At 43.2% G+C, this 59940-nt stretch overlaps 1 protein-coding gene and 1 long non-coding RNA gene across 2 annotated transcripts; one reads left to right on the plus strand and one right to left on the minus strand.

The window, feature by feature from the left end:
* Nucleotides 1-28682: 28682 nt before the first annotated feature.
* LOC126515083 (uncharacterized) lies at nt 28683-34515 on the minus strand. The gene is made up of 3 exons (XR_007595745.1): nt 34084-34515; nt 33517-33870; nt 28683-32647 (listed from the first exon to the last, which is right to left on the minus strand). It is a non-coding gene; the product is annotated as an uncharacterized lncRNA (long non-coding RNA).
* Arhgef5 (Rho guanine nucleotide exchange factor 5) lies at nt 33551-57016 on the plus strand. Its single transcript, XM_050164413.1, has 15 exons — nt 33551-33680; nt 40442-43553; nt 44083-44140; nt 44659-44717; nt 44920-45173; nt 47814-47974; nt 48493-48645; nt 48907-49036; nt 49302-49376; nt 49758-49847; nt 50797-50954; nt 51537-51698; nt 53183-53253; nt 55544-55648; nt 56311-57016. Exons 2-15 carry the CDS (start codon nt 40454-40456, stop codon nt 56466-56468), a joined length of 4734 nt encoding a protein of 1577 aa, XP_050020370.1. The 5' UTR covers nt 33551-33680; nt 40442-40453; the 3' UTR covers nt 56469-57016.
* The last annotated feature ends 2924 nt before the right edge of the window (nt 57017-59940 follow it).

Raw genomic sequence — 59940 nt, forward strand, 5'->3', positions numbered from 1 at the left:
TGACCTTATAAGAATAAAATCACAGTGTAATAAACACTACAAAGCTTACAGTGGCTATTTGTGGACTTTCCAACCCTAGAGTTATTTTTTTAAGTCCAATATAAAAAAATAAATACAATTGAAAATGAAAAGACCTTTAGCAGCAAGTGTCTCCATCTATCTTTGCAGGGGGATAAAAGGAGCCAACTTGCATAGGCTACCATCTTCCCCGAAAAGAATGGTCTCTGAATTTACATCCATTGCCTTTCAGAGTGAAGGCTATCAAACATTTCTGACAGATGACCTACATGGGTGGTTTGTGCCCTGGAAGGTACTCTCTAGGGAAGATATTTCTTCAAATGCAGCTCTAGAACATTCTAGCCCCTCTTTATGCTCCCCAGATTTTTTCTATGCATCCTTAACTAGGATCCATAATTTCTCTACACCTTGAAATACAATATGTGTTTACTAGCTGGTGTCCTGCTGGGGATGAGAACATAAATAGAAATAGATAATTGTGGCTTTTTTTATACTTCCCTACAAAAGTAGGCATGCATTATATCTTGTAGGCCAGCCCTTCCATTAAGCCCTCAGTAGCTGCCAACTAGGCTAAGCCCTCAGAGAATAAAGGCTTCTTTTCTGAGCATGCTGCTGCATTTCAGGCAGGAGCAGATGCCAGGGTCTTACGGAACCACAGAAGCTAAAGGGAGACAAGACCTGTGTAGGCGTCCAGGCTTCTTCTGATTAAGAACCCTCTGGCCTAATATGTAAACCATCAAAGTTGTCTGGTTTTAGTTCAGCACTAATTCCTCCTAGACAACTTGTAGCTTTTAGTCTTTGTTAGTACATTTACATCACAGGGATTGTTGAGGAATTTCATTTCTCACCAATGTGTACTGAAATATATGGGGAAGGTTAATGCTAACCTGCTAAAACATACTGTTCACAATAATCTAAGTGGGTGCTTCTTTGCTTTTTTCTCTTTGTCTTGTTTTTCAAGGCAAGGTTTCTCTGTGTAGCTCTAGCTGTCTTGGAACTTGCTTTTTAGAACAGATTGTTCTTGAACTCAGAGATCTTCCTGCGTCTGCCTCCCCAGTGCTGGGAATGACACCACCATCATGAAATGTGTACTACATTATTTTTAAAATCCACATAGTTAGATTCCAGAATTCTCTGAAAATACCAAAATCCATGGATGCTCTAATATACTATATAAAATGGTTGTTTACTTGCATGTAGTTGTATACATCCTCCCATATGTTTGAAATAATTACTAGATACTCATAATACCTAAAATGGTTGTAGGTGATATGTACAATTATTAAGACATAAGATATATATACATATGTATGAAATAATAACAAGTTATACAATTTTCTCAGACACACACATCTGTAGTCCTTGTCACTTGGGAGAGGTGAAGAGAATTTTTTGGGTCAGTAGTTTGAGATTAGCTCAGGCAATATGTCGAGATCCACAAAGAGGTAAGAGAGAAGAAGGTAGAGAAAGGAGAGGAGGAAAAATAAAAAAGAGGGAGGAAGGGGGAAGGAAAGTAAAGAGGGATGAAGGTAAGAAGGAAGGGAAGGAGAGAGGGGAGGTAGAATAGGGAAGGGAAGGAGAGAAAGGAGAGAAGAGAAGGTGAAGAAAGGATCTACATATGTTCAATATAAAGGTAATCTTTATTCTGAATATTTTTTAGCCTTAGCCTACAGGTATAAAACACTTGGATTGATAACTGATGATACAAAATTTGGTAACTTTTATTTTTTATAGTAAACAGAATCTACAACAAGACAGCAATAAACTTATGGTTGCTGAAGTTTGATCAAAGAATGAAGAACACATTATCAAAACAATCTACCTTTCCAACTTACATTATGATAACCAAAACTTGACTTTTATAGGATGATGGCCAACAAATTATATGATATTCGTGGACCGTCATGATCTGCAGAGAGGTCATATCTGTGAGGTCCATATATATAGTCACGAATTGTTTGTCCAAGGAATAGCTAAAGGGTGATGATGGATAGACTTCCCTAAGTTCTCACTGCACCATGAATACACTCAATGTGGACTATGTGTTATTGTATTTTGTCCTCACCGAACCAAATAAAACAAGTGTTGCATGTTTTTTCATTAAAAACATACAGGAAAGTGAAGCTGGAAAAGGGAAAGAAATACACTCAAAATTATACATTCAGTATTGTATGTTTTCCCCCAAAGTCTGGTCTTTCTCTTTGCTGTGCTGTAATATGCTCCAGTGCTTCCTTTGAGAATTTAACTCAAGGAAGAATGTAGATAGCTTCTTTAGGATTTTATTTCCTCATACTGAAGCAAATTGATTATCTAGTCAGATAATATATAATAAACTATCATGTTCTAGGCACAATATATAATCAAATATAGTCACAATTTCATATTATGTCAAATACATTTCTTCAACATACGGAATCTTTTTCACGGTTTTAGAATATTTTATTTATTTGTATTTTATGAGTAGAATGTTTTGCTTGTGTTTAAGGGCATCGTATGAATGTAGTGCCTTAGAAAGCCAGAAGATGGCAGTGTATCCCTTGAAACTAGAGTTACAAGGCTGATTGTGAGCTGCCATATGAGTGCTGGTAACCAAGCCCAGATTCTCTGTAGAAGCAGCAAGTGCTCTTAACAGCTGAACTACTCAGACTCCATAACAGCCTCTTGTAAGTGCAAATTCTGAAGAAATTAATTTTGAGACACATCCAGTCCTGACTTGGCCTCATAGAATTAAGAAGGAATGCATCAGTATTGCAGACTAGTGCGCTGTCATAGAATATTGCTATGATGGATTATGAGATAGTATTTTTATGGTTGTTTAAGACTGTTAATCTGAATGGAGACTACCTAAGTAATTGAAGCTCTCTTTTTTTTTTTTGTGACAAAGTAAATATTGTAACTCTTGACAGTCCCTAGACACACCGTGTAGATGCATTCTGGGGAAGCAAATAAGGTGTTTGTGAATGAGAGATTGCAGGAGAAAGACATGGGAAAGTGGGAAATGGGAAGGTCATAAAGAAAAGAGGAGAGGAAGAAATAAAGGTCCATGTAGATAAAGCAAATGAGATGAGGGCAAGGAAGCAGGGGCAGAGACAGAGAAGGTCTTTACTAAGTTTATTTGTTGTACCAAATATTTATTACTTCGTGAACATAAACCATCCCATGCTTCAGAAGAACAAAAGATTGAAAAATAGATGGAATTCTTGTTACACTGTGTGACTCTTTCCCCAAATATTAAAACTGAACTCATCAGCCCCTCACAGTCAACTTTGCTCCTTAAAACACAGGCACAATCTAGTCCTGACAAGTTTGTTCAGGCATTTAAAAAAAAATTATTCCAGTCTTAGTCATTTACTTAGGAACCACGGAGATGCTGCATCACTGATTAGTCATGCGGTGCCCAGGTTTTTAAACATGTACCTCGAACATACATATAAAATATGTAATTTCAAGTTTAAAAGAAGGTTGCATTTTGGAAGTGGCTATGGGTGTATTCTATAGTTTTTCCCTTCATTTTTTTAATTTCTGTCAACCCATTGACAAATTTGATTCATTTGTGTCAGGTATGATGGTTTCAGTACCATGAAGAATAAAATTAAAAGGAGTGAAAATTAATCGCCTTTCAAATGTTCAGCGATTAAACACTTTCTTTGAACTCTCATGATCATTTCTACAGAACTTTGGAAAGTCTGCTTCCTTTCACTTGAAAGGAAAGACATGGGTGTAGTACGATTGTTTTCACTGATCACTTTTGAAAAACTTTATATGGGTGACAGGGGGATAGCAGACCATGTGTTGTGTTGTAAGTGAATTAAATAGTGAGTGTACAGAGAGCAATCACTAACAGAATATAAAGGAAGCTCACGTGACTGGCGTGGAGGACATTTTCCTCTACCACTTTGTGTGATTGATAATCATCTACGCCTGAGTAGCGATGATTCACTCAGCCAATAGGCTAGGGTTCCCAGTTTTTTCAGCCATTGAAAGCAAGAAGTGGATCAACAGCAAGCAGCTCTCTAGGGGGCGCTCATGCCTTTGGCCCCCAATTGGCTTGCCCAGGTCAGCACTGTCAATCTCTTGTCCTGAGGCTTTTAGCATCTTGGCCTGAGTAGCTACCAACTCACCACACTCTCTCAAGCTCACCAAAGAACCACTGGAACACAATTCAGCCTTTGACCATCTAGCCAATCTAATAAATCCTTTCTTATGATAATATACAATTTATTAGCTTTACTTCTCCAGAGAAATATGATGACTGCATAAGATAAAGATAGAAAGACCCAATCAGAGGTAATTAGATGCAAAAAAAAGTATCTTAATAAAAATACTAATAGCTAGAATTATGATTAAATATGGAATACCTTTCATTGCATGTTGCTATGAGATTTATAGGGACAATTTCATTCATCTTCCTAACAAATCCACTTCTTTTTACCACCACCCCATACCCCATTATGAAAGCAAAACTAGGAAAACAAGAAGTATGGCCCTCATATCTAATCTGATTCCAAGTGTTCCTTACTCAATATGATAAAAATGTAACACATTCTTATCAGGATGATCAAATTAAGAATAAGTCTATCCTAACTGAATGTAGAACATGTAAGTGAACATGGACTTCTTAGTTTAATACAGGTCATGATGTGCCCAAGAGATTATAGAAGAAGGCTCCTTCCTTGAGTTTGATTGCCAAGGAATTCAGAGTTTTGGAGCAGAGCACATTCAGAACATAGGAATGGATGGTGTTCCCTGGGACAGTATAGATGATTTAATGTGGAACATCATCAGACCCAGAACCAAGACACATCTATTTTCAAGTACACCGCTCACGTATTGTGCACATGTACACACACACTCACGCACACACGCGTGTCACACACACACATGTGCACACTATTCTAGTGAGTGTTTAGTGAGCCCCTGTTCTAAGTATTTGGCAATACTAGTTTTTCAAATCCTCATAATGACTTTGCAAAGTAGGAGCTAACACTAGTCACTTTTATATATGATAACAAGCCAACAAAGAGTAAGCCATGTAAACAACGCCTCTAGATAATTGTTCCAGTCGAGGACCAAATTTAGGTGCCAAGATAATAAAAGAGACCATGCAACCAGCATGCAACTGGACTTGGGATATGCTTTCTACAGTAGTTAGATCTCTCTTGTGCATACTCTCTTGCTGTTTGGGTTTTTGTTGTTGCTGTTGTTTTTCAAAACAGAGTTTCTCTGAGTTGCCCTGGCTGTCCTAAAACTTGCTCTTAAAGCCAGGTTGACCAGGTACTCAGATCCACCTGCCTCTACCTCCTAAGTGCTGGAACTAAAGGTGTGTATCACCACACCTGGCCTTAGATTTCTTTTTATTTAATTTTTTTTTACTTTATCATTAGTGTGTGTGTGTGTGTGTGTGTGTGTGTGTGTGTGTGTACATGCAAGCCCGGATGCTGGTTCCTGAACTTGGGTTCTCTGCCAGAGCAGTAAGTACTTTTCACTTCTGAGCCTTCTCTCAGCCCAACAGTTAGATTTCAAAAGCAGTAATAGATTTATTAATTTTTTTTCTGAGCAGAAAGAATATTTGATTTAGGCAATAAGGAATATTTTAATACAATAAGTATTATTTTTCCTTGGCTTTAAAATATGGAGTCCATCTATAGATGAATAATGAGCTGCTGAATTACACTTCAAGATTATATTCTTAGTGTTACAATCCACATAAATGTTGATCATGAAAACAAAAGGGCGGGGGAGGGAGAGACATGTCAGAAAAAAGAGAGGAGAAGATTTAAGGATTTTTTTTTTATCTCTAGGTGAATATCTCTGGGTTCTAGAAAGGAGCAGACAGACTTGCTGTAAATTTCAGCCTGACTTTTAAATTGGTAGGTAGAAATAAGGATAAGATAGTAACAAAAGTTTTGCCTCTAAGACCATACTGTGCTGAATGGCAGGATAATGAAGCAGAAAACAATAGAAGACACTGATACCAGAGTTTAAACTGATGATTTGCTTATTGAAAGGTATTCATTAAAAGTCTTCATCCAAAACGAGAGTATAATTTGTAATCCCCACATCTTCGAACACAGTCTCTGAACAGGGGCTTTGTTGCAGGCGCCTGCAGCGCCAGGAGATAGGCATCTAAATAGCCACACACGAGGGAAGAACTGTGATTCCAGGCATAGGGAAGGAAGCTCCCCATCACAATGAAAGAGGATAATATTCTAAGATAATGAAACTGTATCCAGAGTGTCATCCGTGTTCTCTCCCAGGACTACTCTGAGTACCAAGAAGTCACAAGGGCTGCCTAGCCCAAAAGCTCCAAAGATTTTCAGCTGGAGACCTGAATTACAAGGGGTCTACCAGTTGTTTTCTGTAGGCTTTCTAGAAAAGTCCCTTAAAAAATTGTCTGAGTCTGGGTCCCTACCCCATAAGTTACATATATTCAGACCTGCTTGGCGCTCAGCCCTAAATGGGATATCTTCATCAAACCCCACCCTGCGGCTCAGGGATCTATGGGGAGAAGTCAAAGAAATGTAAGATCCAGTGGGGATGGATGACTGGAAGAAAACACTGTCTTCCGGGCACATCAGAGCTGAGCTCATATGAGCTCACACAGCAGAAACAGTGCCGGCACAAATTTAAGCCATACAGGCTCCACTACTGAGAGCAGGAAGTGGATACCTATATGGGTTTCCACCCCTAACCAAGCAGCTAACTGCAATTATACTGGCCAGAAAAGAGAAAGCCAGTTGTCTCCAATAGAGTTTCACTGAGTTTATCAACCAGAGCAGTCTCCATGACCAGGGCTGACTGGCCAACACGAAACTAACTCATTGATAACTCAATAAAACTTTTTGTTTTGTTTTAAAATTTTTTCTTTTGTCTTATTGGTGGTCTTTTGTTTGTTTTAATTTTCATTTTTGTGTGGATTCTTACAGTGTGTTTCTTAGCACTTTGTTTTTGTTTCTTGTGTTTGCTTGTTTTTTAAAGATGTGGAAAAAAACCACAAAGCTAAGTGGGAAGGGAGGATCTGGAAGGAACTGGGGGAGAAGAAAAACATGATCAAAATAATTGCATAAAAAATTTAATTAAAAATCTTTTAAGCACAATGCAAGAAGAAGAGGAGAGGAACCTTCAGTCAAATAAGAAAGAAAGAGACACCATTGGGTGAGATAATATACCATGCACACACAGGTATTACGGTTATTACCATTATGTGAGAAGTTATCTGAAATCTGTCAAGGTAGCTTGACCTTCTGAGTTTGGATTACAGCTGTACTTTAGGCAGAAACAATGTCAGTATCAAAAGATTGCTTTATCCTATGTCCATGTGGCCTCAACATGTCCCCATGAAAGATGGATAAGTCTTACAGTCTCAGAGAAGCAGCCCAGCCAGGAGCCAGAGTTGCACCCAGACTCACTGGCCCACATGAGTCACCTGGGGATGGCCCCTGGGGAATTCCTCTCCCTTAGAGCCTTTCCCAGCCCAACCACCAGGAAAACATAGGGGATTCCTCCCAAGGCAAAAGATTTCTGAGCTCCAGTTCTTTGTAATCCTTAACCATGGATTCACAATACATTCCTTAGTTGTGAGTAAATATCCACAGAGAGGAAGACAAAGATTCATTCATTTGTTTATTGCAGTACTGAGACATCACTTGCACATAGTAAAAGCCCTTCCAAAGCCCTTGAGTAGGGTTCGGGAGCTGTCTCAGTTGATCAATTACCACATACATGTGAGCAATGAAGTTCACCTGTCCAGCCCCAGAGATTTTTGTTTACTTGTTTGGTGGGAATGGCAGCACACCCATAATCCCAGCATCTAAGGAGGTAGAAACTGGGGAGATTTCCTACAAGATGGTTGTCTAGACTAATCAAATCAGTGAGCTCTGTATTCAGGTGAGAGACCTTTCTTGACACATAAGTTGGGCAGCAATAGGGGAAGACATCCAATGTTTATCTCTGACCTCCACACACAGATGTAAATATGCACCCATACTCATGTAGGCATGTATACATGTGTGCATATCAGACACACATGTGTGCATGCACACACACACATATAAACATATAAACAAAAAAACAGAAATAAATAAAGAAACTTCTGCTGGAAGGTGGTGGCGCACTCCTTTAATCCCAACACTTGGGAGCCAGAGGCAGGTGGATCTCTGTGAGTTGATGGCCAGCCTGGTATACAGAGTGAGTTTCAGGACTTTTTCACAGAGAAAACCTGTCTCAGAATTAAAAAAAATAAAAATAAAAATAAAAATAAACAAGGAAAGAAAGAAAGAAAGAAAGAAAGAAAGAAAGAAAGAAGAAGAAAGACCATCTTTTATTTAGATAGTTAATCTATTGACCTAATATCTAAATTTTCATTGTTGAGCTTTCTTAAATCAACTGTCCATAAGTTCTCCAAACTGCACAATATAGTACAAAAAATAAATTAAAGTTGGTAATAATCGAGATTTTCTTTGTGGTAAACACTGAATAAAATGTTTAATATGATGTTTGCATCAAGTATCTAGAATTGGTATCAATACTATCCTTACAAAAAATACTGAGGAAAAAATAGTTTATCTAAAGTCACAGTATTCTTTTTTTGTTTAAATAAAATGTCTGCCTCCTCCCAGCCTCCTAATCCCCTCCCCCTCTCCCCACTCCCCTCCCTATCCCTCTCCAGTCCAAAGAGCAGTCAGGGTTCCCTGCCTTGTGGGAAGTCCAAGGTCCACCCCCCTCCATCCAGGTCTAGGAAGGTGAGCATCCAAACAGACTAGGCTCCCACAAAGCCATTATGTGCAATAGGATCAAAACCCAGTGCCATTGTCCTTGGCTTCTCAGTCAGCCCTCATTGACTGGCACGTTCAGAGAGTCCGGTTTGATCCCATGTTTTTCAGTCCCAGTCCAGCTGGCCTTGGTGAGCTCCTATTAGATCAGCCCCACTGTCTCAGTGGGTGGGTGCACCCCTTGCGGTCCTGATTTCCTTGCTCATGTTCTCCCTCCTTCTGCTCCTCATTTGGTCCTTGGGAGCTCAGTCCAGTGCTCCAATGTGGGTCTCTGTCTTTATCTCCATCTATCGCCAGATGAAAGTTCTATGGTGATATGCAAGATATTCATCAGTATTGCTATAGGATGGGGCCATTTCAGGCTCTCTCTCCTCAGCTGCCCAAGGAACTAGCTGGGGATGTAAAAAACAATGACATCTTGAATTTGCATGTAAATGGATGGAAATAGAGAACACTATCCTGAGTGAGGTAACCCAGACCCAAAAAAGATGAACATTTACTCACTCATAATTGGTTTCTAGCCATAAATAAAGGACATTGAGCCTATAATTCGTGATCCTAGAGAAGCTAAATAAGAAGGTGAACCCAAATAAAACATATAGTTATCCTTTTGGATATTGGAAGTAGACAAGATTGCTGGGCAAAAATTGGGAACTTGGGGGTGGGGATAGGATGGGGGTAAGGGGAGCTGGGGAGGCAAAAGTGAGAAGGGGGGATGGGGAGAGCTTGGGGAAATGGGATGGTTGGGATGGAGGAAGGGTGGATATGGGAGCAGGGAAGTATATGTCTTAATTAAGGGAGCCATCTTAGGGTTGGCAAGAGACTTGACTCTAGAGGGGTTCCCATGTGTCCCTAAAGTCACAGTATTCTACAATAGGCAACAAAATTCAAGACCAGGCACTTTAGCCTTAGATGAACTCTGCATAAGCATTCCATGGAGAATTTATGTACACCCATATCCTGAATACCTGGCAGTTGCCCTGTTCCTAATAGACTCTTAAAAAAATATTGACTAAGTGTGCAGAGAATAACATAATGTGTAATGCTCGGCCTTCAATGAAACATACCCGTCACATTCTTCCTCCCAAGACTCAGGGATCCCAATGGAAGACCATAAGAACCAGAACTCATAGACAGCTTCAAGAAAACTGTGTTTTCGGGCACAATGGGGCAATTGAAAATAGGAACTCAAAGCATTGTGACATCCTTCAAAAGACCTGTGTAGGCTCAAGCCAGATGAAATTCCAGCATGGTGTGGAGCAGGTGAGCATGAAATCCCACCACTAGCTGAGGAGATATTGGCATTTGACAGTTGCTGGAAGAGGAAAATCGATTTTCTTTAATGGTATGACCCCTGGCAGGCCAACCACACCCAAGCAGTTGTCCAGCAATACAATCTGAACTGTGATACACAGTTGACTTGGCCAGACTCGATCTCTACCCAGTTGACAGTTTGGGATCTGCTAGACCCTTGTGAGCATCTGCATTTTGAACAGAACCCTAAAGTAATACAACCTTCCTTGGCTTACAGATCAAGAAATTAGCCGAGAGTCCAATATTTGAGAAAAATTTCTTGGGATTTGGGTTTTGTTGCCTGATCATTTTTTCATTACAGCACACTATTCCTTGATACAAATGTAAGAAACATTTCTGTTACACAATGATAGAAATAGAAGTTTCATGGCTACTTCAAAAAATGTGAACTCTCTGGATTTTCAAAAGAAAAGAATAAAAATGAAGGAGAAGAGGAGGAGGAATTGGATGGGGAAAGATGAAAGAAAACTCAAAATTGTGTGCGAAGGGAGGTGGAGGTAGATGGAGACAGTTAATCTGAGAGGAGTCAGGAGAGGGGGTGGTGATTATATTTCTTTATATGAAATTCTCAAGAACACAAATAGTATTTTAAAATGCAAGTTTGACTAAATGAATAAGGAAATGGCAAGCATGCACAGCCTATCACTCATTATCTCTAACCCAAGCAAAGCAAGATTCCTTCCATTCCTGCAAGGTTAGATAAGTTACTGTTCATTAGATTTTATTTTAACGCAGACTTATATGGTAGAATATTGATAGTTGAGGACATGCCATTAATCTGACATCACAAAGCAGAAAGGAAACAAATTAGTGTAGAAATCCATTCCTTCTTATTTGAGGATACATATGTGTTTGATGACAGGATTCTCTAAGGATAAGCCAATGGCTAACTCTTGGTTTGGAAGGCCAGAACAGAGTAACCTGGGGAGAATTATTAAAGTAATGCTCCTAAAACCTACTGTGAGGGTGGAGACAATAACTGTTACAAATTGTGGTGATGTGGGAGTGTCATATATCAATCTGTTGATTTCATTGGTTAAGTAATACAGAAACTGCTTGGCCCTGATAGGTTAAAACACAGGTGGGAGGAGTAAACAGAACAGAATGCTGGGAGGAAGAGGAAGTGAGCTCAGACTTGATAGCTCTCCGCTCTGGGGCAGACGCCTCAGAGAGACACCATGCTCCCCTCTCTCCAGGGCAGACGTGATAGCTCTGCTCTCTGAGGCACACCCGATGAAGATCCGACCCAGGATGGATGTAGGCTAGAATCTTCCCGGTAAGCGCACCTTAGGATGCTACACACATTATTAGAAATGGGCTACTCCAAGTGCGAGAGTTAGCCAAGAAGAGGCTAGATATAATGGGCCAAGCAGTCTTTAAAAGAATACAGTTTGTGTGTTGTTATTTCGGGGCATAAGCTAGCCAGTGGCCGGGGTGCTGGGAACGCAGCCCCGCCGCTCCTATTACAACATTGTGGGGTGAGGATGTGGGCAGGAGAGGGCTCACCTAAAGCGTGAAATGGGCACCTGCAGCCTCTGTGGCACGCGGCCAACCTGCATGATGACTATCCGTGTTTGAGTATAGAGCATGGTCCTTACTTGTTGTTGTCAGCAGAGAAAGAAAAAGGGGAAAGTGGTGTGTCTCCCACCTAACTGGAAAATGACTTAGAGTCTTTGCATTCTTGACACACTTTAAAGAGCTGTGGCTCATTTTTATGCCGACTTTTTTTTCCCTTTTAATTTAATTCTAATTTTCTGTTTCTGTCTTTAAATTAATCATATCATGGGTATGATTTAGTGTATAAAACTTAATGTTAAGATACATATAAACATTAAAAGCGTTCTTATGGTGGAGCCAACTTACATGCCCATTATCTCACACAAGGCTATAACTTGATTGCACAAAAATGTCCAGAATATGACATTGTTGGCAACAGTCCTGCTTTCCATCAACTCACCCTACAGATGTGCTGCTTGATTCTTTCTCTCATCTCCCTCTTCCCTCTCCCATCTTGACTCAGACAAACCACTGTTTTATTCTCTGTCTCTATGTATCTGATTTATCTTCACTTTTCAGGCCATACCCCTGAGATCATGAAATATGTATGTGTTGTATATTTCTTTTCTTTAAGATTAATTTTTTACTTTATTTATGTGCTTAAAGATCTTCTAGCAGATGGGAGGATTCCCCTCATTGTTTAACACTATGTAATATTCCACCGTAAATGTGCACCAAATTTTTATTCATTTACCCACTGGTTGTTATTTATTTTATTCCCATATCTTTCCTACTGTAAACAGTGGTACAATGAATTCGAGAGCAAAGTATCTTTATGACATGATGAGTGGATTTCCTTTCTTTTTGGTGTATGTCAAGAAAAGCATTTTAAAATTATCTTGGGTTATCATGTAAAAAATAATTTTAATAGGTGGCATTAATTAAGATCTAACTAAGCATTATGTGTTATACTGGGTTACACACACTGCTCTCCTATCTAAACTTCCTGGGACCAGAGAGATGGCTTCATCATTAAGAGAACTTGCTGCTCTTTCAGACGACCTATGTTCAGTTCCCAGCACCCACATGTGGCTCACAACTGCCTATAATTCCAGTTCCACAGGATCTGACACCTTCTCTGACATTCATAGGCTTTTGCACAAGCTTGGCGCACAGACATATACTCACCTACACACAAATGCACATAAAACTTAAAAAAAAATAATAGACTTAAATTTCCTGATAACTCTATAAGTCCACTACATTCCACCACATTCATTTTAGTAAAGAAGATAGATGCAGGAAGAATATAGAAAACTTTTCTACGGTCATACAGCAAGTACGTCATACAGCAAACATGTGACAAGACCTGAGGATGAATCTGAGTTAGTCTGATTCTTCAAACCTTAGCTGCAAACCCTATGTACAAGCCACCTGATAGCCTACAGCTGTGGAAGTTTTCTCAGGCAGTGGGAAGAAACAAGAAGGTCATCCTCGTGATCTGTTGCACAACAGGGCGATGACATATTGCATTCTTTAAAATCCAAAGAGAGTAGGTAGAGAGTGCTTACTGCAAAGTAGCCAACCCTACATGAAGTATTTCAAATGCAAACAGCTCAACTTAACCATCCCACAATATGAATATATATATATTTTTAAAAAAATCATATTGCACATAATAAACATGTACAGCCCTTTGATCCCAACACTCGGGAGGCAGAGGCAGGCAGATCTCTGTGAATTCAAGGCCAGCCTGGTCTACAAGAGCTAGTTCCAGGACAACTAGGGTAGTTACAAAGAGAAACCCGGTCTGGAAAATCTAAAATAAATAAATAAATAAACATGTACAATTCTGTGTGTCAATTAAAAATTGAAAAATTTTAAAAATATTCAATGTTTTTACTAAATAGTTTCAATTAAAAATAAAATATTTTTAAGTATTTAACGATTTTTGCTAAATATGATGTACATAAAAATATCAATAACCTTATATGCAGTACTCTATGTCTGGGATGGTCAACCATCCTCATCAGAGACAGAACCCGAAAATGCTAGCATGTGCACAACGTCAATTACTTGGTGAACAGTGACTACTAATACTAATACTGATTAGTACCACTGATAAAGTAATAGCTGGTTTTGCCCTTTGGTTTTGAAGCCAGTAGCCATGCAGCATTGTATCACAAGTTTCACAGTTAGCTCCTTGGGCCTTCAAAGGGTCAGAAATTCTCCAGCAAGCTTTTGTTTCCCAACCACAGACAACCTAAACTGGTAGCTGTATCTACATATTCATGCTACCGTGCTCTGAGCAGCCACAGCAGGTCTTCAGGACCTGCTTTGATTGATAAGAGTCCTAGATACCTGAGGAGGGTGGGGAGCAAGCAAAGCTGGGAATCCCCCAGTTAGTTTCACCTATTTTAATCTTTACCTCTTCTGAAACCTGTGACTTCCCCAGATCCCAGAGAGGTCACTGGGTCTAAGAAATCTGCTGAGGTCCTTAACAAAAAAAAAAAAAAAAAAAGAGGAAAAAAGCAAAAATATACTAGGCTATAACAATAGAACACTGGTAGAATAATGAACTGTGTCATCAGACAATAGGTAGCCATGAATATGTCTGTAAGAAGAGTATAGTCAAAACAAGATCTGACCTTTTTAGCTTACACCGGAAAGTGTCCATGATGCACTGAGAAAATCAAGCATAAAGAGAATGATGCTACTCTACATCTGGATGTGTTCATCTGGACATAAAATCATTCTTTAGCTAAGAACGAGATGCTAAAAACTGAAAAGACAGTGACAGCCCTGACACACTATCACTGAGAACTTTCTGTGTCAATGCTGGGCATAGAACTTGGGACTTAATGTATGGTAGGTACATATTATACCACTGACCTGCTGAGAAGCTGAGTCCTCAGCCACTGTGGCAACTTCATTAATAAGAATGGGAATTTACTAATCAACATCAGTTCAGTTCATCCAAATACCTACCCCACATATGAGCTGCTGGAGCACGTAAAGAGGCCAGTCCAGCCGAACCAAAGTGACAGGATCTCCATGACTCAGGGCAACATCATGATACCCTAGAGGAGTCTTTGTGAGCTTGTGGTAGTGATGGGGTATTAGAAGCCAGAGGCCTCCAGCTAGACCAATGACCCATTGCAATGAACATTTGTAAGGAAAGCCATTGGAACAGAAGGATATACTGCATGACACACTGCAGCTCCCACAGCGAGATGGAGTTTTTTGTTTATTTTTTATTTTTATTTTTTGGAGGGGAGGTTACAAGAGTGGAGGCAGATAAGGAAAGACAGGAAAATGAGTGAAATTAGGGTGCACTATGTGAAATTCACAAAGATTTTTTTTTTTTTTAATTTTGAAAAAAGTTGGTTCAGGAGCCAGGAAATGATGGTGTACACCTTTGACTCCAACACTCAGGAGACAGAGACAGGCAGATCTTCCTGAGTTTGAGGCCAGCCTGGTCTACAGAGCGAGTTCCAGGACAACCAAGGCTACACAGTAAAGCCCTGCTGTAGGAACTCCTTCATCCAGTAGCCTTTAAGATACCAGGCCACTTGGGCATGGCCTGTTAGACTATAAATGCCAATGTAAAGCACACACTCGCTCTCTCATCTGGCTGCTGAATTGGTTCTTGTTCCCATTCATGCAGAGGACAGTGATCTGTGAGTCTACTCCTAAATAAATAATCCTTTATTATTTTGAGCTAGTGAGGGATTATGTTGTAACTTTCATCATCAAAACCATGTATCAAGAAATCAATCAACTAATCAAACAAACAAACATAGTTTAGGAAATGTAAGAGATGGACGCTTCTGTGTCTTTTACTGATGGTAAACCCAAGACTAAAAATAAAAAGAAAAACAACATCAGCAAATGTTTTTGGACATCTATTTGAAATTCAGTCCACTTTTTTTGAGACTGGAGTTCTCTTTGTAGCCCTGGCTGGCCTTGAACTCACAGAGATCTGCCTGCCTCTTCCTCCCAAGTGCTAGGATTAAAGGAATGCACTGCCACTGCCCTCCCAGTCCACTTTGAAAGCAATTTTTAAAAAGCTAAATTTATAAACCACCAGCCATCAATCTCCTAAATTAGTTTTAGAGAAAGAGACTTGTCTTGGGAAGCCCAGGCCTCATGCGTTCACAGGAAGAAATCTATAAGAGGAATACTGTAAAATCTAAAACAGCAAATTACATTGAACTATATATTTCATCTATCCCAGCCGCAAAGAAATGGAGTTTTTTTTTTTTTAAAGTACAGTTGGTAGGCTGGGGAGATGGCTCCTTTGAAGCAGGAAAATCTCAATTAGATCCCCTAAAAATTTCCATAATAAAGTGGAGCACTGGCTGGAGAGTTGGCTCAGCAGTTAAGAGCACTGGCTGCTCTTCCAGAGAGCCTGGGTTCAATTCCCAGCACCCACATGGTAGCTCACAACTGTCTGTAACTCCATTTCCAGATGATCTGACACCCTCGCACAGACACATATGCAGGCAAACACACCAATGCACATAAAATAAGTAAATATTAAAAAGAAAAAAAACAAAGTGGAGCACAGCAGCAGACACCTGTAGTTCCGGTAACTGGTGAGTCAGAGTTAAGTGGGCCTTAGTGCTTAACGTCTGGCTGAACAGGCAAGTTCCATGTTGAGTGAGAGACCTTCTCTCACAAGATATGTTGGACAGTAATTGCAGACACCTGGTGTCAACTTCTGGCCACATGAATATGAATACACATACACTTGCAGCTAAGCATACATGTGCACACACGAATGTTACACACACACACGCACACACACACACACACACAAGTCAGTGATGATTTATGGAGGGTCACACATTGCTAAAACTTGATGTAAAACTGTACAGAAAATAATCTGCCACAATTCCAAGCATAGATATGATTTGGCCTAGAAATTCCACCCCCAGGAACGTATCCTACAGGTAGACCAACAGATGTGCAGTATACTCATTAAAGCACTGGTTTATATCACACTATCGGAAACATCGTCAACAGGAAGTACTGCACTCATTCAAGAAATGACTGTTCAGCTGAAAAATCAACAAGGGAGCTCTTCATGAAATGATATAAAGCAACCTACATTTCCAAGTGGAAAGTTGCAAATTCAAAATCCTTTTCAGACTGTCTTTGACGCGAACATGTCCTAAAAACACAGAAGGTTTTCCGAAACATTCTACAGGCAACCTGTACTGCTCACTGCCCAGGGGCTAGCAAAGGAAATGGCTTGCACTCTGAAGTATGGATTTCCACAAGATGGTGCTATATCTTCCACCAAGAACAAAACTCATTTCCTTCAGAATGTGGTGTTCAGACGGAAGACACAATAATCTGTGTACGGCCTGGTGAGTCCATCAAAGGAAACACAGTGGGTCAACGTACCCTGATCGGGGAGGACTTGGGCCTGAAGACTGAAGACTGCTCCAGGTAAATGCTTTCTACCACCCCCATTCATGCCTGAATTAATGTGGAGGCTTCATGTTTGCCAGAATCCTGAGCTTCTGCACCCTCCTTTCCCAATTGGTGCCCTCACAGGTCAGGGCGACGTGAGGCAGGGTGGGACCCCGTACTGAGGAGTGGCTACAGTGCTCATGGAAATGTAAGCAATGGAAAAACAACCCCCACAGGCACCCACACTTTCCACCCACCACAGCCCAAGAGCGTCTAATAAAGCCTCTCCTTGCTCTCCCAGCCCACGCTGATCATTCTTTCCTCAGACGTTCTGCGGCTTTAAAGTTTTCACCGTCTTTGGGCTTATCAAGGGTTGCTTTAGAATATTTCAACGTTTCCATGTGATGTTCCAAGTTCTTTTAAGACAAGGACCCTGTGGTAATGATCTATTATATGTCCTAGAGCAACAAGCATCCTAGCAGCAAGTTATGCATAGTAACGAGACCAGAAAGGCCCACAGTCAGAAATACGTCTGTCTTAATCTGCAATAGTTGGGGTGACTGGGAAGATGGTAGCCCCAGTTGGTCACTTTCTCGGCCTAGGAATGTGATCTTATGGATCATACCCTCTCTGGACTGTTTGATCATCTCTAAACAACCGGAACTGAACTGCCTTAATTCTACAGTTATTACATTTGTTTTTAATTGCTTGCTTCTATCAGTATCTTTAGAATTCTCTCTTTGTGAGAGTCAATGAGGTAAAAATATTTGTATCGTAGGGAGAATGTTTCTTTTGAAGAAAATGGCAGCATCCTTTCTGGTCTTGTTTCTTGGCTCTAGTCTGCTCTCTTCTGTCTTATTCTTCTGTGCCCAGTCATCACCGTTGACACGATGCCTGTGACTGACAGTCTCTTTCTGCATCTTCTCTGCTCTCACAGGACAGGAAAGATCAAGGAACACAGGGGCCTAGGGCTAGGGTATTCTGGGACCAGTCTCATGTGTAGCAGAAGAACCTAGTGTGTGTTTGGGGTAAAGAGGGGTGGGAGTGAAAATTAGGGTGGGAAAGAGGGGTTTTGTATTAGGCATAATCCCTGGGGGCTGCAGCAGAGAAAGAAGACCCTGCAGGCATAGCCACTGGGCTGTGGTGATAAGGAATAAGGCTGGCAATTTTGTGTTGGTAAAGGGGCAAGGCAGGATTACAGCAGTGGGAACAGAAACCAGGATTGTTTCCATTTGCTAGATAAATAGGATCTAACTAACAGCCTGTGTTCCATATTACATCCACCACAAGAAGCAGGAACAGAAAGGGGGCCCAACTTATTCTTTAAGTGACATGGTGAGATGGACAAAATACAGGTTTCCAGCTTATCCCAAACAGAAGAAAAAAAGAGATCGATGTGAGTAAAAAATAACATTTATCATTATGCTTTCACAATAAAAACTCTGGAATCTCCCCTCATCATCTTTCTACTAACTTGTTACTGTGATCATCTTCTTTATGTATGTCCTTCTCCTACAGAAAAAAATTATGACTCATAAACATGTATACAAAGCCACATATACATACAATAAGATAAAAGATAAGAAAGTAGGGAAAATAAGAATAGGAACTGAAAGTTGGCAACACATGTGACAGTCCCCTTGGCAGATTAATTCCAGGAATCTCTGGATATCAAATTCCTCAGATATTTAAATTCTTTATATAAAACAGTATTATGTTAGTTACACACAACCTACAAACATCCTTTCATGTACTTTAAATCATCTTCAGGTTACCTGTGACGCTAACTACAATGTAAATGCATTATACTGTGTAGAATGCAAATTCTTGGGGTTTTTCATTGTTTGTGTTTTAAGATAAGGTCTCACAGTGTAGATAAGGCTGGCCTCAAACTCACAGAATTTGCTCGCTTGTACCTCCTGTGTCCTGGTGTGTGTGTCACCACTCCTGGCTTGCAAATAGTTATTACACCATGTGTTTCTGGAAATGGCAGGCAAGGCAATCTGTTTCTTCAGAACAGACAAATAAGCCTTAAGATACAGAGGGCCAGCTGTTCTTCCAACACATCTCTGAAAGGTCGTCACAACTTTGCTGCTGAATTCTCCTTTCCAATTTAGACGGAAAATACGAGCGTTGAGACTTTCCTAGTACTAGTCTTTCTGTTTCTTTAATATTTCTCCCAATTCATCATTAAAATACAATCTTTAAAACCCTCTGTCTTGGGAAAATAGAAGCGCCATCTTCAAGGCTCGATGTCAGTCAAGATTCACGCTGTCAGACTCAACATCACTAACATCCAAGGACTCACTTCAGGTGGGATTTCTACTGTCTTCAGCCCTGAACATGGTTAGACTTGGAGTTTCCCTCAGAGATTTGAGGGTAAAACTGCTGTCGTTCTTTATTGAATATTCTTAACGTATGTGCTCTAAGGATTCGCTTGTTTCGTACAGAAACCAAACTGACAGATTCTCTTGGCAGACAGCAAGCAGAAGAAGAAGAAGCAAACCACGGCCTTTGTGATCAGTGGCCCCCCAAACGCAGTAGAGATTAGAAGTGAAAGAAGCAGAATGTGAGCAGAACAGAAAAGACTTATCCCATGCTGCTGGATGTTCACTCGTCTGGATTTTGGTTTTTAAGCTTTAACTAAAACTGGAATTTTCTCTTAGGTTTTATCACTGTATGTTAATCTTACAAAGCAATGGGTTTCCTGACAGTTGCGCCAGACTTCAAGGACTTGGATGGTACTCACCCCTTGTTAACACTCCCATCCCTGTTTCTTCCCTTCCCCTTCCCCAACAGATTCCTTCTGTTTTCATGTCATCAGTGTATGCCTGCATTCATGAACACAGACTAATGGTTCATGTAAGACACTTCCTAAATCCTCTGTCCTGGAACTAGCCCTGAAGACCAGGCTGGTTTCAAACTCACAGAAATCCACCTGCCTCTGCCTCCAGAGTGTTGGAACTAAAGGCGTGCATCACTTCCACCCGGTCACAAGTGAAGTCTTAAAGCCAATGTGAAGGCTTTAGGTGGAGCTTTGAGGAAATAACTGGACTTAGGTGAGGTCAAGAGAGGGCCTTCATGATGGGAAGAGGAAGAGTCCACAGAGGCAGATGGATCTCTGTGAGTTTGATGCCAGCGTGGTTTACACAGTTTTAGCGCAGTGAGGAATACAAAAAAAAAAAAAAAAAAACGCAAAAACAACAACAACAAAAACACTGTCTTGATCACCTTCCTAGACCTGGATGGAGTGGGGAGGACCTTGGACTGCCCACAGGGCAGGGAACCCTGACTGCTTTTTGGACTGGAGAGGGAGGGGGAGGAGAGTGGGGCATAGGCAGTGGGGGAGGGGGAAGGGAGGTGGAGAGGAGGCAGAAATTTTTAATAAAAAAAAGAAAAGAAAAAAAGAGACTGAATTCACACTGAACTTCAATGTAATGAAGTTAGAGAAAAAATTATTACACATTTTTAAAATACATTTTTGAGATTGTAACTATATCATTTCCCCTCTCCCCCTCCTCCCTCTAAACCCTCCCATGAACCCCATTCCTTGTTCTATTTTAAATTCAATTAAATGACCTTTTTTTCTTTGTTTCTTTAGTTGTTGCTTCATATATTTATGCATGTGTGTGTGTTTATTTCTAAGTATGAAAAACCCTGCTTAGTCCATATAATGTTACTTGCATGTATATGTATGCATATCTATATATGCATACACACACACATATATAAATACACACACACATTTCAGGACTAACCATTTGATATTGGATGACCAGTTGGCTTGCTTTTCCCTGTGGAAGACTACTTCCATTCTCAGCATTTCTTAGTTGCCTATTGTTCTTTATCTAGCCTTCTGACCTCCTGAGTTTTCTCCCTTCCACATTAGCATGTCTACTGGTCCTTGTTCAGATCATGTTTCGGAATCTGTGTTGATGATGGATGTAGTGTCTGACATCCTAGGGGACACAATCTAATAGCAACCTTCCTGATCATCTGGTTCTTCCAATCTTTTTGCCCCCCCCCCCCCGGCCCCCATTCTTCAATGTTCCCTGGGACTTTGGTACAGCAATTGTGCTGTGGTGTATCAGAAATGATTGGGCTTCACACCTCTGCTGTTTTTCTATAATGATCTCTGCTACAAAGAGACGTCCTCTTGATAAGGGGTGAGAACTATACTTCTCTGTGGGCATAAGGATAAATATTTAGAGTGTAGATAAGGATTATACTGGTTTAATAAAGTAGAGGTTGTAAATTCCCCTTTAAGATCTAAGACTTGATAAGCCTTGGGTAGTGGCTAGGTTTCCAGTCCCAGGCATGATTTCCCTCTTAAGACCCAATTAGAGAGCTATTAATTACTGCCAAGATATGGATGCCATTACTGTACCCTTGGATTATAATGCCACACTGGCCATTGTGGCTTTTGGACACTATATCTGGCTAGGACTGTTGGTTGGGTCCCTTCTTTGGAAGTTTGCATGATATTTCTGGTACCATGAAAGCTCTAGGAGGAGGCATTCATGACAGTTCTAGTTCTGGTACTCTGGGCCCACATCTGAAGTGTATGGTGTCTTCAGCAATAGGGACTTACTTTGTACCACTAGTGGGGGTGCTATTAAGGGCAATAACAACAGCTTCTAGTGTTTGAGAAATCTCTTGGACAATACTAACCAACAACTCAGAAGAGGGATTTTTTTTTTTTTTTTTTTTTTTTTTTGGTTTTTCGAGACAGGGTTTCTCTTTGGTTTTGGAGTCTGTCCTGGCACTAGCTCTTGTAGACCAGGCTGGTCTCGAACTCACAGAGATCCACCTGCCTCTGCCTCCCAAGTGCTGGGATTAAAGGCGTGCGCCACCACCGCCCGGCCAGAAGAGGGATTTTTTGTTGTTGTTGTTAGATAGTGTCTAGGGTTTCTACTGATGTGAAGAGACACCATGATCATGTCAACTTTTTTTTTTTCTTTTCTCTTTTGAGACAGGGTTTCTCTGTGGACCCCTGGCTGTCCTGGAACTCACTCTGTAGATCAGGCTGTTCTCAGATTTAGAGTTTCTTCTGCCTCCTGAGAGCTGGGATTAAGGGTGTGCACTATAGGCCCATATTCTATATGGTAGGGCAGTCAGGCTATCAAAGCCATAGTTCCCCACCTGAAGTGGTCAGGTAACCTTCCAGACAGGGTGTCACTACCTAACAAAAGCTCAGGATGTTTCTTTGCTCCTTTCTTTGTAATTTGGGGGATGCCTGATAGAGATGCTAATTCTAGCCTAAGCCACAGTTAGCATACAGAGCAGATAGGTAGATGTAGATGTGACTAAAAGACATTCTCATGGTTACATAGGAAACAGAATGCTAATGTATTTCCCCTTCAGTTTATGTTTTGATATATAAGGCTGTTTGGAGAATAAACGTGAAGAATTCCTCAGGATGTGAACTCAGGATGTCATGAGGGATCATGGAGAATCTCCTTCCCGATAAAGCCATGCGAGTTGTGTCTTTATTCCCACATCTCCACGCCAATCCAGAGAGAGATAGTTTATGTTGGGTCCTGGTCAAGAGAAATAATTTATGGTCTGTGCTAGCACTAGACCCCAACAGTGCACCACTAGTGTCCAGCTGATCATGTCAACTCTTATAAAAGAAATTATCTAAGTAGGGCTGGCTTACAGTTTCAGAGGTTTAGTTCATTATCATCACAGCAGGAAGCCTGGTAGCACACCGGCAGGGTTCTACATCTTCGTCTGCAGACAGCAGAAGGAGACTGTATATCACACTGGGCATAGCTTGAGCATTTAGGCCTCAAAGCCTGTGCCCACAGTGACACACTTCCTCCAACAAGGCCACACCTTCTAATAGTGCCACTCCCTATGGACCAAGCATTCAAACACAGGAGTCTATGGGGGCCATTCCTATTCAAACTAACACAGATAAGTCTAAGGCTCCTAGGAGGAGCACTGTCAGCCCAGATGAAAAAATTTTACTAAACTCTGTGTGTGTGTGTGTGTGTATACACTAATCTAAAGAAATAATATATGCTAATTTTCATGAAATATAGGCATTTTAGGTAAACAGTTAATAGTTTAATTCCTTATAACTTTTTCCTTTTTTTTTAGTCTTTTTTTTTTTTTTGTTCGTTTTGTTTTATTTTTCAAGACAGGGTTTCTCTGTAGCTTTGGAGCCTGTCCTGGCACTAGCTCTAGTAGACCAGGCTGGCCTCAAACTCACAGACCAGGCCTGCCTCTGCCTCCCGAGTGCTGGGATTAAAGGTGTGCACCACCACCGCCCGGCCCTTATGACTTTTTCAAACATATTTACTGTTATTACCCTCCTCCCTCTTTTTTTTCTGTATTTCTTTCTCCTCCCCCTCCCTAATTAAAGCACTGCTCCATTGTTCATACATCTTAATCATAACGACATTTAAAGAAATCAGGAAAGGTTTCAGAGATGACATACACATGACTTCATCCTGCAAAAGGCTAGGAACCTGAAAAATAGAAAAAGGCAGGAAGAACAGATCAAGCAACAGCATTAGTGCCTCGGATTATCAAGGAGTGGAAATACTGCCAGGTGTCCATGGTTTGGCAAGCAGACGGCCAGAGCAAAGAGCATGTGGAGTTAGGGAAAAGAGAGCCTCAGAGGAAGACTGGAATGAAGGCAGGACCTAGGCTGAGAAAACCTGGACCTTGTACTCAGTACTGCTTCTCTTTAGTAGATGATTACATATTTACTTCCTAGCTTTCCATTCTTTGTTGTCTCTGTATTTGTCTAGAGTTACCAAGAATATCTATGGCTACACCCAAGCAAACTCCAGGCCTAAGTGTAGCTGGGACTTCGAATTCTCCTTTTCCTCTTAGTGATTCAAAGCAAGCTCATCACCAGATGATAAAACTAAATAAAGGTTTGCTTCACTGTTAGGGGAAGGAGAAGTTCATGAGGCCAAGCAATCCCAGGCACTTCAGGAAGCACCTGAGCTGTGAGGACACGTGCATCAAGCTGTCAGTGTGAACACTGTGGTAGCAGTGAGCCATCCCAAGATGTGTGTGTGTGTATGTGTGTGTGTTGTTGTTTCTGTGTGTTGAGTCAGAGATGCGTTCTGGTAGAAGTCAATTGTCAACAACAAAGAGCTATGTTCAAGAGAAGTGCTAGAGGGGCTGGAGAGATGGCTCAGAGGTTGAGAGTGTTGCCTGCTCTTCCGAAGGTCCTGAGTTCGAGTCCCAGCAACCATGTGGTGGTTCATGACCATCTGTGGTGAGGTCTGATGCTCTCTTCTGGCCTTCAGGTATAACGCAGAAAGGATATTGTATACATAATAAATAAATAAATAAATATTTTTAAGAATAAAAAAAGAGAGAAGTATTAGAGGAACCCAGGAAGAGGGGCCAGCTAAGACTACGTGAACCACCTTAGGGAATGAAACACACCCAAGGAGATCATTATGTAGACTACCTACTACCTACTTGGTCTTTGTTTTTCTGTAACTGTTGAATGTGGTCATGGAGCTCTTGTGTATCAAAGTATCAAAGACTACTTGTCTATGCATCCTGTTATTTTAAGTATCTTAATATATACTATTTGTCATCTTTAGCTTATATTTATTATTCATTCAACAAACATTCAGTGGCTCACTTACTATATGATTCATTTCCAGCACTAGGAATATGAAGATACGGCATACAATCTCTGCACTTAAGTTCCTTAATTCCTTAGTGCAGCAGTATGGAAGTTGGGGCCCAAAGAGATTTTTGATTCATAGAGACACAGCCTCCGCACAGACTAATACATTTAAAGCTTGTCACAAAGGCTGTAAATTCTATTCTCCCTCTTCTCTAGGCACCTGAGTTTGGATCCCTTTCCATGCATGTGAGCACCATGAGGCCCTTTGTTGGTGCTGGCACTTGGAGGTGCCTCCAGGTTTGGAAACCAAATTAAAATCTCTTCCTTTACAAATAATTCATCAGTAGGAAACAGACCAAGATGTACATATGTACATCTCTCACAGGACGCATTTCAAGAAACACAAGCCTCCACAGACTAGAAGAGCATGGGCATTAATGTATTTACCATCCTTGTTCTATCACAGGAAGACACTATCAACTGAAGCACAGCCAGCAAAGTCACTCAGAGGTCAAGAGCTCTATACCTCCTCTAAATTCTCATGGTGCTCTGCACACACCTCTGCCACAAAAATACACTGTATCTGCGGGGGACGTGGGAATGGGTTCCAGGATCACTCGTGGAAAACCAACATCTGCAGATGCCCAAAAATTTTATATAAAACAGTGTTGCTTTTGAAAGAAGTCTATGCATACCCCTTGAAACACTTGAAACCATCTCTAAATCACCTCTACTACCAAGCATTGTGTAAGCATTAAACACAGCTATCGCATTGCATTGTTTAGGTAATATTGATGAGAAAAAAAATCTGGATATGTTCAGTATAAGCGCAGAGTTTTTCCAAATATTTCTCCCTTGGTTAGTTGACTCCCCCAGTATGGAATCCACATGCATACACTGCACCGTTGTTCACCTGTTTCTTCTATTAGACCTCAGGAGCAGTGGTCTGGTTATCCCCCAGAGCCAGTAAAGGTAGTAAAACTTTGCTTATTGTTAAGGTAAAATAACCTGTTTCTTTCTCCCTTCTGTCTATCCCAGCAACACATCCTATTGATGCCTACAATGAAAAAAAAAATCAATTGCTTTAATTTTTCCTAAATTGTTTCTTTAAACTGAGAGGTCAACTAAGAATCTGAAAAAAAATACCTGTTCTGAATAAAATACCATGTCAGACTTTTCAATCGCTCCAAAAAGCATCAAACTACCAGAAAGTGCAAGTTAAAACTATCTTTCTTAGCTGGGCAATGGTGATGCACACCTTTAATCCCAGCAGAGGCAGAGGAGGATCTCTGAGTTTAAGGCCAACCTGGTCTACAAAGCGAGTTCCAGAAAACAGCCAGGGCTATACAGAGAAACCTTTTCTCGAAAAACAAAACAAAACAAACAAAAAACTCAACCAAACAAACAAACAACTCTTTCTTAAAGATTCCAGATGCCCTGTGTCTTTTATTCTAGCTCTGAAGGGTGTGAAGAGATGCCAGCCTGGGACATAGCTCCATGCAATTGAATTCTTGGTACTAGGCTGTAGGGTACATGGGCAGCTAAGATGGCGTCGAACGAAAGTCAGACTGATGGACCCTGAGTTGTTTACACCAAGACCCGAATGGACACCAGAACCAGGCAAGATGATATCAGCGCGTGAACAGCTTGTGGACAAAAGAGTAAATATAGGGTTCCTGAGTGTGTGTTAGGGCGACTTTTAAAATGATTGGCTGGCTCCTTTTCCACTCCCCATGGCCCCGTGTTGTTTTTTGTTTATTGTTTTTGGGTTTTTTTTTTNTTTTGCTTTAAAAGATGTTTACTGCACAAAAATAAACGAGTTCAGGCTGGAGAGATGGCTCAGAGGTTAAGAGCATTGCCTCCTCTTCCAAAGGTCCTGAGTTCAATTCCCAGCAACCACATGGTGGCTCACAACCATCTGTAGAGGGCTCTGGTGCCCTCTTCTGGCCTGCAGGCATACACACAGACAGAATATTGTATAATAAATAAATAAATATTTAAAAAAAAATAAATGAGTTCCTGCTTGACTAGACTCTCTGTTGTGTCTGACTGTGGTGGGATTGAGGGAGGCTGGGGAACAAGCAAGTGGCATACTTACCTTTCCTTGGACCCAGCTCATCCTCATCCAGGTGAGCTAAGACCCAGCACTAGGCCTATCACCTAATGCCACAGCATCCCAGGGAAAGCCCTAAACAGAAGATCTCGTACGGCCTCATAACCTCAAAACTCATTTCACAAATGCAATCAGTAGTGCATGCCAGTAAGTGATGACACTTATCATCAAACTTTTGAGAGATGGCTTTGTGTCCCCGTGTTGTCGTCATTGTTCCCACCCCCACGTCCTCCACAGGAACACACACACACACTGTTAGTCTGATATTTGATATCATTCAAACGTCACACTTAGTGGCTCTGAATAAGAAAGTCTGTCTTAAGCCCGGTGGTGATGATGCACACCTTTAACTGCACCACTTGGGAGGCAGAGACAGGTAGATCTCTGTAAGTTCAAGGCCAGCCTGGTCTACAAGAGCTAGTTCCAGGCTAGGCTCCAAAGCTACAGCAAAACCTTGTCTTGAAAAACCAAAAAAGGGAGAGAGGGAGAGGGGTAAGGGGAGAGGGACAGGGAGGTCTCTCTTAGCCTGGAGAGATATCTCAGTCTCAGTGTTTAAGAGTGCTTGGTTTAGTTTTCAGTACACACATCACACAGCTCACAACCACATGTAACTCCAGCCCCAGGGAATCCTATGCCCTCTGCTGGCCTCCACAGTTATCTGCATGCAAGTGCTGCACATACACTCATGTAGGCATACACACATATACACAATTGAAAAAATAAACCTGTTTGAAAGTCTCTTTGCTGATTCTCCTAATATTCTTAAAACAGAAGATGCAGTCCACCGTATTTTTTTTTATCTTCTTCTCTGTGTGTTTGAACTCCATGAATTCCGAGCTTTAAAAACAACCCACAAACCCCATTAAAGGGACTTGGGTACAGGCATCTTGCAAACTATAATTTGATGCACTCTGCACACCTAGTTGCTGTGGACATTATTAATAACTCACAAATTAACACAGTTCCAGTGTGTGCGTAAACTTGTGGTGGTCTATTTTAGCCTTTTTAATATATAAAATAACTGACTTCTACCTACACAGCTAACTTGGAATCCCTGAGAATGCCTGAATGGTAAAAGATTTGAGCTAGTATATACATGCCTTTTACAGAGAACACACTATTTTCTTCAATAACTTACCACAGTACTACCCATTTTACCAACAGCAAATAAAATAGCAGACAGTGTCAACACACACCAGGCAAACTGAAGCTCTGGCTCTGGGGCACGAATGGTAAGTGCAGCTGTGCTCCAGGGAAGACTTGTTAGTCTATCATTGTGGTCAGCGGCTTTTAAATCCTAACTCAAAGTATCCACATGGAGAAAAAAAACAGCCCATGTAATGAAAATCCAAAGTAATCAGCAGACAGGGTCATCTTCGTGTAAGCAGAATGTAGTTATGAAGATAGACACTGCAAAGGCACGACTCCAGCATTCTGGCCGTGTCTGTGGAGCATCAGGTAGATGTCATTGCCCACAGGCAGAGCTAATACTCAGAGACAATTTTTTTTTTAAGCAAACTTCCAATGTGCTATTTTCATACCTATATGCCATTATGCTTTGTTCTTTTTCTGTCCTCCCTAATTCCTACACTTTCTGGCTGATTCCTTCTCCACTAACACTGCCCTCTCTTCTTCTTTCATGCCACATGTATTCCATTGCCTTCTTTTACCCCTCCCTTCCTCCCTTCCTCCCTCCTTTCCTTCCATCCTTCCTTCAGATCTCTTCCTCTCCAGGACTGGAGAGATGGCTCAGCAGTTAAGAGCACTGGCTGCTCTATCAGAGGACCCAGGTCAATACTCAGCACCCACATGGCATCTAACAACTGTCTGTAACTCTAAGATTCGACACTCACACAAACTTGCATGCAGGTAAAACACCAACACACATAAAATAAAGACAAATAAATTATTTTTTTATACTCTTTCTGAAACTCTTTCTCTCCTGCCATGGTTCCCCCACCACACACAAATTGAAATCTGGATGCTGCATAGGAGAGAGAACATGCAGTAGTATTTGTCTTTCTGAGTCTGACTTATCCTGTTTAACACAAGCTCCGGTTCCATTCATTTTACTTAAAATGACATAATTTCATTTTCTTTATAATTGAATACAATTCTAGTATATATATACATATACATATATATTCTATATTCATTTAAAAAATACATGTATGTCTAAGGAACACATGCAAGCTTGGGGCATTTGGAGGCCAAAAGATACTGAATCCCCTGGCACTAGAGTTCCAGAATTGTACCCAAGCCCTCTGGAAGAGCATCCAGGGTTCTGAAAGACTGAGTCATCTCTCCAGCCTCATCCATGGACTTCTGGATGGACATCTAGGCTAGCTCTATTTTTTTAAGCTACTGTGATGGATGTAGCAGAAAACACAGGTCTGTAAACACCTCTGTGGCATATTATCTGTCAGACCTGCCGTTGTATGTCCGGAAGCCCTACTGGGTCACATGATAGCCATTTTTAGTTTTATAAGAAGCCTCCATACTGATATTTGTAGCAGTTTTACCAACAATATATGAGATTTCTACTTTTCCCACATTCGTGCCCAGCACTGTTGCTGTCTCTTCTTGATGACAGCCATTCTGCAGTCACATGGCATCTCAAAGGAGTTTTAACCAGCATTTCCCTGAGGGTGAAGGATGTCCAACACTTTTTAAAATATTTACCAGCTATTTGTAATCCTTCTTTTGAGACTGTCCTATTCAGCTAACTGAATGATTTGGTATTGGGGGTTTAATCTTCACAGTATTCCTTGTATGACATACAATTGGCCAATTGTATGTATCTTTCCAATCCTATAGTTCTCTTTCGATTTGGTGGTTGTTTCCTTTGTAGAAGAAACACTCTTTTTTTGTAATCTCATTTGTAAATTCTCGGAATGATTTCCCATGCTACCGGAATCATTTGCTGGAGTCCACTGACTGTACCTCCACTTGCTTCACCCTTATTTTCTTCTAGAAGATTCAGTTTCAGCCTTACATTAAGGTCTTTAATCCAGTGTTCAATTAACTTTTGTACAGGGTGAAAGAATGAGACCGACTTTCATTCTTCTACATGTGGATATTCACTTGGCTCAGCATAGTGCGCTGAAGAGGCTCTTTTTTCCCAACCAATTTCTGACAACTTTTATAAAACAATATCTGGCTGAAAGTGTGTGGCTGTACTTGGGTTCTGCCATTCTACCGCATTCATTTACATGTGAGCAAGCTATCTTATTTTTTCCAGAGTCAACTTTTCAGTTCTGAATTTATTATTTACCTTCAAGAAGCAGTCATCCTGACCCTTAATTCCATTTCCTCTCTTGCTTGCCCTTCCTCCAGCATTGTCTCAGGGTGTCATCTGCTTCACCTACAGACTGTAATGCACAGCAAATGGTCCACCACACCCATTAAATGGGCTTCTCTGTATCTCCATTTCAGAACCTACTCCAATCTATTCTCCACATTCCAACAAGAGTGGATTTTTCTTGACTTCTAATCTGATCATCTCGTGACCTTGCTCACAGTCCTTTGGAGGCCCATCTCCAGAGAACAGCATCTAAATTCAGTAGAATGCATGGCCACAGGCCTTCCTTGATGGGGTTGCCTGACAACCATTCCCAAACATTCTCCGTTATGTCACCATTCCTCTAGCTAAATCTGTACTACATGCACTTCCCTGATGAGAAGATACTCAGGCTTCTCCAGTAGTATGTCTGTTCCCCATGTTCATCTGCCTTTGCTGTATCTTCCTTTAAAAGAATCGCTTTCTATAACACCTCTAGTGAAACACTGTCACCTGCTAGGTCACCTCTGCTCCCCCCAGCAGTGGAGTTTGCTCTCCTTTATGCACCCATTGTGATGCTCGAAGCACAATACCTGCCACAGTTGGCTCTCATCATCTGTTGTCTTTTACTTTGATGTGCCAAGGAGCACAGAAGCCTGGCCTTTGTATACCTGGTGTCTGCGAATACATACAGAGCAAATGATGATGGGGAAAATGAAGGTGTTAATTAGTACATATACCTTGGCTAGCACTAAGTTGAGTACATGCCAGTGTGGGAAGGTTGAGAAAACAAAAGCAGAAACCAAAATGCAGAAAAGAAAATATACGTTCATCAAACTATTAACAAATAGCTAAGAGCCATAGTGGTCAAGTCAGGGTGGGCAGAGATGAAGGGATCACATGTCACCCATGTTAATAAGTGTTCTATTAAGTTCTCTCAAATTAAGTCCGAAGTATTTAAAGGTGGGCTACATGAACAGGCCAAAAGCAGTGGCAGGAGTGAAGGAGCAGCATTCAAAGAGCTGGCACAGGGTGGGCAGGGGACAGAGCCGCCCTCCTGAGAGCAGGGAAAACCAGGTGAATGTCTTCAAAATGATGGCAGCTGCAGAGTTAAGGCTAGTGCATTCCTACTGCAAAACAATTTAGCCTTCCTATCTAGAACTACGTAAGGAAGTTCCTTGTTCCTAGCCTCACTCCTAGCTGGATCTCAGAGCACTTTCTCTGACTGCACTGACCTCCAACTCCAGAGCCTGTGTTTATTCTTCTGTACCAAATACAGCTCTCATCTAAAAATAACTTTATTCTGAACCCATTTTCCTCTCATCTTGTTATTATAAATTCATTTCATATGCATAACTGTCAGGGCCCCTTAGAAATTAGAGAAGGAAAATAACCCATATCCAGCACCTTCCCATACAGCGTGCTTGTAAAAGTGATTTCTCTTTATCCCTTCTTGAATTGGCACAGCAACCCAGTGAGGTGCTGTTGTTAATGACAGCAAGAAACAATGCATAGAAACATTGAAGTGAGTACCAGAAAGTTAACATCCCCACATGTTCTTGTTAAATAAGTGGCAGAGGAAAAATTCAAGTGTACAGGTCTGCATCTGTCTGAACCTATATACCTCACCCTCTTGCCACTGATCATTCTCTCTCTAATCTAAGAATTTTAGAGGCAATATGAGCCCCCCAAAGCATCTCTTTTCTCAGGACAGAATGACAACCCTCACTCCAAATTCTTGGCACCAAGAAAGGTAAAAGAAAAACATAAATTATGAAACTCAGTCTACACGGTGAGGAGGGCTAAACTGGTCTTGTAATCAGGGTACCCTGAAGATAGGGGCTGGCTCAGGAAGAGAAGAAAAGTTCCTAAAAGGCCGGTTCAACTTTTCTACACCGTACTACCAGAGGGAAAGCCAGGTCGGCATTCATTCTCCGGTTTAACTTGGTAAAGGAGTTGCAAAGCAGAGAAACATGGGTAGACATTTACAGAACAAAAATACTGCCAGCTCAGAATCAGCAAACAGGAGGAGGTTCCTGTGTGAGACCCAGAGGGAGAGAAAACAGGGAACACGAGCCAAGGGCAACAAAATGCATGCCATCCCCCTCCCTATCCACAGTGGCTGATCCTAAACTGCATTTGACAAAACCTGTTGACCAATGAGAGGTCAGGACCTTCAGACTGCTAGAGTTCTCTCTCCCAGTCTAGAAGGAGTTTAAACTTTTCAACCAGCTTTAATTTTCTGACTCGCTTCACTCCTTGTTCTTACGCCTTTGCTGGGTTTATGAAGCATGCTGGCCTGCCCTTATATGGCTGAATCCTAGGCTTGGCATTTCCTGTTACTTCCTGTATACTTCAGGACAATTGAGAGTGTGTCAAAGCCAGCTAAACTGTTTAAAATTTCATCCTTCAAAGGAGCATGGCAGAACTGGGACATTTTTTTGAACACAGCATTGCTTCAGGACTATCAGAGAGGAGGCTAATTTTCCTCAGTCAAGTTTTATTCCACAGGGTCTTCCACACAACTGCTTAGCTTCTTTCTGCCAGGATCCATGGAGCAACCGGCTGACACAGTGATCAGGGAACCGACTACCCGAAGCTGTTTGGCGTTGTGGGTCATAGTGTTCCTGAAAGCAAAATAGCCAAAGAGCCTGTTAAGATTTTCCTGGACACATGTTACTTTGGAACCTCCCAGAGAAATGAATGGTTTTGGGTAGAGAGCCTACCTATGCTTACAACATCCAAAGTCCCTGTCCTTAGGTAAGGAAGTGTGTGTGTGAGTGAGTGTGTGTGTGTGTGTGTGTGTACAGACCAAAGACCATGGGCTTAAGAATTAATCATAAACAAATACATACACTCTCAGAATGCTGGAAAGAACACAGAAAGATCATAAACTGGATATAGGATCGTCAAATGAGCTTAGGAATATGGATACAAACAGAGGATATCTACAGAAAAGACAAAAGCGTGTTTCACAGGCACCCAATGAACAGAGGGAGGGACAATGGGAGGAAGAGAGAGGGGCAGAGAGGGAGCAAAAGAGATAGAGAGGCACAGAAACAGAGACAGAAGAATTTGGCAAGAAACACCCTTTATCTTATGCCAAACACCAAGAAAGGGGAAAGTGCATTCCATCCTGAAGGTAAAGACACACAGGGACAATCACAAATCTCAGATGTCCGGAAACACCAGCAGCAAGCCAAAGGCAAACTCCAGGGACAGAAAGTCAGCCTGGTCCGATGAGACTCAGACGAAGTCCTGAAGAGGACCCGCGGAGGAAGAGACATGCAGGGGCGTCCAGGGGCACACGGGACACCAGAGAGCCCCGTGTCCGGGTTCCTGATGCGCCTCCCCGAGTGGCTGCAGCCGGGGCTCCGGCCCTGGACGGCTGCGGCCTGCGGGTGCTATCGCTACGCCCTAGCCTTGCAGAGCCCGCACTTCCCAGCTCTGCTCGGGGCTGCCCCTCCCCCGGGAAGGTGTGTCCCTGTTTCCTCACCTGAAACTTCCTTAGGAGAAGCCGGTCCCTCCCTCCCGTCCGGCGGCAGGGGCGGGCCGCGGGTGGGGCGCCGGGGCGGCCTGGCCTGGCTGGGGACCGCGGCGGGCGCCGGGACCTGGAGGGGACTCTCGGGCCGGCCCGAGGCAGCATGTGACTCCGACCAGGTGGGTGTCCTCCTCTCTTCGCAGCCCCTGGCTCCAGGTAGCCTTGGAGCCCCGCGGTCGTAAGCCAGGGGCGGGAAAGAAGTGAGAACTAGGCCTCCCCGGGGACCAGTCCCTGCCAGGTCCCGGGGCGCAGGCTCCGGAAATGGGGGGCTGGGCCAGTGGGCCGGGCTCCGAGTGAGGGGCTGAGTACCTGGTGGGGAAGAGGAAGGGAGCAGGAAGGAATGGCCTCTGGAAAAAGTTTGCTTTCCAGCCAGGTCTGCGCCTTGGAAATGGGCACCCTGCCCCGCGATGTTCCCCGGCCAATAATCCGAACTTTTTTTCCACCCACAAAGTCGGGGGCCTGGGGAAAGCGAACTCCTATGATGAGGAATTCTTGAGTTTCGATTTCTAGACTGTCCCTTACCTGGGAGTGTTATTGTCTCTCTCTTTTTTGTAACCTGGCCTGGGCCTTACTTCGTTATCTTCACGGCATTTCCCTGCGTACTCACTTGTGACTGTGTACACACCTCTCTCCGAGCCTCTGAGATCTGTAACAAAGATCCTTGTTCTGTGTCGCCTCTCCCCTATTTACCTGTCTATAGGGAGCTTCTTGTTGGCCTCAGTACAACAAAGTTCTCTGAAATGTGTAAGAGAGCTGTGTAGTGCAGCCAGCCAGATTGTGGGTGCAGGAGCCCATTTTCAGAGTCCTTAATTCTGAGCATCTTTATAAACGCCTTTTAGCAGAACTGGCCTGGGAGAATTCTTCGTGGGGCCTCAGTTTTCAAGTCTCAGTCCTCCCCCGCCCCTCCTGGATCTTGGGTTCCCAGGACCGTCTTGTCCTCCCGTCGGCCTAGCAGTGAACTCTGGCCAGCTCTGGGTCAGACTGTGGGGGAAGGGCACGCCAAACAGCGGAGGGCAAGAGGGTGGTTTTCCTTTCAGCTTCCTTCCTCCCTTGCTCCCCCACTGTGCTCCCTGCTTTACTTCAAAAGCTCCAAGTCCCAGAGAAACAACCCCCAGTGTGGCCTCTTCCAGACTTCCTGCTTTATCTACACCTGGGGTATGAAAGCTCCAGGCTCTATCAAAACAGTCATCATTTGTTAACCAGTCCTCAGGCCTTGGACTGAAACCGTGAACATTGAGAGGACATGGGGGAGGATGGAAAGAGGGGAAGAGCTGGGCAGGGGTCCGAGGTGTAAATTCTAAGACTGTGGTAAAAGAGGAAGAAGTCGGAAGGATTGGACAGGGATCCATCTTTTCAAAAGAATGCAGAAATTCCAGATATGGCAAAAGGTTTTTGATAAATCAGGGCTCCCCAGAGGGTATGGCTGCCCATAATGTGATTTGTCTGAGGTTGTCTGTGGTCACGTTATGCACTTGTCTGTTTTGGGGGATAGACAAGAAGACGTCATTGGTGGTGTCTGGAATAGTCACTTACTGTGTTGTGGGCAGAAATGGGATCTCTCGTGGGATCGTATGTTGAACCAAATGGTATAGAAACAAACGGGGGATGGACGGGTCTCCCCGCTTGCAGTGTGTGCAGAGTCAGCTGGCCACTCAGAGTGCCTGTAAAGCACACAGACAATGTCAATAAACAAGTCATACCTTACCTGAGTGGGTGGCCCCACGGCCACAGGTGGGCCTGAGGACTTAAGCATCCCCACATAGAATGTTATTATAAGACCATCTGCCCTCTGAGACCATTGATGGTGCGTAAGACATTACAGACTGGATAAAAAAAATGTGTATTCCATTCTTCACTGGGTCAGCCGGACAGGTCTTAGCAATGGTGTTGTACTACCCTTATGTTGGTGTCTTTGGAATATTGGGGCGGTAATGCCAAACACTGAACCAAGTTACCCATCTGTGTAGTGATTGTATGAGCAAAAATAAGAGGTGATCTTTTGGATTGAAGGTGGGAGATTTGTTTTCCTACTGTAAGCAGAAGTGTAGCTGCCATTGTAAATGCAGGCACAATTATCTTTGAAATCATTTTATACCTGGTGATTAGACGTGGGCAAGAGCTGAGGTGTTGGGGAGCGGTGTCTGGGGGAGACAGTGGAGGTCTGCTGGGTTCCATACTGTTAATAGGGTGACTCAGACCTCTGCCTCCTAAAAAGTCCACACCATGGGGTCTTGAAGATGCGAAATGTCTCTGGTCTGGAGAGAAGCCAGGTTCCTGGGATGCTGTGCCCTGTCTTCGCCTGTGTGCAGATAAATAGTGATTAGTCACCCCAGATGAGAAGGATATGGGGATGTTTCAACTCTTAACGGGACAGGTAGCTCAAAAAAAAAATCATTCTAATTCTAATGCCTTTATATGAGTAAGACCATGTTTTGCAGATTTCCTTTAACTTTCTCCACATTCTAGCCGGGTCATGCTTGTTTGTGTAGGGTTATTAAGGTAGAATTAACTATAGGAACTGAGGGTATGTGCTACCTTTGGGATGAATGGTGTATAAATAGGTGAGTCCCATATTTCTTTTCTTTCTTTTCTTTGGGGGGAGGAGGATTTTCAAGGCAGGGCTTCTCTTTGTAGCCCTGGCTGTCCCAGTACTTGCTCTGTACACCAGGCTGGCCTCCAACTCACAGAGATCTACCTGCCTCTGCCTCCAGGGTACTAGAATTAAAGGTGCACACCACCAGTGCCTGGCAACTACCATGTTTCTGCAAAGATAAAGACATAGTTGTGAGATTTCAGAGACAGACATTCATTGAGTCTTAGATCAGAACTGAAAATATCTGAACATAGTATATGTGGATGAAGTGTGGCTATGGCAGGAACTCATTTATAAATCCAGACAGTCTTTTTTTTTTTTTTTTTTTTTTTTTGATATGATGATGTTGGGAGATAGGGACCCGGATGATACAGATGCTGGTGAGGAGAGATAACAGGTTTGTCGCATAGTTTTCTGAGGCAGGTATGAGCAAGTTCCAGAAGGTGTCAGGGAACAAATGTGTTATTTAACATGTGGCTAAGAGAATAAGATCACATTATATATTATTTGTATATTTTATGCATAAGGACTAGTTAGAGCAGCTCACACACTGCCAGTTAGCTGGAAAAGGACATAGAAATCCTTCAACCAAGGCCCATTTATGTTAATCATATCAACTGCCCTATATAGATAATATCTGCACCTGTGAGGTGACCAGGAACTTGTCACATACTACATCTGCAAGTGCCTAGGGACCTGCCTGTTTGGTTATGTCAGATTCTATTGCATAGAGACTGCAAGGGTAGGTCAGTCACTGGGGTGTGTGTGTGTGTGCGCGCGTGTGTGGGTATGTGTGTGTGTGCATGTGTGTGTGTGTGTGTATGTTTGTATATATGTGTACATAGCCATTCTGCATGACAACAGAAGGCAGTTTAACGGGTAGGTTTCCACGTTAAACCTGGAGTTGACCAGAAAGGTACACAGCTGGATACTGAGGGGCCCAGGAACTCATAGGGTCCTCTATTGTGTTGTGGCTGGATGACTGGGTGCTTACAATAGACGCACATCAGGAGCCTTCATTTCAGGTTCATTTGTATCATTTGCTTAGGAAATGGAATCCTTGAGCCTGAGTTTTACTATCTATACACTGAGCAGAGTCTTGTGTTTCTAGAAAGGCCTCTGCAGCTTCCAGCCTTCTCTTTCTTTCCTAAACAGTCTCTCAGAGCACTACTGCCTGAGAGTCAGTTTCTATGACTTTTAAAGGTAACAGCAAGCTTTTTTTTGTGTTGTGTTGGTTAATTTTATTAGAACTGTGAAGGAAGCAATTTTTCCCATCTCTTATATATAAGGAAAAGGAAATTTAAATATATGAAATGATTTCTACAGTTGACTTAAAATTTAGTAAACCATCAAAAAGGCAAAAATGAAGCATATTTTTACTGTACATCTTTCCCTGGGTAGAGGAGACTTTACCTTTACGTAGAGGAGACTGCACAGTTAACATGGTAGAGGATGTGCCCTCATGGAGATCCTGATGCAGCTCAAAATGCTAGACAAGTTCCAAGTGTTTGAGGAGAAGCAGAGAGTGTTCTGGGACCAAATTCCAGCAGAGGAGTGTAACATATGAAGACTGTTGCTGAGAGAAAAGGGGTTGAGAGCTGAGGGTAGAGGCAGGTGCTGAAAAAAAGTAAGGCAGAGGCTAGATTATACAGGGTGTATGGTCTTTGCTGAATTTTTGGGATTACTCTCAAAGCTAGTTAGACGATACCAAAGAATTTAAACCACAAGTGGTATTTTGTATGGAAAATGAACTGTGTGTATGGAGTCTGGGGCTAGGCTGTGCTCCAGGTACAAAGATGTGTGAGCATGATATGAAAGCTCTTGACCAGGAGGGAAACAAGAGATTTATTGTGTATGTTTAAAATATTTATTGAGCACTTACTATGGGCCTACTGTTGTGCTGGATGTAGGCAATTGAACAAAGCTTGTCTCATACGGCTTGTTGTTCACTGGTTGAAACTGAGGTTAAATCAGATCACTTAATTATAAAATTGAAATGGTGTAAGTTTCAGTGAAAGGGAGAAGGCAAGTGAGTTATAATTTTTAATTCCATGAAATAGAAATGTCGTTTAACCCATCTGAGGAATTAGAAAAATTAGAAACCCGAAGCCTAAGTCGTGACAGCATGCTGGCACACATACCAAGAAGGAAAGTTCTTGTGACGTGAGTCACAACCACCACCAAAAGTGGGGGATACTGGCCGAATGGCATCTATGGAAACTGGGTGGAACTGGAGGGATGTGAGGCTGTGAACAGCACACAGGCAGAACTCATTTGAGATAGAAGTTGACGGGTGCTTAGACACTGTTAGAATGGCATGCAGGCCTGGAGGAGACAGGGGAGAGGAAACAGGCAGGATGGAAAGTGGGCATGCAGGCTACTTTTGAATTGCAATAAATTGAGGTGGCACCTCTCCATTGTCTTCTGAACTTTTTGCAAAATAGACTATGAGGTTTTCTTTTGGAACGTGAAGACAGGGTAGAAGGTCACGATGTTGGACATAGTGAGGGCAGGTAACCTGGTGTTAGGGAGAAGGACAGTATCATAATGAAGGTAGCACAGCTTTTTGCGTTGAATAGAGTAAGGGGAGTTATCTTTCCCTTTTCCAGCAGCTGTCTCTATAACTGAAAATAAAATTGGTCATTAGTTATAGAGTGCTGCTAGACACTATAAAAATAGGAAGATGAGTAAAATCCAGATGTTGTGGAAAGGGCTCATGTGTTGCACGTTGGTTGGCTACAGTAGCTTGACCTACTTTGATCCTGTGGTGGCAGCTCGGGAGCAAGGTTGCTCTCCTGACACTGCTTCTCTGGGCTGTTAGATGCAGGGTGTGTCACCCATCATGGCTGGTAGTTATCCAGGCTGAGTCACACCGAGAGTCCAGAGAGTTGACAGGGAGGACTAGACAATGGCATGATTGAATTTAGAGGGCAATGACCACTGGCAGTTCCTGGAACTCTTTGACAATGGTCTTTAATGCTAATTGAATAGTTTGTAATCAGTTTTTTTCCCACAAGACTACAATATCCACCAGGAGCTTTGTCTTGATCACTGCTGATTGCCCTACACTTAAAAGGATCACTAGGTAAATTGTGTGTGTGTGTGTGTGTTGTGGAGGTCAGAAGTTGATGCCACATACCTTCCTTGAAGGCTCTTCTCCATCTTATCTTCTGAGAGAAGCTCTCACTGTACTGGTGATGTGGGAGTGTCATATATCAATCTGTTGATTTCATTGGCTGAGCAATAAAGAAACTGCTGGCCCTGATAGGTTAAAAGATAGGTGGGCGGAGGAAACAGAATAGAATTCTGGGCGGAAGAGGAAGTGAGGTCAGACTCTGCTCTGCTCCCGAAGAGACACCATGCTTCTGCTCTCTGGAGCAGAGACGCCATGCTCAGCTCTCCCAGGCAACTCCAACCCAGGATGGACATAGGCTGGAATCTTCCCAGTAAGCGCACCTTGGGGTGCTTACACGCATTGTTAGAAATGGGCTAGTCCAGGTGCGAGAATTAGCCTGTAAGGGCTAGAGTTCATGGGCAAAGCAGTTCTTTAAATGAATACAGTTTGTGTGTTGTTATTTTGGGCATGAGCTAGCCAAGCGGCCGGGGTGTTGGGGACGCAGCCCCACCGCTTCATATTTCAACATACTGGTACTCATTGATTGAGTGGACTGGCTGACCAAGAAGCTCCGGAAATCCACTGTCCCTGACCACCCCACCCCTCCACATGTTAGGGTGATAGTCACACATTACTGTTCTCGGCATTTTTATGTGTATGCTAGGGTCCTTATGTTGGTATGCCAGTTGAGCTATCTTCCCATTCCCTGTAGGTAAATCTTTATTACACTTACCGACTGAATCATCTCCCCAGTCGTTCTAAGTCCTTTGGGAACTACAGAGATGGTTAACAGTTAAGAACACTTACTACTCTTTCCGAGAACCAGAATTCAGTTCTTAGCACACGTATTAATGGCTCAGAATCACCTATAACTCCAGTTCCAGGGGATCTAGTGCCTTCTTTTGGGCTCTATGGGCACTGCATGTGCATATAGCTAATGTTTAAATAAAAATAGTTTAAAAATTTTCTTAAGAGAAAAAAGAAATTATAGCTTAATTTAAAAATAAATAAAATTAAACGACATATAAAGGCTAGTGCTTATTTCATTGAATACCTGTCTTGATGAATGATCCTGAGTCAAACCAAAGCAGTTTCCCATTCATCTTCTTCATGATCTCTCCCTTTGGACACAGACGAGGCATTGGAAACTTTTGTTTTGTATTCTTCTTTAGGATCTGGCCCTGATGGAGGCTGAGGAGCCTGAGCATGGAGCATCTGCACCCAGCCCTGCCATAGAAGACTTTAAAACTGTCCCTGAAGCTATCATGAGGAGCAGTCAGATCCCTTCCCTGGAGCCTGAAGCTCAAGAAGGCCAAGACCCATCCTACAAGTGGGCGGATGGCCACAGACTCTTGATGAACCAGCCAAAAGATTTAAGGGACATGAGCTACCACACACCTGATAGTGTGGGATTTTTCTTAAAGGAAGTTTCTTTAGATGTGGAGAGCAACCAGGAAATCCTTGTGGCTGAGGCCTGTGACACTCCAGACCTGCAGGAAGCAGTTTCCCAGAGCCTTAAAGACCGACTGTCGAGAACAATAGCTGTCCCTGAGCTCTTGGCCTGTGGTGTTCAGGAAGAATGGCTAGACAAATCCAGTCAGCTAGACAGCAGTGTGGAGGCAGAGCTGCAGCCTGAACTCATGTCTTTGACATTGTCGATTAGCCCAGCAAAAGAAGAGGAAGAAACCCCTCCAGACACCTCTAATGCTAGAGGATCTTGGCCTTCCTGCAGAAAGCACCCTGGGGAAACTGACCAGTCTGAGGGGGACGGAAGTGAACTGCTGAGCCGGGGGAAACAGATGCAGCTGGAGGACACACAAGAAAAGCAAGGGCAAGAAGGCCTCCTCCAACCTCTGGAGGCCCAGGGACTGGAGGAACAGGAAGGACAAAAAGTAGAAATTCAGGAGGCAGGAACTCTGAGGGAAGACGTTTGTTCTGATGGTCTTCTTGGGGAGCAGGAAGAGGAGAGAGAGGAGGTTAATGGCATTGAGGATGAACAGAAACAGGATAAGGACCAAAACCATATAATGCTTGGAGCACAAAAGGAAAGTGAGGGGCTCAGTGAGGAATTGGGGGTTCTGGATTACAGTGAGTATAGTCAAGAGGACTGGGACAGGAAGGTTCAGGGTCAGAGGGATTCAGAGGAGGAGGAACAGGACAGGGAATTAAGAGAGGTGGAAGAGAGGAGGGCGAATGTGCAGTTTGCAGAGGAGCAAAGGTTAGTAGTGCAGTCAGAGAACGTAAGTGGGAAGCAGGCAGAGCATGGTGAGGCAGGAACAGTGATGCCAGTTCAGCAGCAGGAGGACGCCCTAGACTCAGGTGAGGGGGAGCAAGGGAATGGGGGAAGGGGTGGGCAGGCAGTGGAGGAAGGGAGGAGAACGGAAGATGATAAGTGTTGTCCCCTAGTGGATCCTATAGCTCCTGAAGGTCTCTCTCCAGGTTCATTGTTTCCAGGAGTCTCTTGCGTTGATAGTCCTCGGGTTCAGAGGCATCCTGTTTCTAAGGAACTGATACCACAAGCTCTGACTCCTGCACTGGAGACAATAGAATGGTCTCACCAACCCATTTCTCCATCTGCTTCTTTTGCTACTGAAGAACCCCTTGAAGATAGGACTCACAACAGCCAGGAAGAAGGAGTCAGGCTAAGGAAGGGGGGAGTATCCATCCAGGGGACTGAGGTTGTCTCTGCCAGTGTATCTGTGACTCCTAGGACACCGGATTCAGCCCCTTTCAGTTCCACCGAAGTCTTCCCCCTCGCTGCCTCCTTGTCACCTGTTAACGCTCAGGTTGTCCTTCCTGGGAAGGACACCCTAGCAGCCTGTCTCTCAACTGACACTTCACCTCATTGTGGGGCATTTGAGACTCCTCCGTTACCTGTAAAAACTACTAAGGACCCATGTGCCACCTCTGACAAGGACAAACATCATAGCCCTCTCTGCAGCTACACTGGAGCCACCCAACATCTAAGAAGTAACTCGTTCCCAGGCTTTCACAGGACAGAACAGACTCCAGACTCTGTGGGAATGTCTTCTTCTTTTTCTCATTTGGAACTGCCGCAGAGGCCCCCCAAACCTGCCATCTATGGCTCTCTAATCCCAAGGAGAGACAGAAGAAGCAGGGACGGTATCATCTTTTCAGATTCCTCTACTCCTTTTTTTCCTGTGAGACAGGAATTTGCTTCAAATCCAGAGGGACCCAGCGATCTTTATGGCAGTCAGCCGTGGAGCTCCCCACAGAGCTCAGCCCTTGCCACAGGCTCTCCTGTGCCTGCTTCTTCTCCATCCACTGTCTCCATGGATATGAGGATACATGAAACTTTGCCCCCTCCTCCCCCAGAAAAGAGACATAGCTACAGTTCCATCATGGAGAGAGACCACCATCTTCATGCCGTAACCCCCGCCCTGAAGCGACATAGTCATCCTCCTCCCTTGGCCCTAAGTTCGGGGCTACATGGATCTCCTAAAGGCCCATTTCCCCTAGTTCCTGACTCTGTTGTGGCAAGGCAGCATCGCCCTCTGCCATCCACCCCAGAAGACCCCCACCAAACTCAGACCTCCATCCCCCCGAGGCTGAGATACAACAAACCATTACCCCCAACACCCGACGCTCCTGAGCTCTGCCATTCTTCAAACTCTCCCTCTAGTGTACCAAAGATGTACAGGCCTCTACCCCCAGTTCCTCCCTCTGAGCCACCCCCCTTACCCCCCAAGTCCAGGGAAAGAAGCAGGAGTATCCAGGGGGCAGTTAGACATCCAGAGGGTCAAGCCAAACCAAGGCCCACTGGCCAAGACTGGACAGCCTCTACTCTCTCTGTTGGACGGACCTCCTGGCCCCCAGCCACAGGCAGATCAACAGACTCTTTGGCTGCCACCAGTAGGGGTAACAGTGAAGTGTCACCTGGCCTAGCTTTCAGCAACATGACAAACCTTCTAAGTCCCTCTTCCCCTACCACTCCCTGGATCCCAGAACTTCAGAGACCTAGCAGTAAGGATGAGTTAGGGCTCACTGAAGAGTCTGAGTCCCCAGTGAGAGGATCGTTTAGAAGACCAGGTCCTCAGGAGAGATATGACACACACACACGGAGGTCATCTTTGGGATCAAGAAAACAGTCAGAAAAACCCATCCACCACCAACTGGAGAAGACATTCAGCTGTCCCGACAGGCAGGACCCAGCGAGGACAGAGGGTGGCAGTGAACTGGCTGTCGGCCAGGCATCCAGCAAGCACAAGAGCTGGAACCGGCAAGGGCTGCGGAGACCTTCTCTTTTGCCTGAGAGTGCTTCAGGTAAGTGGGATGCAGAAAGTGCAGAAAAATCTGTTAGGCGAAGGTTTTCTTCTAGTTTGTCCATTTCCAGGGTCTCTACTGTCCTCTCTGCAGCCTCACTCAGCTGCACATTTACCATCAACTCAGAAACTCAAACTCAATAGCCCCGTGATCCCATTGTGGTGTTCTTCCTCCCTTTCTACCTTTCCATCACTAGCTTGCCCAGGAGTCCACTTCTTCCTGAAGTTGCCCGGACTCCCTCCATGGCTATGTCTTCTTGCTCTCTGCCTTGACGAACATAAGGTACCCTTTCTTGGTGCATTCTCCATCTTGCCTGAAGGCTGGGGGGCATAGCTGATATCAGTCTTCCATCCCAACCAGAGGGCCAGGGACACAGGGTTCGGGACTCTGGAATACCTCTCTCTGGCTTTAGTGTTGTCTTCTCTTCCAGGTTCTGCTAGAACTGTCTTCCCTCTGCTCACCTGTGTCTCCTGCTCATCCTTTCACTTTCCCTAAATGCCCCTGTTATGTCACCCGTTTCCCTTTCCAGATTTAAGAAACTCAGGCATGGGAAGACCTCCTGGCTCTTCAGACTCTGTTGTTTTCCGGTGAGTTGCTCTGGCTCCTCACAAACTCAACTCTATGGTCTTCATTTATGACACTAGGATTTCCTTAGTAGGTCTTCATTGGATAAGGATACTGGGATCCAGAATGCCTGGTGCCTCTATCTTCAGAAAGTAAGGAGAGGAATAGAAAGGCACCAGGCCTGCCAGGAAGGGAGGTGTTTGGACCTAACCAGCTCTGCCCACTGTGTCTGAGTCAGCTGTTCTCCTCAGGCATATGACTATAAACAGTCTCCTTCCACATACTATTTGGGGTTATCATTTGACATGCCCCGCAGGATTTATAAGTTTTCCCCAAGATCGCAGGATCTTCTCCGGACTTTGAGATAAGGGAGAGGAGTTAAATAGAAAAATCCATGATGGGGACAGGTTGAAGCCACTGTTCTTTCGGTCCTGATATCCCATCATGTATGTGGAGGGTTAGGGAGTTCTTCATCTAAAGTCACTTAAGGGGTCTTCTGTCTCATGGTCAACAAGCACCCCAAACCCTGCCTACTCCACAGGGAGAAGAAACCAAAGGAGGGGATAGGCTTTTCAAGACGTTGCTCCAAGCTCATCAACTGTGAGTATCTTAAAACAGGTCTCTAGGCTCAGGTGTGCTCTCTGCCTAAAGTGGGTGAGGGATCATGACGGTCAGCAATCGAGTGGTGGTGTCCAGAAGAAAGGGTTGCCGGAGGTCAGCCATAGATGGCAATTTCTGGCTGCGGGCCTCCACTCACTTCATTTTCTCAGGATTTTCTCCTCCCATGAATCCTCACCCACAGCCCAGCTGCTCTATCAGGAGTACAGTGATGTTGTTCTGAACAAGGAGATCCAGAGCCAGCAGCGGCTGGATAGCCTGGCCGAGGGACCTGGAATCTCTTCCCCTCGGCATCGCCGAAAGGCAATGGTGCCTTCAGACTCCTACCTCCAGCGCCTCTCCATGGCCTCCAGTGGCTCCCTCTGGCAGGAGATCCCTGTGGTGCGCAATAGTACTGTGCTACTGTCCATGACGCATGAAGATCAAAAACTGCAAGAGGTACCACCCAGGGCAGGGCAGAGAAGGGGGAACAAAGTCATATTTGCTAATGTTTTATCTCCTCACCTCTGCCACCAAGAGCAGGCCGTCCCTGCCCCATGCTCCCCTGTATACACAGTGACTGCTCACTGCCATGCTGAAGAATGTGAACTGCTCTCAGAATCTGGGCACTTTCCCCACTTCCCATATTCATTATGTGCCATGTGTTCCTACCTGTAGTGGCTAGGGTCATACAGAGTGACCATACCTCTACATCCGTTGGTAGAGACATGGATGTAACTTCTTCACCACTGCTTCATGATGAGCTAATCTCTCCACTTCCACAAGGGTTTCAGACAAGCCACATAGTCTTCCTGCTGGCTCCTTTGAAGAGGACAGCCAGAAGTTGTCCTTTGGTTCTTAGATCTCACTAAGGCTTTAAAATGTCCCTGCTTGTCATCACTCCCAATAGCAAGACGGTAGGAGACAACACTTATCTGGTTCTAAGCTGCGACCACTACTAAGTTCTCCATACGCAGTTTCTGCTTTCAGATCTGTCTGAAATCGGAGGTAGAACCTTTCTTCCCAGGGAGAAAGTAGGGCACTGTGGGATAGAGGACTATCTGAGTAGTTAGGTTCTACAACAGTTGATCCAGACATGCAGCCTTTACTCATACAGGTTGCTTGAATTTGGCCAAATCACTTGCTCTCTTTAAGTATTGTTTCCCATTTGTAAAACAGACACAAAGAGTTACTGGCAGGAAAAAAAAAAAAAAAAAAAAAAAGAGAGAGATAAATGGTTACTACAGAATAATTAGTCAGAAAATATGGCTATTTGAATTTTGATGATGCAGACCTGCTTCATGTACAAGAGTAATAACCGCAGACAAGCTGGATCATTTCACTGCAAGTTTTAAAATGCATATATTGAGAAAAATCGCTAACCTGTCCTGTATTTATTTCTTCCCATCAAATAATGGGAAGATGAAATGAATGCTCGCTCCCTTTCCCTGAGTCTTCAGTAAGCTAGGAAGTCCCGAGGGTTTAGACTCCAGCCTTCACTCTTCCTTCTTGTTGACTTTGTGACCCGAGAGACCTCTGCACCAGTACAGTATACATACACGTTCATTTCATGAAATAACATCTTGGGGGCCTGCAAAGTTCCTTCACAGATTCCATTCCTTTTAACAATCATGTATGTGTGTGTGTGGGGGGGGTCACTATATCTATATAAAAGGACAAAACAAAAACACAATTCCAAGTTTCAGAAGCTTAAATGAGCCACCTTAGGGCATATGATCTTTGGCTGCTATGTAGAGGATAAATGTGCAATGTCATTGTTTGGGGTTATATAGAAAGATCCTCTGTGGCTGGCTATCTGACACCAGCAAGGGATGCCTGTCTTTCTCATCTCGCCAAGTGTTCTTACTGAAGCCCCACTTGGAGACCCCACTGGTCGTGCCTGTGTCGTTGCGCCCCCTGCTGGAACCTCCACACACATTCTTAAGTGTTTGGTTCCCTTTTAAACTAAAGCTTTTCTCACATATCTTTTCTCACATCTTTCCATTTCTCCTCAGACCTCAAACTGAGCTTGTCACCTTCCTCCCTAAGTCATTTCCTTCAGAGCACTATGGCTTCATCAGCAATTCCATCATCCAACCACTACCCAACTGAAGAGAAAGGTGTTGGCTTTGGCTCCTCCTCTGTGTGCCCCACTTCCAGCAAATAAGCAAAGTCTTCCAATTCTGCCTGCTTGGTGCTTAGCTCAGTCTACTTCTCCCATGCCTATGACGGGCAGACTTCATCTCCCATCTAGACATGTTACTATTTCCCACCATTGTTCCTACCTCTTCTAGACTTTTCCACACTTTGCTAAAAAACACTGTCATTCAAAAGAATACTAAACTACCCAGCTAATTCCTGTACTTAGAGAATTTTCCCTTTCACATCTCTTTGTTTTTGGAGACTGGATTTAGAGAAACCATGAAACAGTCATGGCTGTCCTGGAACTCACTTTGTAGACCAGGCTGGCCTTGAACTGATAGAGATCTGCCTGTCTCTGCCTCCCAAGTGCTGGGATTAAAGGCATGTGCCACCACTGCCTGACCCTTTCACGTCTCTTTAAGCTCATATTGTGCTGTACTGTTTACATAACCCACCAGCCCTCATGCCTCATTCCTACTTGTCCCTCTGGCTTTATTTTCCTTTTTTCTTTTTCTTTTTTCTTTTCTTTTGTTTGTTTAGTAAAAGTTCCAGAAATACTCAACTTTTTTGTTTCTTTCTTAAAAATTTCATTATGTTTTTTAAAAGTATTAACTACCTTGTTATGAGGTCTAGCAGAGTATATTTTATTGGTAAAATGATTACTGTGATGTAGTAAATTAACATAACTGTGATATCACAGGATTATCTGTGTATATGTATGAATATATCTTTAAGTTTCTGGAAAAGGTAGCAACTCACACATATTGTTCAGCCCCTAGATTGAATCTCATGTGCTCAAATACTCTTCACATCCCTGCTAGGCTAAGTTATGTTTCGTGACTCTGAGTAATGATGTACCTACTTCAGTGCTTGACCCTAAAACATTGTTCAACAACTGGTATCTACTAGAGAGTTCATAAAAGTATTCATTAATCTTCCTCTTATGCAACCCTCTAGGCCAAATTTGAGCTGATTGTGTCAGAGGCATCTTACCTTCGCAGTCTAAACATAGCTGTGGATCATTTCCAACATTCAGCCCAACTCCGGGCTTCCCTCTCCACCCAGGATCACCAGTGGCTCTTCTCTCGTCTACAGGATGTGCGAGATGTCAGCACCACGTGAGACTTCTTCCAAACTCCGTTCTCTCAACCTTGCTCTTCTTAGCCATTGAATTGTCGGCTTCTTTTCTTCCTCATAGAAACCTTCTCTTTATCAGAGTCTGGATAAGAGTGGTCCTGGGCTCGCTTCAAGGAAGGTAGATAGGAAGAACTAAGAAGAGGGGAGAGTGTGAGGGTTCATAAGTCTTTTAATAGAGAATGAGAAGTGCTTTCTACATTGATGTTTTGCATACATTCTGTGCATGCACTGTAGTGGACATAAGATATAAAAATCACTGAAAGATTGGCAAACCAGAAAGAAGAAAAATAGAATATTAGAATTCTATTTTAATTAAATTAGGATTAAGCTAGTAGCAACCTTGGGGAGGAGGTACTGCATAGCAAGGACAGAGAATTAAGGAGAGTCAGTGGAAGTTAGTGACTGATGGAAACAGCAGTTTCACGCTCAGAATATACAGGGCTGAAGTATGCTGAGCTGGGGCCCCAGGACCTCATGAGACTGTTTAAATACTGTGCAGGTTCCTTTCCGACCTTGAAGAAAACTTCGAGAACAACATCTTCTCCTTCCAAGTGTGTGATGTTGTCTTGAATCATGCTCCTGACTTCCGCCGAGTCTACCTGCCTTATGTCACCAACCAGACCTATCAGGAGCGCACCTTCCAAAGCCTAATGTGAGAATGACCCCTATCTTTCCTTTAAGGGACTTTGCCGTGACCTTGACTCCATCCCCAGCCCAGAGTGCTCCTGAGAGTGCTTGTTCTTTTGCCCACTATGTCAGCTGATGTCTCAGAGCATTCAACATATCAGGTTTTCTCTGCAGTCCTATCTGAACCCTGTGCATGGGCTCTCACCATCCCTAAGTTCCCCGTGCCTTCACTGAGCCCCCATTACTCTCCATCTTCTCCGCCCCTGAGTCTTCCTGCTCCATCTAGGAATAGCAACAGTAGTTTCCGAGAAGTCTTGGAGAAGCTTGAGAGCGACCCCGTCTGCCAGCGCCTGTCCCTCAAGTCATTTCTGATACTGCCTTTCCAGCGGATCACCCGTCTCAAGCTGCTGCTTCAGGTACAGCAGATACTTCTCTGGTCCTTCCTTGACTCAAAGACATGATCTTGGAAAGTTTGGAGGCAAAAGATCATCCATTCTTTATGAAGTGTCCACATCATGTGGAGGATGTGCGCTGTTTCCCAACTGCTCACATCTTTCTCTCGCGGAAACCTTTGCTTTAGGAACTGTGTCCCTGACTTCTGCATCAAATATTCCCCAGTTTTCTCTTCCTGTTTAGCCATCCTTCCTCATATCTGGCTCTTGTCAACTATTTGTTCTACAGAACATTCTGAAGAGAACCCAGCCTGGCTCCTCAGAAGAGGCAGAGGCCACAAAGGCACACCATGCCTTGGAGAAGGTAGGCGGTCATCACATCCAATAACCGATAAAACTCATTTAGGGATAAGTCTTCCCCTTCCTGGTACTCATGACTGAAGAAAGTATCAGACATGGGACCAGATTAAGAGGAGAGCCAACCTCCTTGCATGCCCTGTATTGATTTCTTCACATTTCATATCTAGCAACGATGTTTCCAATACCACAGTCCCTTATCCCAGTGTGCACCCTCATATCAGGTAGAGAATTTCAGCAACCTAAAACATGACTTTGATGCTGTTTCCTCTAGCTTGTTAGAAAAAACCGAAGTTTGCAGGCATCTTTCCAGATGGCCTTCATGGGCCTTAAAGCTCAAGACCCTAACACAATGATCTTCCCTTTCCTTCCCCTGATCTCTTCTCAGCTGATCCGGGACTGCAACAGCAATGTGCAGAGGATGCGGCGGACAGAGGAGCTTATCTACCTGAGCCAGAAGATTGAGTTTGAGTGCAAAGTGAGCTGTCCCTGGCACACCTCCCTGCCTATGAGTCTCTCTAGCCTGTCCTCCACACCATCCCCTGACAGTCTTCTTGTTTCCATCGTCTCCAGCCTCCAGCTGCCCTTCTCTTCATTTCTGGAATATGCAAATGATCATTTTAGTTTATAAGCCTTGTTAATAGGTGGAGGCATAGAACCATGTGTGGATTTATTACCTTTGGAGGATGTAAATCAATAGACGTATCTGACTGTACATAAGGAAACTGCCAAGATTATGAGAAAAGGGGGAGTGACAGTAGTTCCTGGAGGAGGAGGAACAGTCAGTAAATGGACAGAAGGAATTTCCCAGAATAAGGCTATATAAGAATTTAGGGCTGAATAACGCTTGACTCACATATTTTATCAGATCACTTTTAACCTAATCAAAGCAATATGTCAAAAGCCTCAGAACCTCTTGTCCAAACAAATATAAAATGGATTTCCAGCATTGAAATTCCAGTGCATCACAGATACCATCTTTTCCCTAGAAGGGAAAGGTAGTCCTTCTCTAAGTTCTACCAGGACTCTTTACCCAGGCCCCAGTTCCCAGCAGACCCACCTTGATCTCCTTACCCTCAGCTCCGTGCTCGATTCTGCCTGCATATCTTGGCTCATGCCATCATTAAGGAAAGAGCAGATAACATAACTACCCCTGATCCTTTGACTTTAATGATGCGGTGTTGTGCCCTGCCTGATCATTAACATCTTCTCCTTAGGCACATAGACATCTGCTCCCACATCATCCCCATTCGATCAGAATCACAGGATTCACACACCAGTGCAGTGTAGTTAGATGGCTCCAAGGGACACAGAATCTGGATGGGTTGGTTAAGAGCAAGAGGGAAGATCTAGAATTGGTGTTTGGTAGGTCAGGCAGGACTGAGAGGAAGCTCATGACCTGCCTTTTCTCTCCTCGCCACCTATAGATTTTTCCGCTGATTTCCCAGTCTCGATGGCTGGTGAAGAGTGGGGAGCTGACGGCCCTTGAGTTCAGTACCTCCCCAGGGCTGAGGAGGAAACTGACGACTCGTCCAGTCCACCTGCATCTCTTCAATGACTGTCTTCTGCTGTCCCGACCCCGAGAGTCAGTGGCTGGGATGGGAGGCAGGGCATACGAAAGAATGGGATAGGGCTAGAGGGACACTGCTACTAATGGATCCCTCCTCAGTTAGACAACCCACAGTCTGAGTCATGAGTCATAGCTTAGAGAACAGAAGTGTGTGTGGGGGGGGGGGGTGTTAATGATACCAAATTACATCATGAAGTCACAGAAACGAACCTGGCCCATGTTATAGACATGAGTAAACCACAGCAAAGAAACACCATCTTAAATAAGTTTATCTGTTCTTTAAGTCATGCCCAGCATATTAGCCAATACAACCACTTGGCTAATTTCAGAGTTTAAACTCTGGTTCTTCGGAGCTTAGAAAGTTAACATTGGTTCTTCTGTCTTCAGCTCCTTAAAGTGGTGAATATCACTAACTGCTGTAAATGGTTGTTTGAGACACTGGGATTGTCGTATTGAGAGCAAGTTGAAGCCCTTGTATGGATTTTATATGAATACAGTATGTAGAAATTAAGAGCAGAGAGTTTGAGTCTAAGACTATGAGGGTCAGGGTGAAGTACAAACTATAGAATCAGACTTAAAAGACTTAACATTTTGTAGGGGCAACCGGTTCCTGGTATTTGACCATGCTCCGTTCTCCTCCATTCGAGGAGAGAAGTGTGAAATGAAGCTGCATGGGGCTAACAAGAACCTCTTCCGTGTGTTCCTGCTGCAGAACACACAGGGAGCCCAAGTTGAGTTCCTCTTCCGCACTGACACTCAGTAAGATGGGGCTGGGCACAGGAGTTGGGGATGGGTGTCCCTGGGCAGAGAAAATCCCCAGAGCATGGCCTCCACACTTGTGGCGTGGGGATCATTCATGGAGGAACCCAAGGCCCTATAGCTAAGCAGTGACTTGAAGGAGATTCAGCGTGCAGTGAACATGTAAAGTTGCCACTGTGTTAACATCTACTTTACAGTCTTTACTCAGAAATCACAAGGTCTGTGATACATCATGAGGGATTCGCACTGGTACGGAATGAGCAGAGAATCAGATTGTTGTATCTGTATCTCTGAGAGATCAGTTCATCTGTGTAACCCAGAATCAAGGCTGTTGGGCACTTATGTGGATAGAAGCCATTTTGAATGCTTTCTGCTTTCCCTCAATCTTTTAGCTTTATCCTCCATTGAGGAGAAATCTATAGCGCTAAGAAATATGAGTTGCAATCTTTCCAATGATAATAAACACATGAAACAATCATAGATACATACTGTGTTGAGAGTTTAATGATAACTGTAGAATCGCACACAGTGCTGCACACTGAAGAATACCCAGTAGCTTTCCTGGAGCTCCATGAGACACAGGAAAAGGTAGTCTGTTCAATTGTTAAACACCTCTGTGGTTTAAGACTCTGCATGATGTGAATGCTTTTCAGATTGGTTCCTTGGATGACATTTCAAGAATGATCAATGGTCCCTATCTCCATTCATGGAACAGAGAAAATAGTACATGAGTTTGTATTTTGGATTTCACCCGAGACAAATAGTCATATAGAGCTTTGGGCAACATCATTTTGGAAAAGTGAAAGTGTCACTCTCAATAACCTAGGTACATAACAGAGGAAAAGACGATATAAAAACCTTCAGATGATCACAAAATTAGACTAAGGTCATACTATAGTATAATAGCAATGATGACATGGATATAGTTCCTTGGTTTACCTATTATTAAATAGTCATTTCCATCTTAGGGTTTGATTTTTAAAGACAGGGTTTCTCTGTAGCTTTGGAGCCTGTCCTGGAACTAGCTCTTCTAGACCAGGCTGGCCTCGAACTCACAGAGATCTGCCTGCCTCTGCCTCCCGAGTGCTGGAATTAAAGGCATGTGCCACCACTGCCTGACTCCATCTTAGATATTTAATTGAAAGGAGGTGAGTGAGAATCAAGAGACATGCAGAGTGGTCATATGTAAACAGATGAGTGTTTTGGTTGGTATGATTTCCACACTGGAAAATGTTCATGTGTATGATTGACAGTTCACCTTATGACTCTTTGTGGAAGATATACCTGAAGAGAGAAAGGAAGGATAAACAAGACATACTAACACATAGTACAGTGTCATTCGGTGTTTCCAACCAGGCAGGGGAGTCATTGAATTAGACACGTCCTGGTAGCCACTTGCCTTTTCTACCACTGGCCCTCAGCCTATGTCTCCAGACTGTAGACTGTAACTGATGCTATGACTTTCTTTTGGTTTTTGTTTTCAGAAGTGAAAAGCTTCGGTGGATCTCAGCATTGGCCATGCCCAGAGAGGAGCTGGACCTGCTTGAGTGTTATGGTAAGTACGGCTGTAATAGAAAATGGCAGTGTCTATCTGTGGTTTCCTTTGGATGAAGGGTAGAGTGGACCAAATGGTAACTAAACAGCTTCTGTTTATTGCTTTTCCTCGGAATTTTATGGTAGATTGCTGGCGGTAGAAGCTTAAACACCTGTTATACATCTGTAAAACCTGTCGCTCACCATGGCAGTCCTTTTCCTCATGCATTCACTGCCTCAGGCAAATGTTTGTTCTTTGTAAAATAGATATTCCTTTTAAGTTTTATCTGCTGTGATTTTTGACTTAGTTTTACCAATTGAAGATGTCACAGGGAAACAAGGGGAAATAGTGTAGCTGCAACGGCCTTGAGAAGAAAAGACCAACACAGATTTGGTCTGGCCACAGCATGATAGCTGAGGCTGCTTACCCAGAGCACAGATGGATAGCCAGAGCCCAGGGCCTATCAAAGGAACACTGGGCCTTTTGTGGGTAAAAAGAACAAATGAGTATAATGATCCTTAGAATAGGATCTAGGAGAACCCAACTGAACTCAGTACTGTTTGCTTGTGGTACAGCCCACTGGTTAGCTTCATTTATGGCAGGTCAGAGGGCAGCATTTCCTGTGGCTGCAAGAGGATGCTGAGGTTTAGAGAAAACTGCACTATTAATAATGTATCACCTCGTTTATTCTTTGCCAAATCAGGACAGCAAAGTAAAGCATAAAGACAAACCCCTCTGTGGTTGTTTAGGGCAGGCATCCTCTGAACTGTGTTAGCACGAACTTAATTACGATCTGTGGAAATGCTACCTGGCTCCTAAGCAAGCCTCTAGAATTTTCTCATGAATCACTTTGGTCAATGATCCTCTTGATCACTGGGTGGTGATGGTGGCATGTGCCTTTAATCCCAGCACTCAGGGAGTCAGAGGCAGATGGATTTCTGTTAAGTTCAAGGCCAGCCAGGTCTACAGAGTCAGTTCCAGGACAGCCAGGGCAACAGAGAAACTCTGTCTCCTAAAACAAAACAAAACCAAAAAATTATCATCTTGATCAATTACAGACGAGGAAAGTAAGGCAAGAGGAATTCAGGGCACATAAGGGTGTCTAATAGTAGAAGGCTGCTTTTAAGAAGAGGAGTCTCTTATTGGTACAATGAAGAAAATTATGCAAGATTCTCAGACTTCAATTTTGGATCTTGTTGGAAAAACTGTCAACTAACTTCTGAGTTTGTACCGAAGATCCTAGTGACCATTAGACTTGAAATTTGTGATTGCAGAGATGCAATATCACAGACCACGAGCCAAAATTAACTTGTGCCATCTTTGATCACAGTAATAGCCTTTATTAACAACCACTATATTTGGCCTGACATCCTTGTGACCATTTGATAAAACTTGTGGAATGTATTTTTAAACTTGATAAACCATCATTAACTTAACCAGCCCTAAAGCCAAGTCTGTTAAGATGATGTCTACAACCTATAGGAGAGATGTTTCCTCTCTGCTATAACTGCCTATCAGAGGACCCCACCAGTGTATTGGCAAACACATTGATTCATATTTTAGTTTTTGTTCTGGAACCATAGGAGTAACCTCTTCCACAGTGGAGTGCGTCATTCATGACAATATAAAGCTATGCTTCCAGACCATGCTCACTTTTATTTGACTAGAGCATACTATATATTGCTCCCTTTGGATCAAAAGACGAGCATAAAACAGTTGGATAAGGGATACATGGTTCCTCTCCAACCGTCAGTTCTAAGGACTTCAAACTCCATTAAAAACCTAAAGGTCAGCGCATATCTCAGAGCGCAGCTGGGTCTTCAGCCGAACCTCGGGCTTTTGTCACCATGAGTAATTAAATATGGTCACGAGGTATTTTCCAGCCATCTTCCCCAGAGAAGACTTTTTAAAAATTAGTTCCTGTATTGATATTTCTCTTAATTGGCTTGTTTGATCCCTAGTAGATAGATAATGAAGATGTTTCTTCTAATCACCTCTTTTGTTTTTGTTGGGTTTTTTAAAACCTTTTTTTTTTTTCCTGACTTTTGTTTGTGGATTTTTGTTGTTGTTGTTTGTTTTGTTTTTGCTTTTTAAAGACAGGTTCTCACTCTGTAGCCCTGGCTGACCTAGACTTGCTATACTCATACTCACAGAGATCCACCTGCTTCTGCCTCCTTGAGTGCTGGGATTAAAAGTATGGGCCCAATGACTTCTCCCAAGCTTCTCTCTACCTCAGTCCTTCCACCCTTCCCTCACAGCTCCTCATCCATGCCCTAGTCACTGCTCCTAACCTTTCTTCACTCTTCCAAAGATTCCCCACAAGTTCAGTGCCTCCGAGCCTACAAGCCCCGAGAGAATGATGAGTTGGCTCTAGAGAAGGCTGATGTGGTGATGGTGACTCAGCAAAGCAGTGATGGTAAGGGGGAAGAATCCATGAGCAGGAGGGTGGTCAGCAGGGGCAGCAGAGAGGTGCACCAGCTTTCTAGGACTGTGGCAACAAAGTGCAAAAAGCCGCTGGTAGCAACAGTAATTTCTTCTCTCACGGTCCTAGCGGTGAGCAATCCCAAATCAAGGTATCAGCAGCCTCCTCTGAAGCTTCTAGGAATGATCCAGCTTTACCATGTCCCAGTCTGGCAGTTCTTTAATGGCTTGTGGCTGCATAACTCAAATCTCTGCACATATCCTTATGGTCTCTTCTGTGTGCATAGAAATACCCTTTTTGTAGGGAGACTGATTCTGATTGGTTGACAGACTCTGGTAACTTGTTTTAACTTTATATTTGCAGCAGTTTCATTCATTCCCAAGTAAGAGCAGATTGTGAGGTACCAGGGATTAGGTTATAAATCAATACTTTGATGGATAAAATTCAACTGATAGCAGTGAAGAAACTTCCAGAATGTTTGGCTGTGAACGTCAAAAGACCCATCCATCTCCACACCCTGTAAGACTGGGTTTTTCATGTCAGAGGATCCTAGTTCATTGAGCCTTAGGATGGAGGGTAATTTTCGGCCGGAAGGTTCAAGACGTTAGCATGAGCCCTTAGCAGCTAATTTTTCTTTCCTCTTCTGTTCACTGCAGGCTGGCTGGAGGGGGTGAGGCTCTCAGATGGAGAGCAAGGCTGGTTCCCAATCCAACAAGTAGAGTTCATTTCAAATTCAGAGGTCCGTGCACAGAACCTCAAGGAAGCCCATCGAGTCAAGACTGCCAAACTGCAGCTGGTAGAACAGCAAGTCTAGCTATTTGGGGAAAGAATCTTTTGAGCTCATGAATAAGCCTTCCTGGAGATGGTTGGCTTCAGAAACCTGCTGTAGAGGCCTTCTGTGGACCAGAAACTTGGTCTTCTGGAAGCCCCAGGGCTAGCTCAGTCCCTTGCTCCAATACTTCTTTGCATTTTGTGCTTGGTAGGGAATATGGAGTGACTTCGCACTGGATTCTGGGATTTCCTTTTCTCATAGGAAAAGGGACTGTGGGGCCTGAGCCCAGGCATTGGACTCCTCACTACCAGATGGTGCGTATACATCATCTGCTGCTGCACTTCAGACTCCGAGCTAGCCGGATGTGAGGTTGTGGACCTGTGTTCCCAGATGGACCTCAGCCCACAGGAGAGCGGGATGGGGGTTAGCACATCAGGTGGGAGGTGAACCTGCTGACCTCTAGGGTATCTTCTGATCTAGAGATTCTCCCCAGTGCATGCCGTGCGCCCCTGATGTCTTTGTTTCTTGGTGGCATGTGAGGGTGGCATTCTCTCACTCTAATAAACTTGGCACTTCTCTGAGTGTTTTCATCTCAGACCACTCAGCGCTCACAGAACAAGATTCACAATAGAGACTCATTAAAAAAAAAAAAAAAAAAAAAAAAAAAAAAAAAAAACTCCAGCCTATTTGACATGTCATGAAAGGCCAAACTGGAGCAAAGACAATATCAGCTACTGATGTTTTCAAAAAAGCCGTAGGAGCTTGAGCAGTGGTTCTGCTTGCTGTGGCTTCAGAGCTCGTAGAAGGTATCAGAAGAGTCTGGTGGGTAATGAGAGCCTGTTCAAATAATCACCATACCCATAGGCACAGATAGGCTAATTTGGGTGGTTTTAGCAAATGCTCTTCAGAGCATTTATGACTTTCTGTTGTGACTTGATTCAGTATAAAGTTGTCAGGCTAGGTGTTCCGTCTTCCTTGTGAAAGTCAGTGGAAAGAGTCCCAGAATGCAGTTATCATGCCGCCCTGAGTCAACGGTCCAGATCCTTAAACGTAAGATGCAGCACCAGTCAGCACACTGCAAATTCCTGTCCAGATGGATCATTCCCCCCGTCTCCTTTAACATTGCCTTTAACAGTTGAAGAGAATGTCACCATAATTGCTTTCCCTGCTTAGCATCCTCATGTGACAATACATGACATCCATTCTGCCATCTTTTAAGAGGTGCCATTATAGTCCTTCTTTAGCCATTCTATTCTGTTTATGATTAGGACTCAAATGTAGAGTTGCATTGCAGCTTTGCCCAAAGAATGAAATAAAGTTTGTTCGTGATGATATAACAATAGTAGGATTATCTTTTGACAGCACATTGCCTTTTTAATCCATTCTAAAATATAAGTAAGCTTGCTTACCTCTTTTTAAAATAGACTAACATTTTGTTTGAGTCAGCATGAGCAATAAACTAGGGATATGATGCTAAATGCATATAAAGAGGGAAACACGACTCATATAATCCCAAATTGACTCTGAAAAAATTACTCTTTAAGGTTTTTCATTATTAAAAGGGGAAACCTTGCAGAACAGGAACGAGAGTCCAACCTCAAAGTGTGTAGTGCAGGAAAAAGAGAGAGAACTAGACAGGATGGCAGCTTTTTTTATAAGATGTATTTTTATTATTTTTAAATTATGTACATGTGTGTGCGTGAGCATACATGTATGTGCACATAAGTATTGTTATCCACAGAATACAAAAGAGGGCATCAAATTCCCTGGAGGTGATGCTGAAGGCAGTTGTTAGTAGCCAGTGTAGGTTTTTGAGTCTCTTAAAGACCATTGGCTGAAGGAGGTACCCCACCAGGGATAGTTGTAGGGAAGCTAAGTTGATAGGGTCACAGTCTCATAGTCTGTTCTATAAAAATGACTAAAGTGATATATCTTTGATATGTATATTAATATGTAATTTAATGGCGGATTCTTATTAATGGCTATGGTAACTGCATTCCAAACTATTTGTATATATATCAATTAATACTGGCCAAGTTATATGCAACCTTGCAAATTTCAGGCAAGTTCTGTCGTATTTCTTTTTTTTGTTTGTTTGTTTTTTTTGTTTGTTTGTTTGTTTGTTTGTTTTTTCCAGACAGGGTTTCTTTGTGGCTTTGGAGCCTGTCCTGGAACTAGCTCTGTAGACCAGGCTGGTCTCGAACTCACAGAGATCCGCCTGCCTCTGCCTCCCGAGTGCTGGGATTAGGGTAAAAATAACCCTTTTCTTCATGATGGATGTGCAGTGTTGTCTAATTTTATTGCTTAAAATTACTGAGGGCTTAAAATGTCTTTGTGAGTTCTTTTTTTCTCTTTTCTTTTTCTTTCTTTTGTTTTTGTTTGTTTGTTTTTGTTTTTCAAGACAAGGTTTCTCTGTTCTACAGCCCTGGCTGTCCTAAAACTGAATCTGTAGACCAGAATGACCTCGAACTCACAGAAACCAACCTGCTGGGATTAAAGGGTGTGCCAGCACCACACAACTGCTTGCTTTATGCATTTCTTTTGTTTGTCTGTTTGTTTGTTTGTTTGTTGTTTGTTTATTTGCTTGCTTACGTATCAATCACAGTTTCCTTTCCCTCTTTTCCAGTTCCCTCCCCTCCCCCTCCATTCTATCCACTCCTCGCTGTCTTCACTCAGAAGGGATAAGGCCTCCCATTGGAGTCAACAAAGCATATAACAAGGCATTCACCATAGAGAATAGGTTCTTTTTCTTTTTTTTTATTACTTTTTTTTTTTAAATTATGAATCCAAATTCCCACTCCCTCCTCTCCTCCCACTCCTTCCCCTCTTTTTAATCCCCTCCCGCCCCACCCCCTTCCAATCCCAAGAGAGGGCCATGCACCCTGTCCTGTGGAAAGTCCAAGGCTGACCCTGCTACATCCAGGCCAAGCAAGGTTTACATCCAAAGAGAATAGGATTCCAAGAAGCCAGTACATTGCCATAGAGACAAATCCCAGTGGCCTCATCAGTGGCCCCTCAGTCTACCCCAACTGTCAACCCCTTTCAGAGTTGACTCCCAGTCCATTTGGAGTTGGTGAGCTCCCATTAGCTCAAGCAAACTGTCTCAATGGATGAACCCCTCATGGTTTTGGATTCCTTGCTCATACTCTCACTCCTTCCACTCTTCAACTGGACCTTGGGAGCTCAGTCCAGTGCTCTGTGGGTCATTGCCTCTGTTCCCCTCTGTTGTTGGATGAAGGTTCTATTGTAATATTTAAGATAATCATCTGACTACAGGGAAAGGCCAGTTCAGTCACCCTCTTCACTATTGCTTAAGGTCCTAGCTGGGATCATCCCTGTGGGTTCTTGGGCACTTAATACATTTCTTCAGTTATGTAATATATACTGGATTGTTCTTTTCTAATCTGGAAAACTAAAAGACATTTGGCTTTTATGTAACAGATGGTCCTTAATTTAAGTCTTTGGTTAAAAAAGAAAAAAAAAAAACTGGATGTGAGTTATCCCTCTTGGGTGA

Source organism: Alexandromys fortis, unplaced genomic scaffold (assembly GCF_014885135.2).
Source record: "Alexandromys fortis isolate MF-2015 unplaced genomic scaffold, M_Fortis_MF-2015_v1.1 scaffold_133, whole genome shotgun sequence".
In the NCBI taxonomy this organism is placed as follows: Eukaryota; Metazoa; Chordata; class Mammalia; order Rodentia; family Cricetidae; genus Alexandromys; species Alexandromys fortis.

Excerpts from the sequence above, each read along its gene's own strand:
- Arhgef5 (XM_050164413.1), top strand. The coding sequence starts at position 40,454 with ATGGAGGCTGAGGAGCCTGAGCATGGAGCATCTGCACCCAGCCCTGCC. Across the intron at positions 43,554-44,082 it reads TTTGCCTGAGAGTGCTTCAG|ATTTAAGAAACTCAGGCATG; the intron begins GTAAGTGGGATG and ends TTCCCTTTCCAG. Across the intron at positions 48,646-48,906 it reads CGCACCTTCCAAAGCCTAAT|GAATAGCAACAGTAGTTTCC; the intron begins GTGAGAATGACC and ends TGCTCCATCTAG.